Raw genomic sequence first — 61,438 nt, forward strand, 5'->3', positions numbered from 1 at the left:
ATTTTCTGGCATAAGTTTAGTTATCTAAAAATGTCACTTTTTCAGGACTTCCCTTATGGTCAGTGGTTAAGAATCACCTGCCAACGCAGGGGACATGGGTTCAATCCCTGGTCTGGGAAGATTCTATATGCCCAGGACCTGTGCTCTGCAACGAAAGAAGCCAGTGCAATGAGCAGCCCGTACACCACAACTAGAGAGAAGCCCCTGCTCTCCACACCTAGAGAAAGCCTGGGAATAGCAACAGAGACCCAAGGCAGTCAAAAAAAAATAAATATATTAAAAAATTAAAATATTATTTTTTCTACTATGATCACATTGTAGAATGTAGACATGACCAAAAAACAAAGCTTGGTGATGAAGGGAGGAGAAAGGTAGAGTATTACAGGAGTGGAATTTTAGGATAGGAGAGTTTTCACAGGCAGAGGAGGGCCCAGGAGACTGCAGAGGTTGAAGATGAGCGTGAAGAGAGCTGTAATTGAACAAGGGGGTCTGAGGAAGGCAGGTGGGACCTTAGGACGAGGTGCCTCTTTCTCCAAGACTGAAGTGAAGTGAAGTGAAAGTCACTCAGTTGTGTCCGACTCTGCGAACCCGTGGGCTATACAGTCCATGGAATTCTCCAGGCCAGAGTACTGGTACGGGTAGCCTTTCCTTTATCCAGGGGATCTTCCCAACCCAGGGATCGAACCCAGGTCTCCCGTATTGCAGGCGGATTCTTTACCAGCTGAGTCACAAGGGCAGCCCAAGAATGCTGAAGTGGGTTTCTTTGGGAGGCAGGGGCCAGCTCACCTGAGGAGGGGTGGGGAAAATGTGAAGCTTGAGGATGACAGAGAAGGTCTGGAAGCCAAAGTGCGTCATGCGACCAAGCAACCATGAGATAGCAGTATTTCCCAAGCATCCTGGGAGATAAGGGTCACTTGGAACGTGCTAGAATCCAAGTCTCTGTGCCTCCAACCCAAACCAGGAAAGAGACTTGAAAACCTTTTCGTTTAACAAGTGACCCCAGGTGGCTCTTCCCTGAAGGGAAGTTGGAGGAACATCGAAGTAAAAGATGACTAAGCTCTGGCTGCTTAAAATATGCTGTGATGACTGGCAGCATCAGCCTCAACTGGGAGCTGGTTAGTACAGCACACCTCACTCCAGACCTAAGAAATTAGCATCTGCATTTTAAATTTGATCCCCAAGTGAATCATTGGCATGTCAGAATTTGAGAAGCATTGTGTTAAGTAACCACTGTTACCATCTGTTCAGTTCAGTTCAGTGGCTCAGTCGTGCCCGACTCTGCAACCCCATGGACTACAGCACATCAGGCTTCCCTGTCCATCACCAACTCCCAGAGCTTACTCAAACTCATGTCCATTGAGTCAGTGATGCCATCCAACCATCTCATCCTCTGTCATCCCCTCCTGCCTTCAATATTTCCCAGCATCGGGGTCTTTTCCAATGAGTCAGTTCTTCACATCAACTTTGCTCAAGGTGCTTGTTCGCTCAGACACCATCCTTTGGGATCCATGTGAGTTTGATGGAACTCGTGCTTTCTGGGGGTGGGTATGTGCACAAATGTGGCCAACTGGAGTGTACCATCCTGTAGCCACAGTGACTGGTTCAGAGGTGGGAATGTTGACCAAAAAAAGCCAATTCTGGCTCCATGTTGGGACCGTTTCTTTGACTTGCTTTTCATTGCTTTTGTTATTATAATCATACAGAATGGCCGGCCTTAGAGAATCCTGCCCCTCTATCGGACTGTTAAAATGCCTTTGTTCAGAACCCTGTCCACCTGTAGATAGCAGGAAGGAAGAGATTATTAACACATCCCTTGCCTGAGGCTTGCCATTCTAGGAGATGTTTGCAAGATTAATGGCCTTTTTACTTTGCTTCAGGGCTTCCCAGGTGGTGCTAGTGGTAAAAAACCTGCTTCCCATTGCAGGGGATGTGAGAGACTCAGGTTCTATCCCTGGGCCAGGAAGATCCCTTGGAGAAGGAAATGGCAACCCGCTCCAGTAGTCTTGCTTGGGAAATCTCATGGACAGAGGAGCCTGGTGGGCTACAGTCCATGGTGTCACAAAGAGTCAGTTTACCTTGCTCTCTCACCTCCCCTCATCCATCTCTCTATAAAAAGAATCTGGCATCCAGACCCTGATAAGATGGTTATTTTGAGGTGCTAACTTGACATCTTCTTGGTCAGCCAGCTCCCTGAATAAAGATGCATTCTCTGCCTCAAACCCTCGTCTCTCAGTTTCATTGGCCTCTCATGTGGCGAGCAGAATGAGCTTGGACTTGGTAATAGGCATGTGGCCCAAGTGGGACCAGAGTCCTTTGGTGAGTTTGGCATATGTATAGCTGGGGAAGGAGGATCTCATTTTCTTTGACATGAATGAGCTGTCAAAGCAATATAGGCTTGGGGTGGTGAGGGTGAGTGTCAGAGGCCATCTTCCCACTGTGTGGAGAGAGGTGGTCTTGACAAGCAGCAAGTTGCTCAGGGAAGTGGGGATGGATGAAGTGGAGAGGGGTGGATGAAGTCCCAAGACTGTTCATGCCCAAAGCTAGATGCATCTGCACGTTTCATTTAAATGAGTCAAGATAGTCCCCCACCCTCTTCTTTGTGGAAGCCTACGTAGCTCTTTGAGCTGGGGTATCTGTCACAAGTGAGAGAGCACAGATTCAAGAAGAAAATGAGGCAGGACTTCCCTGGTGATCCTGTGGCTAAGACTCCATGCTCCCAACACAGGGGGCCCAGGTTCAATTCCTGGTCAGGGAACTAGATCCCATATGCAGCAACTAAAGATCCTGCATGTCTCAACCAAGATCCAGCGCAGCTAAATAAATACATTGAGATAAATACTTTAAAAAAAAAAAGAGGAATAAAACAGGGCATCAGGGGCTGAAGTCTCCTGGGGGATGTGAACAAGAGCTCTGGATGATGGGTGATGGTGTATATCAGGTGCAAGAGCGTCACAGGAAGAAGGCTAGAAGGAGGGTTAGGGAAGTGGCAGAGAGGGTTCAGGGAAAGGTGAGCCCACCTTGAGAAGTGCCTGCAGGCAACGCCTCCATTTAAGCCTGAGAGCAAAGTGAGGTCAGCCGGACCAGGGACCTAGTCGTGGACTGGGCCTGGCCCTCAGCTGATCTGAGCACAGATTGACTCCTGATCCCGACTGTGTGCTGGGCCCTTCTGGGGCCATAGGTTAACTCAATCCTAAGTCCTGATCTTGTTCTTTCTTCTTTTTCTTGGACTCAGTGCAAAAACTCTGGGGCAAGCTGACTCAGGGCAACCAGTCTCCCCTTAGTCTCTGAACTACACCCATCACTCAAGAGGGACTAGATTATTCCAAGATCTCAAACTCTGACCCAGAAATCCAAATCCACTTTTCCACCTGGAGAACCAGCTAGTGATCTCCCCAGTCATCCTCTTTCCTGACATCTCTGCCATGGGGAGAAAGAGTGATGAGGACACCCCCCTGGCTCTGGTTGTGCTCTGGAAGTCTGTGCATTTCCAAAAACTGTTCATCAGGGTTATGAAGGGTGGGTCCCCCAGTTTGCTTGCTCAGTCACTCAGTTATATCTGACTCTTTTCAAGCCCATGGACTGCAGCCTAATGGGCTTCTCTGTCCATGGGAATCTCCAGGCAAGAGTACTGGAGTGGGTTGCCATTTCCTTCTCCAGGCCCCTGCCCCCCGCCCCAAGACCTGCATCTAAATGGAGGTGCCCCAGTGGTCCAGTATAGTGATTTCTCAGGAGCCCAGTCTGATTTCAGAGCTTGAAAGATAATTAGCAGCTAAGTGGATGACGATAAATAGATGGATATATGAGCAGATGGATAACTGGATGAACGAATTGGTGATGGGTGGATAGGTGAGTGGCATTATTGAAGGAGGCAGAAGTTTGTTCCAAGGTTGGTGAGGACCTGGGTATGTACTGGTCATTGGAGGCTGACAGGACCATGGATAACCAACTTCATGGTCTTGCCAAAGCTCCCTTCGCTATTCTTCTCTTTCTCACGTTCTTACTTGGATCAGTGTTATGTTGCTGGGTTGAGGCATCATCCTCAGCTCGACTGAGTTCCCTCTCACATGAAGTGATAACCTGGAGGATCTATGGAGGAAGATTGTCCCATGGTGGGTTAATGGCTGCTCTCTGCTTGCTGTCTGTGCTTTCCTGAAATGATCCAATTTTCCACAGTGTATGAACCAGTGAAGTTGCTCAGTTGTGTCGGACTCTTTGAGATCCCACGGACTGTAGCCTACCAGGCTCCTCCATCCATGGAATTTTCCAGGCAAGAGTACTGGAGTGGGTTGCAATTTCCTTCTCCAGGGGATCTTCCTGATCCGGGGATCGAACCCAGGTCTCCTGCATTGCAGGCAGATGCTTTACCATCTGAGCTACCAGGGAAGCCCTCCACAGTGTATAGCAGGTTTTTATTGCTTGTGCTGAACCAGTATACACTCTTCCTTCTTGTGATAACAGCACCCTAGTGGTTCTTGAGCAACCCCACTCCTTACTCCACTCTCTTTCAATACAGTTTTTGAAGGGAGGCTGCTCCTCTAATATAGAAGTAACACAATCCGGGCCTGGACAGTCATAGTGTTTCATGTCTTTGGTTACAGCGATTGGTTTGAGAAAAGACCCAAGACTCAAGTATGTCCAATGCAAGACCATTAACTAATTTGGGTTGTTTGTTTTTTTTTTTAGAGTTGTAAGAAAGAAGCTTTCTTCCTTTTGCGGGTGTGAGAGATGGAGCATATATTTGGGGCTTCCACTCTGTAGGGGGAGTATGTCTGAGAATGAAGGAAAGGACAAAGAGGCAGGAAGTGAGGATTCTGATCTTATCACTTGAGTTTCTGGATCCACCTGTACCTGAAGCCAGAAACACATTTCCAGTTAGGTGAGCCAAAATTTTCTCAACCCAATGTGAGTTAGGTTTTTAGAACTTGCACCAAATTCCTTACACAATCTTTATTACTTTTGTACGAATACAAATCTGTATTTTTGCTAATGTTATTTTAGAGGAACAAAAGACAACTGTCAGATTCCTGAGTATGTGTAGTTGGTCAACAAGCAGAGCTGTTAAATAGAATTTGTCAAACAAACACCTACAGATCTGGCCAGAGATGTGAGTGGATTTGGCTGGGAAGATTGTTCCGGGAGTTTTCCTGGAGGAAGGGAAGGCCCAGTAACAACTGGCTTCCATTCCACCTCCTCCTCCGGCTCCTTCCAGCTCCAGCTGGGTGTGCGATGAATGAGGCTCCTTCAGCCCTCAGCCTGCAATTAGAGCACCCAGGAATCCTGCTGATAACGCCCTTTTTCCACCCTGGGTTGGTCCTGTCCCTGGAAAGAAGGAGCTGGAACAATTTCCTTGTTTCCTGGGAGGTAGGAGGTAGGCCAGAGCGTGGGCCAGAGCTGGGCCTGGCGGGGGTGCCATTTCAGCACACCCACCCTGGAGGAAGGCTTCCCAGGTGGCACTAGTGGTAAAGAACATGCCTGCCAATGCAGGAGACATAAGAAACCCTGGTTTGATCCCTGGGTATGGAAAATCCCCTGGAGAAGGGCATGGCAACCCACTCCAGTATTCTTGCCTGGAGAATCCCATAGGCAGAGAAACCCCCCGGGTGGGCTACTGTCCATACGGTCGCAAAGAGTTGTACAAGACTGAAGTCACTTAACACACACGACACGCACCTTGGGGATGCCTCGCTGGCAATCTCCCGAGCTGTCTCAGTGGAGGAGGGAGGGGACAGAGACAGATAATTGCCCTTGGGGGCATTTCGTGGAACACCACATAGCGTTGTTACTATTGTTCAATTGCTAAGTCGTGTCCGACTCTGAGTGACCCCATGGACTGCGGCGTGCCAGACAACTCTGTCCTTCACTGTGTCCCGGAGTTTGCTCAAATTCACCTTCATTGAGTTGCTGAGGATATCTAACCATCTCGTCCTCTGCCACCCTCTTCTTTTCCCTTCCATCTTTCCCAGCATTGGGGTCTTTTTTTAATGAGTCAGCTCTTCGCATCAGGTGGCCAAAACATGGGTGCTTCAGCTTCACCATCAGTCCTTCCAATGAATATTCAGAGTTGATTGAGGATGCTATTAACATCCATGTACTACCTTTGCGAGCTGCTGCTGCTGCTGCTGTTAAGTCGCTTCAGTCGTGTCCGACTCTGTGCGACCCCATAGACGGCAGCCCACCAGGCTCCCCCATCCCTGGGATTCTCCAGGCAAGAACACTGGAGTGGGTTGCCATTTCCTTCTCCAATGCATGAAAGTGAAAAGTGAAAGTGAAGTCGCTCAGTCGTGTCCGACCCTCAGCGACCCCATGGACTGCAGCCTTCCAGACTCCTCGGTCCATGGGATTTTCCAGGCAAGAGTACTGGAGTAGGGTGCCATTGTCTTCTCCGTACCCACTCACTATTTTGTTTTCTGAGATTTTAAAAAATGTGCAGAATCCTGCACTATAATATGCATAGAACACCTATGCGGTTTTTAAAAATAGGAGAGCAAACACCAATTCTGAGCACCTGCTGAAGAGGGGACCACCACCAGCCAGTTCTCCACATGCCCTTAGACCTCTGATCACCTCCACTCCTGCCACCCCCTCCCCAGAAGTTTCTGTTATCCTGATTTCTGTGGCCAGTGCCTCCTGCTTTTCTTTATAGTCTCTCTTACTATTTTCCTTTAAGTCAACTCTTTTATTTGTTTTGGCTGAGTCTTTGTGGCTGAGCTTGGGCTTTCTAGTTGCATCGAGCAGGGACTACGCTTTGTTGCAGTGCGTGGGCTTCTCATTGCAGTGACTTCTCTTGTTTCAGAAGACAGGCTCTAGGGCACACGGGCTCAGCAGTTGCAGCTCAGTATTTGTGGCACACGGGCTTAGTTGCCACGTGGCCTGTGGGATCTTCCTGAACCAGGGATTGAACCCGCCTGCATTGGCAGGTGGATTCTTTACCACTGAGCCACCAGGGAAGCCCCAACTCACTCTTTTAATTCAACTAAATTTTTTTGACTTTTTTTTTTTTTTGAGTTAAATTCACGTAACATGGCATTCAGCATTTTAAAGTGTACCGTTCCGTAGCACTCAACATATTCACTCCTGTCTATCTCCAGACATTTTCTTCACCCCCGAAAGGAGATCCTGGACCCACTGAGCAATCACCTCTCACCCCCCACCTCCCCCCAGCAACCTACTTTGTCTCCATGGATTTACTTATTCTGAGTACTTCACGTAAATGGAATTACACAATGCATGGCTGGCCTCCTTGGATTTCCGTGGTGGTCCAGTGGTTAAGAATCTGCCTTCCAATGCAAGAGACATAGGTTTGATCCCTGGTCATGGAACTAAAATCCCGCATGTCTCAGGGCAATTAAGCCCGCATGCCACAAGGAGAATCCCAAGTGCTGCAAGTAGAGAAGGCCCCATGCACTACAACTAGAAAAGAGCCCGAGCACTGTGACAAAGACCCAGCACAGCCAAAAAGAAACCAAAATCTAGATATTAACTAAATAAACTGAAAGAAAACTGTTCCATCACCTCTGGCTTTTCCCTCTGCCTGAAATGTTTTCTCAGATATGAATGACTCCCCCAAGCTGTTCAGATAATACCCTTGCCCAGAGGTCTCCCCTGAGCACATAACTCCCAGGCTGGCCCCTCTGCCTGCCCCTGGACTCCCAGACCCTCTCTACCCTGCAGTACATTTTCCTCTTTCCGTAGCACTTCTCACCCTCTGACGCACTATCCACTGTACTCACTGCTTACACAGATTGTTTCTGGGTCTGCTCTCCCTCAGGAGGGGGTGAGGTCCACATGGGCAGGGAGCTTTATCTGCTTGCCCCACACATGTGTCCCCAGTTCCTACAGTGCTGCTTGGCAGAGTAAGCAGTTGAGGGAGGCTGAGTAACAGAGCCCCAAGAGGCCCAGGTCCTACTCCTTGGATGTCACCTCTTTGGCACACAGAGCTTTTGCAGATATGATTAAGTTAGGAATCTTGAGATGGGGAGACTATCTTGGGGTCTCCAGGTGATCTGAAATGTAATCACAAGTATCCCTACTAAAAAAATACAAGGGAAGATTTGGCAGCAACAGAAGAAGATAATGTGATGGGCTTCCCTGTTGGTCCAGTGCTTAAGAATACACCTTGCGATGCAGGGGACCAGCGTTCGTTCCATTCCCGGTCCATGAAGATCCTGCCGCTGCGAGACAACTAAGCCCGTGCACCACAACTACTGAACTCTGGAGCCCTGGAGCAGCAGCTGCTGAAGCCCGCGTGCCCTAGAACCTGTGCTCTGCAAGAAGAGAAGCCACCACAATGAGAAGCCTGTGCACGGCAACTGGAGAGTAGCCCCGACTCACTGTAACTGGAGAAAGCCCTTGCTCTGCAATGAAGAGCCAGCAGAGTCAAAAGTAAATAAGTGAATATTTTAAAAATAAAAGAAAACAAAGTGATAATTAAAGCAGGACACTACTCTGCTGGCTCTGAAGATGGACGAAGGGGCCAGGCATCAAGGAATGCAGTTTCAGAAGCCAGAAAAGGCAAAAGGACAGATTCCCACCTGGAGCCCCTGTGGTGTGCATGGTCCTGCCACGCCTTGATCTTAGCCCTGTAAGACTCTTTTCATAGCCCTGGCCTCCAGAACTGTCAGGGAATACATTTCTGTGGTCGTAAGCCCCTCAGTTTGTGGCGATTTGGTATAGCAACCACAGGAAACTAACACAGCGCTCAGTAAACAGCTGTTAATGAATACACTGCCCAATCAGTAACTAAAGGAAACTCCGGTATTAAGTACAACAAGCAGAAGGTAACTGAGAAAACAAAGGCATTGTAAACAGAATGAGGCAGTTAAATTGGGCTGGACAGCCAGAAATCTGTGGGTTCTGATTTGGCTTTCTCTTTGTTAAAAGAAAGACCTGAGCACCCATCAGAAAGCGTTAGAAATCAATGAGCCCCAAACTCAGACTTGATGTCTCTGCGTGTTGAAGAATGAAATGGCCTTCCACATTCTGTCCATGGTACTTAATGCTCCAGTTTGCTGGGGTAGGGGAGGAGGTCAAGGCAGACTTCACAGAGATGGTGACCTCCGTTCCTGGTCTTGGAGGGTGAGTAGAGAGAGAGTCTCTCTCTCTCTGCACTGTAGAGAGTCTACAGTGCAGAGTTTGGCATTGTAGCTAAGTTTGGGGGCCACCACAAGTCACCACTCTAGGGTAGGTCCTCTGACTTGAGGAATGTAGCTGAGGTAAGGGGGAGTCGCCAGGGGCATGTCAGCAGGACGTCTGTGAGGGGCTTGCCCTGCGGAGACATCCCCCCGGGGCAGAGCCTGGAGACTGGATGGGAGATAGGAGAGCTGGGGGATTCATGAGGAGGGGAGCCTTGTGCCCCTTTTTGTCTGGGCTCCGTCTCAGGCTCCAGCTGCATCTTTAGTGTACAGGTCTGAGTCCATCACTGACTCTCTTCCTGTTTGATCTGCTTTTCTTCCATGGTGACCTCATCCCCTCCCCTGTTGACCCCCACAAGTCTCTGTCTGGCCCAGACCTCTTGCCTGAGTCTTCAACCCCAGGAGAGGCTGGAGTCTATCTGATACCACCCCATGGGGTGCAGGCTTAGGGGGGACATGTTGAGTCTGAGGCAGCTCTGTCATCAGGGAGACATTCTACGGGCCACGGGATGCTTGAGGCTGGGACTCAGGGGCCTGGAAGGGAGGTCAGAAGAGCAGTGAGGTCAGGAGCTCAGTTTGAGAAGAACAAGGGTGCATCAAGAACAAACATTTCCACGACCTGCTTGTAGAGCCATTGCCCCTTGGAGTTGGTAATGTTGCATCCTGCCCACAGGCCATAGGTGTGAGGCCTTGCACCGAGGCCACAGCAGCGGAGCCCAGAACCAAGGTCACCTCCGAAGCTAATTGAGCCCCTTAGTAACCATTGCCAAAAGCCCCCGATCATCACTAACAAGCTTCCTGACTCCCAATTAGGCAAAGATGCCCACTCCAATAAACACCCTATGGCACCCCAACCAATCACCTAATGCCAACCTTTCAGCAGGAATTTTGTCTTGAGACTATAAAACTTGTCTATTAACTCAGTGAAAACTGTTGACTTGCCCTGGTCTGTCAGGATTTGTCGGTCTGCTGCACTTGCAGTGCCTACTTTAGCTCTGCTCTTTGTTCTTAATAAACTCACTCCTCTCTGCAATACTCTGTGTCTGAAAATTCTGCTCCAACCTGTGCTCAACTCCTGGTACGTGGCTGCTCATCCGAGGGGTCTGGGAATGAAGCAGTCCTCCCCCATCCCCACCTCTGTCTTTGCACAGGAGGGCCCTTCAGCTGAGCAGGCTGGACCTGAAGCCAGAGGATATCGGAGGGGAAATCCTCAGGGGCAGATGGACTTGAAAGGCAGGGTGCACAGTGGTTAAACACACGAGCTCTGAGACAAGCCAGGGTCCACCCATCACTAGGGATTGGGGTCACAAGAATGGGGCCCATAGAGATGGTGTCCTGGGCCTCTGTTTCCTTATCTACACCTGTACTGTGAGAATCCCACAAACCGGTGTGTGTGGAGTGCTCAGCAGATTCCCTGGCCAACAATAAATGCTTAATGAATATTAGCCATTGTTATGGTTGTTATTGTTTTTATTAGCTCCATAAACTTTTCCTAAACACCATCACTATTCTCAGTCTTACTCCAGTTTGGGGACAAAGAGATAAGACACAATTCCTGCCCTCAAAGCATCCACTGTTTAATGAGAAAGGAAAGGAAAGTGAAGTCGTTCAGTTGTGTCTGACTCTTTGAGACCCCATGGACTGTAGCCTGCCAAGCTCCTCTGTCCATGGGATTTTCTGGACAAGAATACTGGAGTGGGATGCCATTTCCTTCTCCAGGGGATCTTCCCAACCCGGGGATTGAATCTGGGGCTCCCACATTGTGGCAGACTCTTTACCATCTGAGCCACCAGGGAATTGTTTAATGAGAGAGACAGACAAATGGATAAGAAATTGTATGAAGGAATGGAAACTAAAGGGCTTCCCAGGTGGTGCTAGTAGTGAAGAACCCGCCTGCTGTTACAGGAGACACAGGAGATGCTGGTTGGATCCCTGGGTCGGGAAGATCCCCTGGAGGAGGGCATGGCAACCCACTCCAGTATTCTTGCCTGGAGAATCCCATGGACAGAGGAGCCTGGTGGGCTACAGTCCATAGGTTTGCAAAGTCAGACATGACTGAAATGACTTAGCATGCTCACTTGGAAACTCTCTTATAGAGGAAGCTAGAAAGGGAAGGGATGGGAAGACTCTGCTGAAGTGGTGATATCTGTACCTAGGAGGATGAGTGGAGGAGGAGAGAGGGCAGCATTTGGCACCATAGGTTGGCTAAGGCTGGGAGCCGGGCAGGAAGGAGGTGACTGAGCCATGGGGTGTCACCTGTGTGCTGGGGGAGATGTGGGTGGCTATGCCTCCAGATGCTCTTGACCTCCCCTTTGACAAAGCCAGGCTTCCCTGGTGGCTCAGATGGTAAAGAATTGGCCTGCAATGCAAGAGACCAAGGTTCAATCCCTGGGTTGGGAAGATCCCTTGGAGAAGGGAATGGCGACCCACTCCAGTATTCTTGTCTGGAGAATCCATGGACGGAGGAGCCTGGTGGGCTACAGTCCATGGGGTCGCAAAGAGTCAACACGACTGAATGACTAACACTCACTTTGACAAATCCAGCAAATCCTGAGCCTTGCTGCGAACGTTCTGCTTGTGACATCATGCTGAGGCAGGTTGGTTCCACAAATCTGAGGCCGGGCCCCCACCCCTCCTACTTCAGGGGAGGAGGAGGAAGCTCCCTCTGTGCAATGCCCAGGCAGGCATCCGTGGCAAGTTCCCTGTCGGCACTGGCTGCAGCCACCCCAGCCCAGCATGGACAGGAGCCAGGCTCTCGCCTTCTGTAACCTGATGCCTGCCTGCATCAGCCCTGACTTCTGAGCCCACTCCTCAGGCAGCTCCTGCCAGAGGTCACGGTGACCTTCTCCCTGTGTGCTGCCATGCCTCCTAGCAGTGCCCCACCTGCAAGGACCAGGGGAACCACTGCACGAGGCAGAGATGGCTGTGGCTGCCACAAGTCTGAGGTGGGGTTGGACCAGGCAAGGTTCCCCGTGCCTTCCTCTTTGTTTTTTTGACTGAGCTGGGCCTTAGCTGCTTTGTGCGGGCTTTTTCTGGTTGTGGTGAGCGGGGTCTATTGCTGTGCACTGGCTTCTCATTTTGGTGGTTTGTCTTGTTGCAGAGCACAGGCTCTAGGGCACACGGGCTTCAGGGATTGTGGCACGTGGACTCTAGAGCTAGGTCTCAGTAGTTGCGGTGCTTGGGATCAGTGGCTCACAGCTTGTGGAATCTTCCCAGACCAGGGATCGAACCCATGTCCCCCACATTGGCAGGAAGTTCTTATCCTCTGCGCCACCAGGGAAGTCCCCCCTTGCTCTTTCACTGAGTCTCCTGCCTCCATCTAGCAGCCATCCTTGGGCAGAAGGCAGTCCTGAAATGCAGGCCTGTCCACATTCACAGATGAGGGACTTCCTTCTGCCCTACAGCTGGGTGTGGAGCCTTTCCCTCTTCCCACCTGGACTGACAGGAGCCTCATCCTTAAAAGGCACAGACACTGATTGGATGCAAAAATGGTACTGATAAAGTGCATGGGCTCTGGAGTCACGCTGCCTAGGTTGGAAACCCAGCTCTGCAACTTCCTAGCTGGATCACCCTGGGCTAGTCACTCAACCTTTCTTTGTCTCAGTTTCTTCATCCACACAGTGGGATAACCATACCTACTTACTGTGCTAATCCCAGGGTTGGTAGATTTCTTTTTCTGTACAAGGCCAGGGAATAAATACTGTAGTCTTCCGGGGGGCTGCAACAGCAGCTACTCACCTCTGCCTGCTGTGGTAATCCAGCCATACACAATTAGTGAACAAAGGGGCATGACCGTGTTCCAATAAAACTTTATTATGGACACTGAAATTTGAATTGCATATAGTTTTCATGTCACAAACGGTCCTTCTTTTGATATTTTTAACAGTATTAAAAAAAAAAAAAAAAACACCAAAATCACTCTTAGGTCACAGGCAAAAACAGGATTTGGCTTGTGGGTTGAAGAGTGCAGTCCCCTATGCCAATCTTTGGAAGTGCTGAGTGCAGCAGCCAGCACATGGTTCTTGAGCTGATAGTAGGCACCTACTGTGTGCTTAATACACGTCAGCTTCTATCATCATGGAAGGTGTGGATATGGCAGGAGGCAGCTGTCCACGTGGCTGACTTGCTGCTTAGGGGCAGGCCGTCAGTGGGGGAAGGTGGTCTGCCTTGGAGAAAAAGCAGCTGAGATGGGTTATCAGGAAGTCATGCCTTGGGCTACCACCGGACAGGAGTGGCCAACAGAGTCCTTTAACTGGCCCTTCTCTGCTAAGGGCCCAGAGTATTGGCTTAGCTGTCCAGAATGTGTCCCCCTCCCTGCCCCAGCTCAGAGTGAGGGCCTCCTGTCACACCCCTAGGTGCCCCCATAGAGCCCCCTTCCCCTCTAACACTCCAAGGACCCTGTGCCAGCTCCCTTCTGAGGGCTCAGAGCAGACCTTGCCCCCATGTCAGCGACTGTTGCTGCTGCTAAGTCACGTCAGTCGTGTTTGACTCTCTGCGACCCCATAGACGGCAGCCCACCAGGCTCCGCCGTCCCTGGGATTCTCCAGGCAAAAATACTGGAGTGGGTTGCCATTTCCTTCTCCAATACATGAAAGTGAAAAGTGAAAGTGAAATTGCTCAGTCCTGTCTGACTCTTCGCGACCCCATGGACTGCAACCTACCAGGCTCCTCCATCCATGGGATTTTCCAGGCAAGAGTACTGGAGTGGGTTGCCATTGCCTTCTCTGAAGTCAGTGACTAGGAATGGTTTATTCACAAACAGCTCCAGCTCCAGGCCCAGAGCTTCCTCCTATCTTTGGCACCAGGCAGTGAATGTCAGGCCTCAACACGTAAAGTCACATCCTTGGGTCCCAGCCCAGGCTGGAGGAGTGGCTGAAACCCCCAACTTGGGGCTTTGGAGGAATCTCTTGCTCTCTCTTTCTCTCAAGATCTGGCCAAGAACTCTGTCAGGCTTCACTCCTGGCCTTTGTCCAGGCCGGCCCCATCTCCTTGGCCCCATCTCTCTCTGTAGCAGGTGTGCTAAGGGGTTTGGCCTGCAGGATCTAGCTTGTCCTAGGCGGCCGTGAGTACGGCTGGGAGGGGTCCGACGGTCCCCTGCACATGCCCAGGCCCACCTTGTTCAAAGCAGACTCGTAGTCAATGTCTCTGAAAAGCCCAGCGAGGGGAGGACACCCCCTGTGTGCTGGAGACTCTAAGTTCTCAACCGTGGCTGGTGGTCTTGGCTCCATCTTTCTTCCCCGCCCTGCCTCAGGACTCAGCAGGCACCTGAGTGTCTGTGAGCTGACTGGAGAAGGCCCTCTCCAAGCGCAGGGTGTTGTATCTGGGGGGTGGTGTGCCAGGCACCTGGGACCCTGGGGCTGGAGGCAGACTCAAGGCAGAGGTGAAAGTGGGCAGGTCATCGTCTATGTCAAGGCTGGGGTTATCCCGGCCCTGCGGGGCACGGGGAGCCTCAGGGCAGGCGGGTGCTCGTCTCCGGGCCCACCACCCCTTGGCTTTGTGCCACTGGTGGCGGGCAATGATGGAGAGGGAGTCAATGAAGAAGACCTCGATGATCTCAATGACGCAGACGACGGAGCAGCTCATCCACAGGCCCAGCTGGCCACCGATGTTGGACAGAAGCTGTTCGATCTGCAAGGGAGGCCAAAGCACACGATCAAGGGGGAATCCCCACCAAGCTGGCTTCATGCAAAGACCCTGAGGCCCAAGGGAGCCACTGGTTAGCCCTGGCCCTGAACAGGTTTGGGGAAGACAAGGGCAGGCTGTCTGTCCCCTCCTACCCTGCCCATTCTGATCTGAGGCCTGGTTGGCCTTTGGTGGCCCTACTAGCTTGGGCTGGACCCCCCACAGTCTGACTCTGCTCCCTGAGGCCAGGCAGATGGGCAAAGTCGCAGACCCAGGACAGTCTCAGAAGGGAGCCACTCACGCTGTTGGCAGGGTTCTCCATGATGGATCTCTGGTTCAGGTCTTTGTAGAATATCAAGAGTTTGGCCAAGTCTGTCCTGTAAGAATTCCAATAGGCAGGGCCAAGGTGAGTTGGAGGCTTTTGTGCTCTAGCAAATAGCCAGCCCCTCAGCATGGCTGTGTATCTCCGGCCCAGCCCCCAGCAAGGCCCAGGCTCTGAGCTCCATAGGGTGTCTTAGAACCTGGTTTATGGGGTTCCTTGTGCACCACAGAGCACATCTCCAGCCGGGACCTAGTCACTCAAGCCATCCCTTCACTCAAAAACCATTTCTCCAGCTCTAGACTAAGTCAGTCCCCACAGCTGCCCTCCCACAACTAAACCCTGCAATCGTGATTGTCTGATGGCAATCTAAAACACGTCTGGGAGACAGGTAAGTGATGTAAACGAACCAGAGGGGAAAAATGATAATAACCATAATAATAGCTAGCACTTATTGACCACTTCCTGTGTTGCCAAGCATTCTTCCAAGAACCTTGTGTGAATTAACTCATTTAATTCGCACAACAGTCCTATAAGGCAGGTATCTCCATTTTACAGACATGGAAACTGAGACACAGATTGGTTGAGTAACTTGCCCAAGACTACACAGCTCATGACTGGTAGAGTTGATATTCAAACCTAGCTACATCTGACTTTAAAGTTCGTGCTCTTAACCACTCACTGGACTAAATTCCCTCCTGTTAGGACTGTGGCAAGCTAGAAAATTCATGCTTATCCCAGAAAGGTAGCCAGTACTCAGTACTCTTCAGTGCTTTGCAAAAATGGAAGTTGAATGTTGCCAGAATTTTTGATCTCTCAGGAAAAGTTGGAAATAACAGGTTATATTGGTGGAATCATATTTGGCTCAGGGGTCATCACTTTGCAATACTTGGTTTAACAGTTTTCAATGATTTCATCAAAGTCTATCTTTATTATTAGACTCTAAGGAGAGATAAGAAAGCCTTCCTCAGAGATCAATGCAAAGAAATAGAGGAAAACAACAGAACGGGAAAGACTAGAGATCTCTTTAAGAAAATCAGAGATACCAAGGAAACATTTCAGGCAAAGATGGGCTCGATAAAGGACAGAAATGGTATGGACCTAACAGAAGCAGAAGATATTAAGACAAGGTGGCAAGAATACACAGAAGAACTGTACAAAAAAGATCTTCATGACCAAGATAATCACGATGGTGTGATCACTCACCTAGAGCCAGACATCCTGGAATGTGAAGTCAAGTGGGCCTTAGAAAGCATCACTACGAACAAAGCTAGTGGAGGTGATGGAATTCCAGTGGAGCTATTTCAAATCCTGAAAGATGATACTGTGAAAGTGCTGCACTCAATATGCCAGCAAATTTGGAAAACTCAGCAGTGGCCACAGGACTGGAAAAGGTCAGTTTTCATTCCACTTTCAAAGAAAGGCAATGCCAAAGAATGCTCAAACTACCACACAATTGCACTCATCTCACATGCTAGTGAAGTAACACTAAAAATTCTCCAGTCCAGGCTTCAGCAATATGTGAACTGTGAACTTCCAGATGTTCAAGCTGGTTTTAGAAAAGGCAGAGGAACCAGAGATCAAATGGCCAACATCCGCTGGATCATGGAAAAAGCAAGAGAGTTCCAGAAAAACATCTATTTCTGCTTTATTGACTATGCCAAAGCCTTTGACTGTGTGGATCACAATAAACTGTGGAAAATTCTGAAAGAGATGAGAATACCAGACCACCTGACCTGTCTCTTGAGAAATCTGAGGTCAGGAAGTAACAGTTAGAACTGGACATGAAACAACAGACTGGTTCCAAATAGGAAAAGGAGTACGTCAAGGGTATATATTTAACTTGGCTTATTTAAACAAGGCTGCTTATTTAACTGAGTACAGATGCAGAAACGCTGGGCTGGAAGAAGCACAGGCTGGAATCAAGATTGCCGGGAGAAATATCAATAACCTCATATATGCAGATGACACCACCCTTATGGCAGAAAGTGACGAAGAACTAAAAAGCCTCTTGATGACAGTGAAAGTGGAGAGTGAAAAAGTTGGCTTAAAGCTCAACATTCAGAAAACTAAGATTGTGGCATCTGGTCCCATCGCTTCATGGCAAATATATGGGGAAACAGTGGAAACAGTGTCAGACTTTATTTTTCTGGGCTCCAAAATCACTGCACATGGTGATTGCAGCCATGAAATTAAAAGACGCTTGCTCCTTGGAAGGAAAGTTATGACCAACCTAGATGGCATTTTTCAAAAGCAGGGACATTACTTTACCAACAAAGGTCCGTCTAGTCAAGGCTATGGTTTTTCCTGTGGTCATGTATGGATGTGAGAGTTGGACTATGAAGAAAGCTGAGCGCCGAAGAATTGATGCTTTTGAACTGTGGTGTTGGAGAAGACTCTTGAGAGTCCCTTGGACTGCAAGGAGATCCAACCAGTCCATGCTAAAGGAGATCAGTCCTGGGTGTTCTTTGGAAGGACTGATGCTGAAGCTGAAACCTCCAATACTTTGGCCACCTCACTCGAAGAGTTGACTCATTGGAAAAGACTCTGATGCTGGGAGGGACTGGGGGCAGGAGGAGAAGGGGACGACAGAGGATGAGATGGCTGGATGGCATCACCGACTCGATGGACGTGAGTCTGAGTGAACTCTGGGAGTTGGTGATGGACAGGGAGGCCTGGCGTGCTGCGATTCATGGGGTCGCAAAGAGTTGGACACGACTGAGCGATTGAACTGAACTGAACTGAAGTACCTTGGAGGCAAGGATCATGTCTGCTTGGTCATCATGGCACCCCCCAGCACCTCACACCTTGCCTAGTGGACATTAAATAAGATGCTGGAGACCAAACTGGGGTAGGGAACCGTGTAAACAGTAATGACCCAGAGAAATGTGAGTTTACATGGCAATCCCCCACCCACCCTCTCCACCTTTGTCTCCATCTGTTGAGATCCTTGAACTCTGGCCTGGCTGATTTTTGCTAAAAGTCTCTTGGAAGTGAATTTTGATAAGGAAAATCAAGTGCGATTAGAAGCTGCAAGGTTTAAAAGAGTATTTTTCCAAGTGGGTCAAGATACATTAGGAAATCATGAAATAAATGTACTGAGCTTACTAGTACCTTTTACAAAGTGAAATATAAAAGATCAGGTTGCATGCACAGAGAGATTCGAAATCTTTATCAACTGATATAGGCACTAAGCATTTGGAACTATGCTGTGACCCGTCAGACGGTTGTAAACAATTGGTACACAAGTCGGATGGTTTGGTACACAAGTGTGCAACATCTGACAAGCAGCCTGAATGCCCTGTACATCATAAAAGAGTACTGTTTCATGATAGTTTTATTCTGGCGGTGTATTCAATGCACCACAATAGGATAAGTATCAATATTTTCATGCTGTGCGTTGTGGTCAACAGTTGAGAGCCCTTAGCCTAGAGCAGGGCCTACCTCATGATAAGACTCAAGAAATAACTGTTGAATAAAGGAATGAGTGAAGGGATGAACAAATGAAAAGGAGAGGGTTTAGCACAGAGGAATCAAGTAAGGAGGCTGGAACCAGGGTGGGCAGGAGCAGAGGGAGCAGGGCGGAGATCAGCTTACTTGTTGAGTTTCTTCTTTATTTGCTGGCTTTGGTCCCAGGTGAGAATAGACAGCAACCATTTCTGTGGTGGAGAAAGAAGTGGCCTGGGGATGCCTGGAGAGGCCAGAGCCAGCCTGTCTGCTCTCTCCTCTCAGCCCCAGCTCCTGACATGGACCTCCCATGTGGATCACCTCTGAGGCCAGAGGACTCAGCCAGGACCTCAGGCTACAGGCTGAAGGTTCCAGGGGGGAAGAGTGGGCAGAGTACTTACCTCGGAGACCTCCGATGGCCACTGTGCCAGGCTGGTGGTCAGTGTCCACTCCTTAAAGCTAAGCAGAGAAGGGCATGGAGTGAGTGTGGGTGGCCTGGCCCAGCCCAGCCGTGTTCGTCCCACCCCTTTGGGTCCACTCACCTGCAGGCTTCCTTGCACACCGACTGGCAGCCCAGCTCTTCCCGGACGAAAGCCTGGTGCAGCTGGTAGTAGCAGTACACTGAGGAACGGGGTGCAGGGAGATATGAACTTTGGGGCCACAGGGCCCTTTCTAGGGTTTCCCAGTGATGCCCCCATGCATGCATGCTTAGTTGCTTCAGTCGTGTCTGCCTCTTTGCGACCCCATGGCCCATAGCCCGCCAGGCTCCTCTGTCCGTGGGATTCTCCAGGCAAGAAGACTGGAGTGGGTTTCCACGCCTTCCTCTAGGGGATCTTCCTGACCCAGGGATCGAACCTGCATCTGCCTGCATCTCTTGCATTGCAGGCGTATTCTTTACCCAGGCTACTTGGGAAGCCTGATAACCCCACAGTCTCCTTTTAGTGATTTCACCTTCCACTTTCTACAAATACTAGTTCTCTGGAAACAATTGCTACCTTGTGATTTTGAGAGACAGAAAATTGCCACAGTTAAGAACATTAGCTGGAGGTGGGATGGGTTGGCAGTCCTTGCCTTGGGTCTAGCTTTGTTAGACCCTGGCTGTGTGACCTTGGGCAAGTTGCTTAACCTTTCTGAGCCTCAGTTACCTGTTCTGTGAAAGGACACTATCAATAGTCCCTACCTCCTCAAGCTGACAGAGGGGGTTAGGGACTTCGCAGAAGCTGGGTTGTAGCATTTGGTCATTAATCAGAAAGTGGAATTCAACCCAGGCTTCACAACAAGAGTGAAACTGGTTAATATCTCTCTGTCTCCCTCAGGTCAAAAGCCATCAGGGCAGGGTCCTGGGAGGGCCTTAGCTATTGCCAGGATGGGGCTGATGCTGCTCCTGGGGTGTGCAAGGTGGGGGTGTGCAAGGTGGGGAGTGTGCAAGGTGGGGGTGTGCAAGGTGGGGTGTGCAAGGTGGGGAGTGTGCAAGGTCGGGGTGTGCAACGTGGGGGTGTGCAAGGTGGGGGTGTGCAAGGTGGGGGAGTGTGCAAGGTGGGGTGTGCAAGGTGGGGGTGTGCAAGGTGGGGGTGTGCAAGGTGGGGGGTGTTGGTGTCTCACTCACTCCAGTTGGGGTGCTGCTGGTAGTTGCAGTAGTCAGCTCCCCGAGGTAGAGGCTGACTGTACTGGGCACACCCGCAGTTCTCTACCATCTTTGCCTGGAAGCACGAGTGAAGGCAGATCTGAAAGACAAGACCCAGGAGTTCCCTTAACCTCCTTGCTTGCGGCTGCCAGAGATCTCCCCTCCCTACATCCCCCAGTCAGAGAGGGTCAGCCTCCCACAGCCTCGGCAGACAGCATAAATGTACCCCTCATGTCCTGGCTGATAGGGTCAAAGGGACAAAGCTAGAAAACGTATTGGGAATTTGAGCTGTGGAGGCCAGGATGAGCTAGAGAGGGGCTGGGGTGGTCATTTGCCACCATGTGAGTGCTGACCCAGAGGTTAGTGGGGAACTTGGAGCAGGTGCCAAGAAACAGAGAAACAAACACAGTCTCCAACTTTCCAGTTTTCAGCTGCACGCACTCCACGCAGGATCCCTGGGGATCTTAAGGTACCATGATATCCACAAAGCTTAGAGCCATAAAAGCTAACAATGGGGGCTTGGAACTCAGGCTACTTGAGTTCATATACCAGCTTTGCCACCTCCCAGTTGTGTGACCTCAGGTGAGTTACTTAAACTCTCTGATGCTTTGTTGTCTTCATTTGTGAAATCAGTATAACAGCACCTACTTCATGAGGTTGTTGTGATATGAATAGAAAGATGTAAAGTGTTTGTAAATGCTAGCTTCTCACTAAATATTGTCCCGAGTGTCTTTCCACTGAGCTGACTTTTCTTCTGTCTTAATGTCAGTGTGATTGCATCTCTATTTCTTACAAGCAGACCTTGTCTGACCACTAGTCTCTTTTCATTCAGTGTCTCCACCACCTCTCAGCTCAGCTCTAATAGAAGCTAGAGGATTCAGGGCAGAGGGCGCCTGGTTCTTTTGCTCTGCTGGGTGATTCTCATTTGACTCTCTAGGTGTCCTGGTGGGAGGCAAAGGGCAGACTCGCAAAACAGAAGACAAGGTGTAACAGGTGATCGCACCCAAGGGTCAATGTAGGTAGTAACTAATGGGTGGTGGAGAATGCAGGGAACCAAAGAACGTGTCTCATTTGATAAGGCCACTCTACCCACTGTTTATCCTGTAGGAATACGGGCCCATTGTTACCAGATCTTGTTTTTCAAGAGAAGCTAGAAATCTGGGTTTTCTTATGAAATTCCCCGACTTTTAAACCGGGTGAAAAACCAGGTGGGCAGGTTGGTAGAGGCCTTGGAAACCACCGATTAGCAGTTCCTGATCCAATGCAAACTCCCCTGGTGGCTACTGAGGAGCACACAACTTGTCTAAGGCTGTCAGTGGATAAAAGGCACCCCTTAGCCAGCCCCTCCCAGACTGCCTCCTCCTCCTGTCTCTCATTCCCCAAGGCTGATTTGGAAGCAGGTTTGCCGAGCTGTACGTTCTGTTCCACGCAAACCTCGACTAAGCTCTGGTTACAGGTGGGTTGAAGAGGACTGGAACCAGCCGGCATCATTTGTTCTTGAGATCTTTGGATGAACCCCAGGATTCTCACCACAGTTCCTGGTCCCAGACACACCCCAACCTATGTATAATTCTGTCTCCTGGGTCCAGACCACAGCCTGGGGCTGGGTGCTGTCTCCAGCCTGTACCTGGAGGGAATACGTGGCATTGTAGATGTTCGTGATCTGCACGTCACTCCAGTCCTCCGTGCACTGGCTGTAGGGATCACTCAGCTTGAAGGACTCCGTCTGTAATCACAGCAGCACATATTCAGCCCTGCACCTCTCCAGGACCCAGACAAGGGGCATTGCTAGCAGCTTCTAGGAGCTGAGCAACCACCTACTCATTCATTTAACCAATTTATTTATTGAGCACCTACTAGGAGCTTGATGCTATTCTAGGCACTATGTCACTCAGTTGCTTAGTCATGTCCAACTCTTTGCATCCCCATGGACTAGCCTGCCAGGCTCCTCTGTCCATGGGATTTCCCAGGCAAGAATACTGGGGTGGATTGCCAGGCCCTTCTCCAGGGGATCTTCCCGACCCAGGGATTGAACCTGAGTCTCCCACATATCCTACATTGGCAGTTGGATTCTTTACCACTGAGCCACCAGGGAAGCCCTCTTGTGAGCACTATGGAATCCACAATGATCGAAATAAGTTCCCTGCTTTCCTGGAGCTCACATTCTAATGCAGTAGACAGATGACCAAAAAGCAAATAAATCATTTTGAATAATTTTTTATAGTGATTAATGGAACTAGGTAGAAACTGGAAGGGTTGGGAGGAGGGGACAACCTTTCCAAAGTGATTAGTAAAGACATCTTTGAGAAAAGAACATGTTGGTTGGACATGGAATGGCAGGAAAGAGCTGGACTTGTCAAGAAACATAGGAAGAGGAGTAGGCAGAAGGAGCAGCCAGAGTGGAGGCGGGAGAGGGCCAGGGTGGCTGGACCATGGTAAAAGGGAGAGCTGTTGCTGGAGATGACGTCTGAGAGGGATTTAAGGACAAATTGTGGCAGTCTCCTACACTGCTGAGAAACATGGGTTTGGATTTGATTTTCTGAAGAGTAGTGAGCCACTGAAGAATCCACGGGGATGGGGCAGGAGGGATTAGATGAGCAGTGACTGTGCTGCATGGTATTCTTGTCTCAGCGAAGGACTCATTTCCTACCTTCTTGCCTTTTGGTCCCAGAAGGTGATTTGGAAAAATGGACTTTCTTATAGAGGACCAAAGAATGCCCAGCAGTATAGAATGATACCCTGATCAGAGGAGGTAAGAACATTGCAACTCACTATTTGAAAGCCTTATTAAATTATGTTTTTTATTATGGCTTACACATTTGATTCTAGCTTAATATTTGTCACTATAAAGGAACAATCCAGACAAGACAATTAGGGGAAAAGAAGGATAATGTCTCCCAAGGGGGAGCAAATATAGAATATAAATTGTGACCAACTCACAGCTAGGATTTGGTGTGTGTGTGTATGTGTGTGTACAAAGTTTTTTTTTTTTTTTTGAGATGGGGAGGGTAAAGGGCAAATGGATGTCAGATTTATGGGAGGGAAGAAAACTCCTGAAAAGTGGCTGAATAGAGAGAAAGATAGTTGGGGGTGGGTGGGGTGAGGGGGAAAGAAATCAAGAAGTTTGGTGCAGATAGAAACTGTAGCCATCTCAAAGGGCTACGATCTCTTTCTGTTTGTATTGTAATTCATCTGTTGATCCATTAGTCTTCCTCAATTAACTGCAAGAACCTCCAGGGCAAAAGACAGGGCTCATTTTAAAACATTTAAACAGAAGAAGCAAAGAGGAAAGTAATCATCTGATTTCCTCCCTTCCCCTGGGCACCTACTTCAACAGGTCAGATTTCCATCCTGAGACCCAGACAAAAAGATTCACATGTTCCCTTGCCCTACGATATCCTTTTCTCATTCATAATAAAGAGTGTGTCTTTCCGTGTCAGTATAGAATAAACAGACTTACTTCATTCCTCTAAGAGCTGGGGAACAAAGAGATTCGGAGCTTCTAGTACATGCCAGGGCTAGGCTGGGAAATGGGCACAAGATGCCAAGCAGTGGCTTCCCTCAGGGCACTTTCACCCAATGCTACCCTCTAAGCTTCTCCAAGCTGCACACTCCCAATCAGGTGTCCCTTGGAGCCCCCAGGTCCTGCTAAACTGGCCACAGAGCCTCGAGTGTCAGCCCTGGGCTCTATTTGCCTGCAGGGAGCGTTCAGTACCCTGAAATCTAGAGGAGAGGGTCTGTCCACACAGGTAAGCCCTATGCAGTTGGCAAAGGCAGCTGTGGCTCCTTCTACTTTGAGAACCAGCCTGAAGACCACTTCCAGGAAACTGATTGTGAGAAAATCATTAACATCGTGATTTTTATGCTTTTTGAGTATTCAATGGCCCTTTACTCTGAATGATGCTTATCAAACTCAGAGCTCCTGGATTATTCAGGCTGTTTCCTAAAACACCTGGGCTGGGGCAGGTAGGGCAAGCAGCCTTTTTAGAGTGGAATAGATGTCTTCAGCTTCTCGGAGCCTCAGTCAGAGGAACCTGGACAGAGCCCTGGCTTTCTCTCACTCTCTCTCCCCCTTACTCCCTCATGTTTCATTTCCGCTTTTCCCTGTCAGCTTTCCAGAACTGCTGACATGGGCAGGGTGGGGAAACATTTTGGCTTCTGTCCTGATCCCTAGGGACCCCAAAATGAAAATGAATATATGTGTGTGTGTGAGAGAGCGAGAGTGTGTGAAGTTTAAACAGATGGATAGATAGGTGTGTGGTATGCATGCACACACAGGTGTGTGTGGGTGTGATTAGGCGTATGTGTGCACATGTGTTGTATGTGGGTGTATGGGGAAACAGACTCATTTTTCTCAAACCAGGTCCTATCTGCTTCCTTCTGAGAATTCTGGGGGAGGAGGGAAGTCAGACAGGAATCCTTAGCTCACCCCTGTAAAGTCTGAACTGTGTCAGAGAAACACCCAAGGGCAACAGGAAACCCTAGATGGAGTTATGGGTGCTTTGACTCTCTTTTCTTTTGTTTTGTTTTTATATTGTAATAAGTTATGAAATAATTCCTAGATGCTAATAAATTATAAGAATTTGTGTTCCTAATCAGTGGAGGAAAAAGAACTATTCAACATATGAAGTTAGGACTACTTGTTAAGAATTTGGAGGAAGTAATAAATCCTATCTCAATTTCAAATCCTTCAGAGATAGAAATTCTAGTGGGTTAAACTTTTAAATGAAATAATGAAATATTAGCTGAATAAATATGCACCAGGGAAAAATAAATGTATCAAAAACAATAAAATTCAAGGTAAAAAGAAAAAATAAAGAAAAGAAATAATGAAATAACTGGAAGGAAATTCAGCTCAGTATCTGATCTCAAGGAGGAAAAATACTCAGTAAACATAATGACTTAAGAAGAAACCGAAGACTTTGACTATGTAAACATCTGATGTTTTGCATGTGAAAAAGGTAGCATAATGAAAACTAAAATGAAAGCACAAACTGGGAAAGATATTTGTAACACATACGGCAAATCATTAGTACTCCTTCTAAATACTATATGGAAGAGAACAATATCTCACTCATAAAGAATGGGGGTGTCAGGAAGGACAAGAAAAATCTCCCCTAATGCTTATTTTTCCATCCTTTCATATCTCTTTTCTTTAAAAAAAAAAAAAAGGTGTATAGTAACAGCCAATATTTTTGGAGCACTCAACACACACCAAGCAGCATGAATCAGCTCAGTGAATTCTCACCAGCCTGTACAGTAATTTACTATCAGCCCTATTTCACAGTGAGGTAACTGAGACACAGAGATCACACGACCAAAGTGCAAAGTTGGGGTTTGGATCCTAGTTGTCTGGCTCCAGAGTCTGAGCCCTTAATTCCTGTTACCAACATGCCTGTGAAAAGAAGAGGGTGCTTTAAGATAGGAATGCACAGTAGGGTTTGCAGTGGCAGTGAAGTCTCGCCCCTCTTCAGGGCCTGGTCCGCAGCCCCCTAGGTGAACTTGTCTTTGCCCACTTCCTCATCTCCCATTCATGATCCAACCTATTGTGCTTTGGTTTCTGTTCCACTCCTTCCACTGAAAACTGTTCTGGCAAAGAACCAGTGACCTCTTGGTTGCAAAACCCAGAAAACAGCTTTTACCCTTAATCTTGCCAGACTGCTCAACTGTGTTTGGCACTCTAGCTAACACCTTCCTTGAAACGATCTTCATTTCTTTGACACCAAGCCTTTCCAGCTTCTGCTGCTACTTTGGTGCCTCTATTTCTCCATTTCCTCTCTGCTCAGCCCTTAAACATCTGTGTTCTGTCTCAGGTCTTGAGTGATGGCATTTATTTCTAAGTCTAGAACTATGTTAGATGCAGCCCACACCCCGCCATTGCCTCTGGATTTTTCTCCTGAGCTCCAGGCTTAGAGCATCTAATCACTGGACGTTTTCAGCCTGATTTCCCAAAGCTACACCTTGGGTATGTGCCAAACTGAAGTGGTCATTTTCTCCCTGAACCCTACTCTTCTTGTATTCCCTAATTCAGAACCTGTACTCCCATTCAACACAATACCCAAGTCAGAACCTAAATATGGATCTAACTTCCCCTGGCCTTTACCCGATGACCTTGGTTGTCAAGCAGTGTTGCTTCCACACTGTAAGATCTCTCAAATCCAGTCACTTCTGCTCATCCCCACAGCCATTGCCTCAGGGAGGGAGTCATAATTTCTTTCTAGTATTACTGTAAATACTTGGCTGCTACTGTAAATACTTGAGCCCCAACTTGCTCAAACTGTGATTTGAATACTCTAGTATTTTGAGTGCGCTTCAAAGTGGTTTTTCGAAATGATTCACTACATTATGAATCATTTTGAAATGAGACTTCAAATCCTTTCTGCAACCCCCTTTGTAATTGCTCTGCCCTTTGTCTGGAGTGGCCCTTCCTGATTCTATTTGCCTGACATTTGTCCTTAAGAAATCATCATCTAGAAAGCCTAGACCAACAGCTTTTGTCCTGGCTCCGGTTCATCCAGCCATCCAAAAATATTTACGGAGGATCTACTATGCTCTAAGAACTGAGCCTGGGAACAGACAGAAATGGTCCCTCTTCCCACAGAGCTTGGACCTGTATTGCAAAGCTGTGTTATCTTCTCTTAAAGGTGAATTTTGAAGGTAGGTACTCTGTTATACCCATCTCTGAATAGCCAGTGCTTTGGACACACAGTCCCTCAATGAATGAAAGAAGATTTGTTAACCAGCTGCCTAACCAACTGATTCCACCAGTTTAACATGCTTCTCAAAAGTAAATAAATAACTACCTAAAAAATAAAGAAGGAAGGACGTCTAGTGTGTTTGGATTTATTCTTAATGACCCTCTGGTGACCTCTCAGTAATCTTTGTTTTTTTCTGTTGTTGTCTTAAATGCTCATAAATCAGAACCAGAGCTGCCTGCCCCTGCTCTGTGGCTTTGATTTTGTACACCTCAAGTTAGGTGTAGCAGAAAACCCACCCATGTCTTTGTTTACCCATCACTGCTAAAGGGAGCATTTGCTTAACAATGTGATGGGCATTCTTAAGCTCAGAGAAGAAAACCAGAGGGCAATTCCCTTGGTTCTCAAACTTTCCCAAGCTCTAAGTTTGCAGACACTGTAACAGGCAGGAGGGAAGAAGAGCACGTGCTGTAAGAATGTGCTGTAAATTCCAGGTGCTTCTTCAAGTACAAAATTGCCAGGGGAACATTGGATCAAAATGCTCACTGTTCTGATCAGGGAGTTTTGTAATCTGCTGGTAAAGAGAGGAATCAGAGACCTAGTTCCTTAAGTAGGAACCTAAAGTCTTTCAAATCACAGTTTGAGCAAGTTGGGGCTCAAGATTTTTTTCCTGGGCCATCAGCATCCACACAGGCCAAGTTGGTACACAACACTTCTCATGTGGAACAAACTGCCCACATTGAACAAAGCCCCTAAGTGACATGGCTCCTTTGAGCGCCGGGGCTCCCAGATGACCATCCCCATGGTTTCTCTTGTCCAAGGTTGCTCTTGAATGGGACATGGCCAGGCATCGAAGCCACAGATCCCAGTTCAGCAACTCTGCTTTCCCAACTTAAATACTACTTCCTCAGGAAAGCGCCCCTTGAACTCTCCACTACCCCCCCCCCCCATAAAAGCCCTATTTCAGGCATCTCTGTGGTATGCTCTCATGCATCCTGTATTTATCCTTCTTAGCACCTATGATGATTACAGTTAATCACCTATGTGATTTTTGGTTTGTTATTATAAATTCTCTCTGCTAGACCCAAAGTCTAAAAGGACAGGGACAGTTCTGGGGACACTGATGTAGTTCCAGGATCTAGCACACATGAAGTGCTCAGAAAATGCTTGTTGGATGAATAGATAATGGATAGATATATGCACTCCAGTGCCCGTGATGTGACTTTGTAACACTTCGGAGACAGCATTTACGGCTGTGCTAAAGCTCTGGTGTCATCCTAGCTCTACTTTCTCTGAGGAAGACACACTTTTCTTCTTCTTTCATTCTAAACTACTCAGGTTTCTAAAGCTGAGGTTCCTGAGTTTGCTCTCTCTTGGAATGACCGCTGGGGTCCAGTAAAAATACAGATCCTTGGGCTCATCTCTCAGAGAGATTGATTCAGTAGACCTGATTCTAATGACCAATCTAGTTTGGAGACCACTTCTCTGGAGGAAAAAATTGTGAGGGATGAAGGGTAAGAGGTTTAATTTGGGGCGTTAGTGAAGTGAAAGTTGCTCAGTCGTGTCCAGCTCTTTGTGACCCCATGGACTATACAGTCCATGGAATTCTCCAGGCCAGAATACTAGAGAGGGTAATGTTTCCCTTCTCCAGGGGATCTTTCCAACCCAGGGATCAAACCCAGGTCTCCCACATTTCACGCAGATTCCTTACGAGCTGAGTCACAAGGGAAGCCCTTGGAATGTTAAGGTTCGCTATAAACAAAGGCATGAACAAAGGGTCCATAAGGAGAGATTTTTTCCCCTCCATAAATAGGTGAAAAAAATACCACTAAGAATGACTGTCAATTAAACTTATAATAGATGCCATTTTTTCTTAAATTAGCAAAGATTAAACATTGCAAGGAGATCCAACCAGTCCATTTTAAAAGAGATCAGTCCTGGATGTTCTTTGGAAGGACTGATGCTAAAGCTGAAACTCCAGTACTTTGGCCACCTCATGCGAAGAGTTGACTCACTGGAAAAGACTCTGATGCTGGGAGGGATTGGGGGCAGGAGGAGAAGGGGACGACAGAGGATGAGATGGCTGGATGGCATCACTGACTCGATGGACGTGAGTTTGAGTGAACTCCAGGAGTTGGTGATGGACAGGGAGGCCTGGCGTGCTGCAATTCATGGGGTCGCAAAGAGTCAGACGTGACTGAGTGACTGAACTGAACTGAAACGTTGCTTGATATCTGTTTTGGTACAACATCATTGGAGGGCAATTTGGCTAATCTACGTCTTGAATGATATACTTCTAGGAGGTAATTGGATGACTACACATCCCACTGCACTGTTGTTTTTAGTCATACCTGGAAACAAGCTCAAGTGTATCAACAGAGAATTGCTTCAATAACTTACCCACACAATGGGATATTATGTCTTTAAGAAGAATGAGGCAGAATCTATGTGTATTGCTATGGAACTATTTCCAAGCTATACTATCAAGTGAAAAGTGGGGCAGAACAGTATTTTGCATTTGCATAAAAGAAGAAATGATTATAGGACTTCCCTGGTGGATCAGATGGTAAAGCGTCTGCCTACAATGCAGGAGACCCGGGTTCCATCCCTGGGTCAGGAAGCTCCCCTGGAGAAGGAAACGGCAACCCACTCCAGTATTCTTGCCTGGAGAATCCCATGGATGGAGGAGCCTGGTGGGCTACAGCCCATGGGGTTGCAAAGAGTCGGACACGACTGAGCGACTTCACTTTCACTTTCACTTTCATACACAGGCTTGAAGAAGACTGTAACACCCTTCTGAGTCATGGAAGCAACAGCCATAGCTGCATGTGAAGGAAGGAGGAGACCAGCAGTTAGGGATAGAGGAGGTGTGTCTGCACAGTAGGATCCTTGTACTGACTTTGTACATATACTCCTTTGAAATAAGTACTTAATAGTTATTGTGGTAGGTAGAATGAGAGACAGAGTCACAGAGTGAGAGAGAGACTGGCATAAAAAAACCCAGGCCTAGAAACAGGAGACTATACAAGCAGTGACGTGACCAGGGGTGTCCTTGGACACCCCTCACCTTGCCCTTCTACTTCCACTGGGCATGGCCAACCCAAGGATTGGAGTCTGCAGCCCAGATGTGCTCCTGGTGACAGGTATGAGTGTTCTCAGCACCCAGTGAGCTCAGAGAAGGTCAAAGACTTGAGAGAAGAGGGGTTCTTGGTACATGAGCTGAAACTGACGGAAGCAGGAGGGACTAAATAGACCTGTGAAGGCCCAGTGACTTTCCAATAGTGGTTTACATGCTCCATTGGCCTGTAGGTGGCCCAGGAAGGTGTAAATCCGCTCCATTTATATCACTGACAAATACATCATTAGTATCTGATGCCTTGCTTCCAGCACAGGTTTCATAAATGTGGATGTCTGTCTCTTGAACAAGGAAGGTTCCTTCAATTCTTATCCTAAATGGTGTCCTGTCATTGTTCATCCATACAGAAGACATAAAGACAGCCCTTAGTGTAACTTAGAGAGTGACCATTTGAGTAATCATTGAAAAACATGAGACTATGCTTCCTCTTAAAACCAATACCCTTTTCTGTAAGTCCCACCTCACTGATTGTCCTTCAATGAAAGCTGTCCTCCTTGCCAAGCAGATGGAAGTCAGAGCGTGCTCTTACCAGGTGCATTCCTATGGAGGTGGCCATGGCCGTCTCAATCTCCGTTCCCACGTCCTCAACGAAGGGGTATTCGTCCTGCCGATGGATAATCACCTTAGCCCCAGTGGAGGACACCAGGAAGGGGTTGTACTCTTCTTCATTTATGTACAGGATGACCTGCAGCCCTGGAAGGACAAGGCAGCCCATTGTGGTCAAAACCCAGGAGAAGATTCCCTGCTCATAGCTTACCTCTCCCACCACTCTGGGAGCCTCAAAACCAAGACCCAGGCATTTCCTACAAGTGAAAAGTGGACAGGAGCAAAATGGGAAGCTCTGTGAGGGGAGCCTGACTTTTCACTGCTCTGTTTCCAGAGCTTAGCTCAAATAGGGTTCAGGAATAGTATCGTTACTGCAGTGTTGCCAAGCACAAGTTTTGCTACCTGGCCTAAGACGTGAACCTCCTTGGGGCTCTTTGAGATGGGAAGTTCTGCTGGGCACCCAAAGGGATGTGCAGGACTGCGGTTGAGATTCCAGTAGTGCATCTGACCACTGCCCTAAATCCTCTCCCTGATCCTACTGTTACACCTGTGTCTAATCTGAGCCGAGCAGCCAGAGGGACCTTTTAAAATCAGGTCACTCCCTTGTCTGAAACTCTTCAGAGGCATCTCATTGCATACACGGGGACACCATAAAATACTGTCCAGAAACCTGCTGCTGCTGCTAAGTCACTTCAGTCATGTCCGAGTCTGTGCGACCCCATAAGACAGCAGCCCATCAGGCTCCCCAGTCCCTGGGATTCTCCAGGCAAGAACACTGGAGTGGGCTGCCATTTCCTTCTCCAATGCATGAAAGTGAAAAGTGAAAGTGACGTCGCTCAGTCGTGTCCGACTCTTAGCGACCCCATGGACTACAGCCCATGAGGCTCCTCCATCCATGGGATTTTCTAGGCAAGAGTACTGGAGTGGGGTGCCATTGCCTTCTCCATCCAGAAACCTGACTAGCTCTCATATGGTGATGCCTTCCTCTTCATCCCACTCTCCCCCTCCATCAGGAAGCTCCAAGCACACTGGTCATCTTTCTGTTTCCAGAGCACACCAAATCCATTTCCTCATTGAGGTCCTCGGACCTGCTAGTGCTCAAATGCTCCTCAATGGACCGTATCATACATCTTCTCCTCTTCAAATAACCCTCATCCCAGAGGCCTTTCTGGACCTCCTTATCTGAAATAAAATTCCCATCTCAACTCAGCCCTTGTGCGGGGTAATTCTTGAGGTATAAACCTAGGATTGATAACCAGATAATGTCTATGTGCTTGTTCATCCATTTATCTGTTTCTCTCCAACAAAATACGAGCTCCTTGAAAGCAGGGATGATATCTGTGTTATTCACCACTGGGTCCCTAAGACTTGGAAGAGAGCCTGAAGTATAGAAGATACTCAAAAATATTTGGTAAACAAATGAGCAAATGAACAGGGCCTATGTGAGTTGAAAGAAGAGAATTTTTAAAATTATTCTGACTTCTTTTTGTTGTTGTTTAGTTGTGTTTGTGGAGAAGGCAATGGCACCCCACTCCAGTACTCTTACCTGGAAAATCCCATGGACTGAGGAGCCTGGTAGGCTGCAGTCCATGAGGTCGCTAAGAGTCGGGCATGACTGAGCGACTTCACTCTCACTTTTCACTTTCATGCACTGGAGAAGGAAATGGCAACCCACTCCATGTTCTTGCCTGGAGAATCCCAGGGATGGGGGAGCCTGGTGGGCTGCCGTCTATGGGGTCACACAGAGTCGGACACGACTGAAGTGACTTAGCAGCAGCAGCAGTTGTGTTTGACTCTTTTCAATCCCATGAACTGTATGTAGCTCACCAGTTTCCTCTGTACTTTACTATCTCCTGGAGTATGCTCAGATTCCTGTCCACTGAGTCAGTGATGCTATCTAACCATCTCATCCTCTGCCGTCCCCTTCTGCCTTTGCCTTTACTCTATCTGTAAGTGAAGGAATCAAAGCCCAGAGTGGGGAAGTGATTTGCTCAAGGTCACACAGCTCAAATGCAGCAGAGACAGGATTGTGCAACAGTTCCCAGACAACTTCTTCCCACTGACGTATGTGCTCTGAGTTATGGTTTCTTGCAGGTGTGGTAAGAACACAGACTGTGCAGTAACAAAGAGGAGGAGTCCAACTGGGTTTTCCTCCATAAGACCTTACCTATCCTTATAGGAGCATATCTATGTATAAAATCGTGTTCAGTTTGCTTAGAATCTTTCAAGATAGACCAATCGGTTGAGTTCCTGTCTTCTCTACAAAAGTCACGATAGTAGAGTAGCAATAATAATAATATTAGAGGTAGTAATTTTTGGTGGTAATAGTAGCAGCAGCAGCAATGGTAGTAACGGCAGTAACAGTAGTAATGACAACCACAACTAGCATTTATTGGGTGCTTAGTATGTGTTATGGACTGAATTGCGTGTCTTTCTGCAGACCACCCTCCACCCTATTTATATGTTGAAGTCTTAATCCCCACTGTGATTGAATTTGGAGAATCAGCCTTAGGCAGGTGATTAAGGTTAAATGAGGTCAGAAGGGTGGACCCTAATCCCATAGGATTGGTGTTCTCATAAGAAGAGGAAGAGACAACACAGCTTTCTCTCTGCATGCCACCAAAGAGAGGCCATGTGAGGACAGAGACAGGTGGCCAACTGCAAGCCAGCAAGAGAGTCCTCACCAGGACCAAATTTGCCAGCAGCTTGACCATGAGTTTCTAAATGTCCATTGTTTAAGCCACCCATCTATAATATTTTGCTAAGGCAGCCCAACCAAATGAATACAGCGTGTGTCAGGTCTTATTAACTGCTTTTCATGTTTTGACTTCTCAATTACCTTGTATTATCAGTACCATTGTTATTCCCACTTTATAAATGAAGGGGAGTAAACTTTCACTGGGCTTCACAGTGAGTGACAGAGTGGGTTTTGGCTCCAAAATCTGTCATCTTAATCAGGATAAAGGTGTGTTGGCCTCTCTAATCTCCTGCTCAGCACGTCTGGATTTAAGTCCATTCTGAAGCTGCCTGCTCGGCATTATTCACTCCAGCTACAATTTTAAACCTGAGTGGTTTCCCCAGGTGAAGAAACACCAGGGTTGTCCCTGCTGCTCTCTCAAAAGCAAAGAGGAGATGTCAAAAAAGAAAACAGATTCTGATAGAGAAGGAAAGAACTGACATGGATGAGAAAAAGTTGTATCCCCAGTTTCTGGCCAGGTTAGGGAGAGCCTGTATCTCTGGAAGGCTTCAAGCACCCCAACTGCCTGCTGTCAGCAAGCTTGTCATTAGAGCACCCCAGGATCCCCTTGATGCAGGTTTTCTTACCAAATTCACTGCCTCCCATGGAGGTGCTGAGGATAGTCTCATTTTGTCTATTGTTGAATGTGTAGCAATTCCCATACATTGGATGGTGGAAAAGCGTGAAGTTCCTACGGTGAAAGAATACAGGTCAGAAAGGGCTGTGCTGGGAACTCCCGTCACGCACCTGAGCTGACATCTCAGTGGGCAGTGCTAACGGGCCAGCTCTCTTCTGTGGACAATGGATGATAGACACAACTTATGTTCCCCATCTTTCCTCCGACAGATGACAAACAAGGCCCCTCGTCCAGTTGACACATGTCGATGTAGAACCACCCTCTGCTTTCCCTTCATCCTCTTAATCCACTCACCTCCTTCTCCATCCTGACTTGGCAGGCTTTGTGCCAATAAATCTGTCCTCACTTCCTCTTCGCTTGAATATCTCAGCCAACACTTGACTTTTTTTTTCCCATTCCGATTCCTAGCAAATGATTCCCAGAAAAGGAATCACATCATGCATATCCTTATACTGACTTTAGAATCCAACCTTCAGGAGACATGATTCTAATCACTCAGTTTTCACAAGGATCAATATACCAACTAACATATAGAAACATTTAGTATTTTAAAAGAATGAAGAAAGCCTTTACAATAAACAGGAACACTTTAGAATGCCCCATGACTTCCTAGTGTCCACCAGGAATCTGGGTGTTATCTTAATGGTAGAAAGGTATGAAAGCTCACGTCTGTCCACAGACCTTCCTGCCCTCCCTTCTTCTCTTCCTGCCTCCTTCCATCTCTCCTTCCTTACTTCCTCTTGACTAGATTGATGGTTCTCACTGGTATGCATGATGGTAATATACAAAGTTATATGTCCACCATCAACTACTCTGTTTTAATAATTTAATGAGTTTAAGGATGTTTTGACGCTAAGTCATCTTCATCTTCCTCACAGACTCTAGAGCTGAGCTCCTGTATAAGTCATTTTCCAAAAGGCAGGGTCAGTGAGAAGAGCACCTGTCACTCCCAAGACTCTAGCTGAGCTGCAGGTGCGTGCAAGGAGCCCAGCACTTAGAGCCCCTGGTCCCTGGAGCTGAGAGAGCAGCCTTCCACTACTGACCTGGCATCGCAGGACACCCCGTCAAAGAAGCAAGTGACCAGCAGCTCGTCAGCAGAGTAGCTCATGTTGATTTTCTTCTCCTGAGACACCTGGGCCATGATGTTCATGTAGTGCAGCTTGTACCACTCCTGGATAGCATTGACCCCTGAGCTGAAGGTGTAGACCGCACAGTCCGATGTGTCATTAGAACACTGTGGAGAGGAGGAGACACCAAGATAAAGCTATGGGCCCTGCCAGGGGCCCTTAGAAGGACTGTGAGCCTAAGGAACTGGACTCTAGATACTCAGGGGAACAGGAGAGATACCTGGGCAAGGATGGGCTTCTTCTCACTTCTGAGACCAGGGACTCAACATCCTCAAGCCTCAAGGACCAAGAAGGGGCTAAGTGAGGAAGGACACAGAGCCTCACTCTCATGAGTCTCTCAGTGAGAACCAAGACCAGCTTCCTCAGAGTCCCCAGATAGCCAGGCTTTTACCAATCATGGCTACTGAGTTCCACCCAACCCTCACCATTTCTTATCAGATCAACAGTCTAAAAATTGAGATTCTAGCCCAGACACTGCCATGACCTCTCTGCAAGACCCTGGGCAAGGCACCCAGTTGAGTCGCTCAGTCGTGTATGACTCTTTGCGACCCCATGGACAGCAGCACACCAGGTTTCCCTGTCCATCACCAGCTCCTGGAGCTTACTCAAACTCATGTCCGTCCAGTTGGTGATGCCATTCAACCATCTCATCCTCTGTCGTCCCCTTCTCCTCCCCACCTCAATCTTTCCCAGCATCAGGGTCTTTTCAAACGAGTCAGTTCTTTGCATTAGGTGGCCAAAGTATTGGGAGTTTCAACTTCAATATCAGTTCTTCCAATGAATATTCAGGACTGATTTCCTTTAGGATTGGCTGGTTTGATTGTTTTGCAGTCCAAGGGACTCTCAAGAGTCTTCTCCAACACCACAGTTTAAAAGCATCAATTTTTCAGTGCTCAGCTTTCTTTATAGTCCAACTCTTATATACATACATGACTACTGGAAAAACCATAGCTTTGACTAGATGGACCTTTTTTGACAAAGTAATGTCTCTGCTTTTTAATATGCCATCTAGTTTGGTCATAACTTTTCCTCCAAGGAGCAAGCATCATTTAATTTCATGGCTGCAGTCACCACCTGCAGTGATTTTGGAGCCCACCAAAATAAAGTCTGTCACTGTTTCCATTGTTTCCCTATCTATTTGCCATAAAGTGATGGGACTGGATGCCATGATCTTAGCTTTCTGAATGTTGAGCTTTAAGCCAACTTTTTCACTCTCCTCTTTCACTTTCATCAAGAGGCTCTTTAGTTTTTCTCCACTTTCTGCCATATAAGGGTAGCGTCATCTGCATACCTATCCTTATTTCACCTGCAAAATGTGATCAAAATACCATACTTCCCCACCTCATATGCTGGTTAGGAAGACCAGCATTCAAAATATATAATAATGGGAGTTCTATAGGTAAACTGTGATATGGCCCAGATGTTCTCATCATACTTATGTGTGTGTGTGCTCAGTCACTCAGTCATGTTCAACTCTGTGACCCCATGGACTGTGGCCTGCCAGGCTCCTCTGTCCATGGAATTCTCCAGGCAAGAACACTGGAGTGGGTTGCCATTCCATTCTCAGGGGATCTTCCCAACCCAGGGATCGAACCCATTTCTCCTGAATTGCAGGCAGATTCTTTACCACTGCATGACCTGAGAAGCCCCTCTCATTTCATCAACAGGGCTTGAAAACTCTCCTAAAAGACAGACACCAAAAGATGAATTTGAGTATCAAGGAGAACTTTATCTTGTGTAAGGACCCAGGAAAACTTCACAAAGGTTCAGTGATTTAGAAAAAGTGCCACTTTCCCCTCAGGATTGGCAAATGGAGCCATCAGGTCTCACAATCAGCAACCAAGACTATGAAGACTGAGTAGCTCTCATCCTGCAGAAACAGCTGGGGCACAGAGAGGAGGGTGATGGTTGAGTGTGGCCAGGAAGGCAATGGAATTCATTTTTGGTAAATGGCTGCTTCTTCAGAGCCCCTTAAATGGGACCAAGAAGGAGAGATGAGAAGTCAGGCTATAGCACCTCATGAAGGCAAGTATTGCTGGGAACACTGTGTGTTTCTGCTGCTCATTTTCTATTTTCTTCCTTCTGGTATCTGCACTCCAATTTTATTTGGTAGAATTTCCTTTCCCTCTTTGGATATAGTCAGCCAAGACTGTCCATCAAGATGCCCTACCCTACATGAGCCATCAGGTGACCCAAACTTGGTCAATCAGATAGTCCCCAGTGGAATTTGAATCAACAATTGAAGCTTATTTAATCCAGCAGCAATATCTGAAATGACTCTTCATCATTTCTTGCCACCAGGATCCCTGAATCTTCCCTAATTTCTGTCCTTTGAGAGGACTCCATGAGCTACTGGTCACCTTCTAAGACAGAGGTCCTCAACCTTTTTGGCACAGGGACTGGTTTCGTGGAAGACAGTTTTTCCACAGATGTTGCCAGTGGGAGTGATGATTCAAGTGATGGGGAGCAGCAGGGAAGCTTTGCTGGCTCACCCACCACTCACCTCCTACTCTGTGGCCGGTTCCTAACAGGCCACCCACCTGATACCAGTTCTAATGGCATTTTTATCTGTTTAAGATCGCCTGGGGGCTTCCCAGGTGGCTCAGTGGTAAAGAATCTGCCTGCCAATGCAGGAGACACAGGGGACGCAGGTTCGATCCCTGGATCAGGAATATCCCTTGAAGGAGGAAATGGCAACCCACTCCAGTATTCTTGCCTGGTAAATCCCATGGAAAGGAGCCTGGCGGGCTATAGTCCACAGGGTTGCAAAGAGTTGAACATGACTGGGCACAGCACACATAATAACGATTGCCTGGATCAGTTTCAGTTGCTTGCAGCTGATTCACCCTGAATGTGTTTCTTTCTGAGGGACTATAGGACTAACAGCAAAGAAGAAACCTCCCTGGACAGGACCCCGCCTCCCCAGACTCATGACCCCGCCTCCCCGGACCCATGACCCCGCCTCCCCATCCCATGACCCCACCTCCCCAGACCCATGATCCCACCTCCCTGGACTCAAGACCCTGCCTCCCCAACCCGTGACCCCGCCTCCCCAGACCCATGACCCCACCTCCCCGGACCCATGATCCCACCTCCCTGGACCTATGACCCCACCCCCCTGGACCCATGACCCCACCTCCCTGGACCCATGACATGCCTCCCCGACCCATGACCTCACCTCCCCGGACCCATAATCCCACCCCAGGCCCGGAAACCGAGAGGATGTGCATCTTACCAGCTGGAATCCCACCACCTCCTTGGAATTGTGGATATGCATGACATCTGATGCCTTGTGAATGATTCTTGCGTTGACTTTCCGCTTCCGTCCCGTGAAGAAGTCCCTGGCCTTGCCTGTATCACCCTTCTCAAAGGCCATCAGTGGGGCTAGGTTGAGGAATTTGGGATCAGTGCCCTTCCTGACTGAACTCCAGGACTGTGCCTCTCGGCGTTTCCGAGACGTAATCTCTGAAAAGCCATACAGGGTCTTCAAGGCTGCTCTGGTCTCCTGTTCCAAGTCAGCTAGGAGGTGGCGCACAGCACTGTACCTGCCAAGGTGGGAAGGAGGAATTGGGATGGGGAAACCCCTCTGGCCCTTTACCATGCTGCTTCCCATTGATGTGCCCATCGCCCCAGCGCCCTTGGCCAAGAAGACCAGGCCATTTAAAAATTTTCTCCTCCAACGTGACCACTGGCTCAAATAAATGGAGACAGGCTCCTGTATGACCCTTGTGTAACTGCCTGTGGCTTCACCTTTGCCATCACTGTCTGCTTGCTCTCGGGGTGTGTTGATGAGTTTGCCCCAACCAGCATTTCTGGAGTGGTGACTGTCAGCTGCCTCCCATAAACCAGCCACAGTGAAGACAAGTAAATAACTGCTAACCAGGAGTCTCCCCAGCAGCAGGCTCTGTTTCCACCTGGCATACTTGCCCCTGCCCACAGGTTCTCCTCAAATCAGTGCTGGGAGGGAGAGGTATTACTGTTACCTTGAAAACCCCCAAGAACACAGAATGATTCAGGAGTTGACTACATGAAGCATAACAACACCATCTTTTCATTTTCACAATACTGAATGGTCCTGACCTCCCTCTTAACTCTCCTTACTCTCTCGCCCCCTTGCTTTACACACAGACCACACAGCATAGTGACTGAACATAGAAACTTCAGAGCCAAACTGCCTGGGTTCCAGTTCCCCATCCTGGTTCTGGATGTGGGACTCTGGACAAGCCATTTAGCCTTTTCATGTCTCAGTTTTCCCATCTGTAAAATGTGATTATTGGCAAGAGTTAACCAGTTTATTCTATCTATCCATCCATTCACATATCTCTATGTGTATGTATGTAAATAATAAATATTATTAATTTTATTAGTGTAATTTTATTTGTTAATATTTCAATCCTCTACCAACATCAGCTGCACGAGGACAAAGACTGTGTCTGAGTTATTCACTTCCAAGCCCCAGAAGGAGGCATAGTGAATGACAACTTGTAGAGGCTGAGTAAGAGATTACGGAACAATTGATGGAGGGAAGAAAGGGTGTGGGGAGGAAGGAAGAAAGGAAGGAAGGAAAGAAAGACTTTGAGGGGGAGGATAAGTTTAGACCTGATTTTGATTTTGAGCTTTGCCATCAACTCATCGAGGACTCTACAAGTTAGTTCCCTTTGAAGGTCTTCTTCCCTTGCTCTTCCCTTCTCCCAGCCCCCACCCCTGCTCTGCCAAATTCTGATCTGCCTCACAGATCAGTTTTCAATAATCCTGAGAAGGATTCCGATGACCCATTTAGAACAGGTCAGGCAACAGACAATTAGGCAGGACGAAGGGATGGTCCTGCCCAGAGCCCAGTGATCTCAATTAGTGGGGCTGGGTTGACTCAGGTGAGGGTTTTGGGCAGCGGAGGTGCTTCTGGAAGTCATCTAGGTGTCACGTCTGAGTCAGCCTCCAGCTCACGCTCAGGGGAGAGTGAGGGTGTGAGCTTGGCGAGCTCAGGGCAAATGGCTAAGCTGGACTCTGTGTGTGTGTGTGTGTGTGTGTGTGTGTGTGTGTCTAAGACAGGAGGGATGCTTGTCTATTCCAGACCCAGCTGCCAAGCAGAAGAGTTCCTTGCAGCCTCTCTCACCCTCCTCCCTTCCTTGAGCCAGTCCATCCTCAGAAGTTGCTGATGGATTGAAAATTTGGTACAGATTTTAAACCAGGGAGAGGGCAGTTTACCAACACTGGCAAGAAATTCAAGTTTCTAAACAGTGTGTCTGCAGGCTGGAGTGCGTCACCTTTGGGAGGGGCACTGGCATCTGGAGGGGGCATGACCCCTCCTCCACGTGCCTGCTCTTGCCTCTTACTTGTAAGGGTTGATGTTGCAGATGGTGACCGCAGGAAAATCCAGCTTTTGGAAGTGGACTTTGATGGAGACAGAGACGGTGTAGAAGGATGAGATGAGGAGGGCACACTGCCAGAAAATGAGGGCCACGGCCGTCAGCGTGAAGAGAATCCAGAGCAGGCGCCGGAGGCGGCCACGCGACACCACGATGCGGCGGCAGCCGTGGGTGTTGGTGTTCAGACAGTACCACTGCATCAGCTCTTTGATGTTAGGTGCCTGAGGTCCCGTCACGGGCAGATTCTTCTTGATTTTGGCTTTGATCTTCTCTCCAGGAGCCATGGTGAGGATGGGACAGACAAGCTGGAGGGGCAGAGAAAAAAGGCAAGTAAGTGGGTACAGCCCAGAGGCTGGGCGCTGGGAAACACCAGCTCATGTGTCCCCAAAGGCTGTCTTCCTCTTTCCCTTTGGGCTAGACAGTCTGCTTTCTGAGGCCTTGGCCCTTGCTCCAGGATATTTGCTTTGGGGCCACCACAGCTGCCTCCCTCTCTGCCTGCTTCCCAGGGCAGCCCCCAGGCCAAGCCGTGTGGATGCCGGGGCTGGGTAAGGCTTAACATGAAAATGACTCCATGAGTTTGAAAGACCTTTCTCCTGGGTGCTTGGAACAACCCCATCCCATCAGACTCCACTTCCCTCTTATCAAGCTCCATCGTGAGCTTAGCAGCCGAGGCCTGATTTTATCACCTCCATTAGCCTGCCTTCCTTGAGGGCATCATTCCTACCTCCTCCTGCCCCCCTGGTGCTGACCTCAGCGTCTGGCACAGAGCAAGTGCCTTATGAATCGATTCTAACAGATAAAATCTGCCAAGAGAATTTCCAGGCAGCCACACTAGATCATGTTCAGTCCCTTGCCAGACCAGCCGTAGCTTCCTGAGCTTTTCTCAGCTGATTTACTGCAAGTGGAGTGTTTCTGTTTCACTTCTGTTTCACTTTTTCTCTTTATACTCAATCTCTTAGTGTTTCTAGAGCACCTGATACAATAATACAACAATAGCCTATAAATATTGGCCACTTAATATTTGCCAGGCATTGTGCCAGATTTCCTTTATTCTAACATACCACTGATTTGGAGAATACATTTTGATTTTATAATAGCTTTGTCTGGGGAAGAATGTTGAAAAGCAAATTACCACATTCATCAATATGCACGATGTATATGAATTACAGAAGCTTTACAATGTACAATAACAATCTTTTAAGATATGAACTAAAATAATATATAGTCTCACTCATCTCATAAATGCGTACAGTCTCATTCTTCATATAGAACATACATAATAAATCTCGATCCAAATCTATCTATCTATGTATACTTCAGTTCATGTTTCAACAATGCCATAAGGTAGGCATACTATTATTATCTCCAGGTTACTGAGGAGGAAAATGAGCTCAGAGAGATTGGAGTAACTTGTGCAAAATCACATAGTGGAGGCACTTGGTTGGAATCTTGCAACCTTTATCATCATGGTATATGCCTTGAGGGGACTGGTATTGTGCTGGGTGCTGCCCACTCCTCATGAGTTAATTAGCAGTTCCTGGAACTAAGGATGGGATCCTGAGCTATCTACTTTTCAAATTCTGGGTAGTTAGTACAATCGCTTCCTAACATTGGTATTAGTAAACATGGGCATTGAGGAGGGGTATATGGAAACTCTGTCTCCTGTGCCTACCATAGGTGACAGAGACAAATTAGGATATACTATAATTTGGAGTAGGATATACGGTGTAATCCCCATGCTCCCCCGCACCCCCACCCCACCCCACCCCACCAGAAGGCTTGGGCCTGGGACAAAGACTATAGTTTACCCCATCTTGTTCTTCAGGATTCTGGACTTGAGCACTCACTTTTTCTCTACCCTAAACCCATGGGATATTGTCCAAAATTGGGAGCTTGGGCCAAGCTGGTAAGCCTTCAAGTTTATGGTGTCAGTGAGTTTCAGGTTTATGACAGCAAGGATACAGAGTGTTGCAAGGGAGATAAGACGTCCAGAGGCAGCCAGCCACTCTAAGCCTTCACAGATGTATATAATCTTGCTGTGGTCTCTGACCTTCAAAATTATGCTATAAACCTCTTGGCAAGAGGAAAGTGATTTATTGTGTTTTATCATTTTAAATGCTGTCCATCCCGACCTCCTCTCTCCCTACAATTCAAAAACAAAAATTTGCAAGAGTTTGTTTTAGAAACCTAGGTCCAGGTACAATTTTGTATCAAATAAAACTGCAATCCAGGGAAGATTTTCTCCTCTGTGAATGTTCCACAGAAACTGTGATTCTGGAAGTTTCTGTCATCAAACCTTCTTGTCCTCTCACTAAATACAACTCCTAGGGTCCCTCTAGCCCATCAGCCCCTTCCCCAGGACTGCTTTGACCCCAGTGGGTCAGCCACCAATGTCAGTGAAACCGCAGGTGAAAGAAGGGAACCCACCTTGCTCATCATAAAACATATACATCTTCACACAAATAATATAATATTTCAACTTCTGAGCAAAGTAAGGTTTGCTACAGAGCAAGGATGTAGCTACATTTAGGTTATATTGCTTGATTAAACATGATGCCCTTGTGGTAGAGTTAGTAACTGACACCCAGCACTCATTCTTCTAAGCACTTTACAAGTATTAGCTGATTTAATTTCTACAACTATTTTCGGCAATAGGCAGCACAATTTTCTCCATGATACAAATGAAACAGAGATGCTGAGCAGTTAAGCAACTTGCCCAAGGTCACACTAGAAAATGGTGGAGTTGCAACTGAAACCAGGAGCCTTGAACTACAAACTACTCCCCAAATAATAATAACAACAGCAACAGCAGCAAGAACAACAAAAATAATACCAGCTTTCATTTATTGATCCTTTACTCTCAAGCTTTCTCCTCAGAGTCCTTTCACCCATTACCTTATTTAATCCTCACTGAGGAGGAAATGGCAACCCACTCCAGTATTCTTGCCTTGGGAAATCCCATGGACAGAGGAGCCTGGCGGGCTACAGTTCATGGGGTCACAAAGAGTCAGACACAACTGAGCTCGAGCAGGCACAGAGAAGAAAACTGAGGTGCAGAGTTTAGGCAACTTGTCCAGTGCCACACAGGTAGAAGGATTAAAATAATTCTCTGGAATTCCGGGGTCCCTCGTGATTCTCTTCTGCACCCCTCTCGCCCATTCCCGACCTCGACTGTCCTCAAAATCTCAGTGATGGAAGCCGAACCTCAGGCTCTGGGCGCCAGATCCGCGCTTCTCACCAGCAACTCTGCAGCCCCTGCCCTCCCCGCGCAGAGAGACCCGGTGCTGTGCCCGAAGCCACGTCTGCTTGAGGGCAGCCAGGGCTGAAGCTGCAGCAGAGAACCCAATCAACTCGCTTCAAGTGTTTGCTGTTTTCTGCAACCACAGTCACCCTAAAGAAAACATTCCAGGGGGTGGAAGGAAAGACCGCGGTCAGGTCCACGCGTCTCACTGAGGCCAGGAAAGGAATGAGCAAGTGCTGGGTGGAGAGACTGGGCGGGGCGCAGCCCCGAACCCCTGGACCCAGTTTCTGAATAAATCAGAAACGCCTCCGGCTCTAGCTCTGCCTCCCCGGCCACCGTGTGGGCAGACAGCAGAGCGCTAGACCGAATGGATGTATTTGGGAAAGAGTCCGAGCATCCCCGGTACCCGAAGGCAGCCCCGGGCTGATGATGCACACTCCGCGTCTACCGCCCGACCAAAGTCCGGAAGCTCACCGCGGCCGCTCCGAGGCCTGAAACTCCCGACCCAACTCGGCTGGGCTCACCTCACTCGGGTCGGAAGTGTCTGCGGTTAGCGTGTGCGCGATCCGAGTACGCTCCGTTCCGCTCCTCTTACAGCGAGAGCATCCCGCAGCCGCAGCAGCCAAGGCTCTTGTGGGCTGGGCCCCGCCCCCATAGGGCCCCGCCCCCATAGGGCCCCGCCCCCCACCTGCCCAGGTGTATTTCCCCAGCGGCCGGGGGGACTTGCGGCATCCCAGAGTCGGCAACGATTCTGCAGCGCCCCCTGCCATCCCGAGGGCGCTCTGCGTCCCAGCCCGTCCCGCTCCGTGCTTCCAGGCGGTACGGCGCTGTGCCTGCTGCCGCCCTGAGGCCACACTGGATCCTGTTCCTCACGTTCTCGCAGCGCCTCCTGCCGCCCTGTTACTGCCCAGCGCCTTCCATCCTGGTTCAGCTGGGCACCCTCCCGGCCCCAGCATCAAGAGAAATCCCAAGTAGCCTCCTGTCCCCGACTTCCTCCTGACCTGGATGGAGTCCGAGGGCACTTCAGTGCCCACCTGGGCAGCAGGGATGTTAGGGCAGGTCGCTCATCTTTCAGTCTCTTCAGCTGTCATTTTCTTTTTATTTTAGGAACTCACGCTGAAAACTACAATAAATGAGCTTGGAAAATTACAACTGGGAGGGACCGTGGGACACCTCTGTCACAGCCCCATTGACTAGAGAAGGAACAGGTGCAGAGAGGAGAAGGGGTCTGCACTTTTTTCACTTCCTGATATAGTATATGTAACTCGCCTTGCCAATAACTACATTTACCTAAGTATTCCACTCACACATCATTTAATTGATCTTTTGATTTATTTCAAGATCATGTCCAATTTTTTACTAATATAAATTATTCTGTAAAATATCATGTTCATTTCTAATTATTTTGGGGAGATCAAATCCTATTAGTGTATTTTTTTCTGACAATGTATTTACCCAGTTTAATTGGCACAATAAAAAGGACAGTTAAGAGAAAAAAGCAGGCTACAAAACAATACAGAGAATATATATCAAAATATTTAAAAAGAAGTTATCTCTTGGGGTAGGCTTACAAGTGAATTTCATTTGTTTTTTCTTGTTTATATATATATATATATATATTCTGTTGTTCAGTCACCAATTTGTTTCCAACTCTTTGTGATCCCATGAACTGCAGGACATAAGGCTTCCCTGTTCTCCATTACCTTCTGAAGTTTGCTCAGGCTCATGTCCATTGACTTGGTGATATTATCCAACAATCTCATCCTCTGCTGCCCTCTTCTTTTGCCTTCAGTTTTTCCCAGCACCAGGGTCTTTTCCAATCAGTCTGCTCTTCACATCAGGTAGCCAAAGTACTGAAACTTCAGCTTTAGCATCACTCCTTCCAATGAATATTCGGGTTTGATTTCCTTTAGGACTGACTGGTTTGATCTCCTTGCAGTCCACAGGACTCTCAAAAGTCTTCTCCACAGTTTGAAAGCATCGATTATTCAATGCTTAGCCATATAAATATAGGTATATATACATAAATATATAAACCTGTGTCATAAAAATAAAAAATGTTTTTACAAGATTTGGAGCTAGTTGAAATCAGGAATACCACTTAACATCAGATCTATGTCACTATCAGTTCAGTTCAGTTCAGTCGCTCAGTCATGTCCGACTCTTTGCGACCCCATGAATTGCAGCACACCAGGCCTCCCTGTCCATCATTCCCGGAGTTCACTCAAACTCACGTCCATCGAGTCGGTGATGCCATCCAGCCGTCTCATCCTCTGTCGTCCCCTTCTCCTCCTGCCTCCAATCCCTCCCCACATCAGAGTCTTTTCCAATGAGTCAACTCTTCACATGAGGTGGCCAAAGTATTGGAGTTTCAGCTTTAGCATCAGTCCTTCCAAAGAACACCCAGGACTGATCTCCTTTAGCATGGACTGGTTAGATCTCCTTGCAGTCCAAGGAACTCTCAAGAGTCTTCTCCAACACCACAGTTCAAAAGCATCAATTCTTCAACGCTCAACTTTCTTCACAGTGCAACTCTCACATCCATACATGACCACTGGAAAAACCATAGCCTTGACTAGACGAACCTTTGTTGGCAAAGTAATGTCTCTGCTTTTCAATATGCTATCTAGGTTGCTCATAACTTTCCTTCCAAGGCGTAAGTGTCTTTTACTTACTGCAATCATGGCTGCAATCACCATCTGCAGTGATTTTGGAGCCCAGAAAAATAAAGTCTGACACTGTTTCCATTGTTTCCCCATCTATTTCCCATGAAGTGATGGAACCAGATGCCATAATCTTCGTTTTCTGAATGTTGAGCTTTAAGCCAACTTTTTCACTCTCCACTTTCACTTTCATCAAGAGGTTTTTGAGTTCCTCTTCACTTTCTGCCATAAGGGTGGTGTCATCTGCATATCTGAGGTTATTGATATTTCTCCTGGCAATCTTGATTCCAGCTTGTGCTTCTTCCAGTCCAGCGTTCCTCATGATGTACTCTGCATATAAGTTAAATAAGCAGGGTGACAATATACAGCCTTAACGTACTCCTTTTCCTATTTGGAACCAGTCTGCTCTTCCATGTCCAGTTCTAACTGTTGCTTCCTGACCTGCATATAGGTTTCTCAAGAGGCAGGTCAGGTGGTCTGGTATGCCCATTTCTTTCAGAATTTTCCACAGTTTATTGTGATCCACACAGTCAAAGGCTTTGGCATAGTCAATAATGCAGAAGTAGATGTTTTTCTGGAACTCTCTTGCTTTTTCCATGATCCAGCGGATGTTGGCAATTTGATCTCTGGTTCCTCTGCCTTTTCTAAAACCAGCTTGAACATCTGGAAGTTCACGGTTCACGTATTGCTTAAGCCTGGCTTGGAGAATTTTGAGCATTACGTTACTAGCGTGTGAGATAAGTGCAATTGTGGCTATAGTTAATTTAGGCTTGATTGCCTTCTTTTTAAAAATCCAGTTGAATGTATATACAATGAAATGCACAGATTTTATGGTTGCCATGAATCTTGGTAAGTTATATGCACTATGTAAGCTTCACTCAAATCAACATATAGTGCATTGCCCCAGAGAGTTCCCTCAGCCCATTTTTACTCGCTTACCACAGACAGCCAGCATTTCTTAGGGCAAATAATAGATTCACTTTTTTGGTTCTTAAACTTCATGTAAATAGAGTCACACAGTACGTGTGTCTTTTTGTGTCTGCTTTTCCCCTGAATTCAGTTGTGACTTTTGTTTTTCTACTATGCTATCGCTGCCTCTGCTTATGGAATTATTATTACCCCAGTTTTACAGATGAAGGAACTGAGACTTGGAAAGCTGAAGTTTACCATTTGTAAGTGGCGGAGCCAATATCTGCATACAAGTCTGCTTTATAGAATACAAAACCTACACACTTACCCCCAAGTCTGCATAAGAATCTTGCTGTGAGTAGGACCAAGCTTCATCCTTCCAGGTTCCACGTGAAGGATGATAAAACATCCTTGGAACGGCTGAGATGGAGAGAAGCCCCTCACTTCCTAGGCCATGGGACTGCAAGCCTTCTGTCAAGGTGCTTGCATAAGGTGGCATGGTTAATCAAAGTTATAAAAACTGAAACAACTCTATCATCATTAGACCATGCATGCATGTGTGCTAAGTCATTTCAGTCATGTCTGACTCTTCACAACCCCGTGGACTGTAGCCTATCAGGCTCCTCTGTCCATGGGATTCTCCAGGTAAGAATACTTGAGCGGGTTGCCATGTCATCCTCCAGGGGGTCTTCCCAACCCAGGGATGGAGCCGTGTCTCTTTGTCCCCTGCCTTGGCAAGTGAATTCTTTACCATTAGTGCCACCTGGGAAGCCCTTATTAGACCATAATCCACTTCTTTTCCCCCTGAAAGCATATTCATGAATAGTATCTACAGTCTACTTCTCACTACCTCTGGGGCCACCACTGTGCTCCAATCCATCATCTTTCTCCTGTGGATCGTTACCATAGCCTCCCAACTAGTCTGGATGAGTCCATCCTCTACAGCCTGATGTCAGTACACTGCCCACTGGGATGCTGTTATATTAGCTGTATCATATCACCTTCTGTTTAAATCCATTCGGTGGCTTTTTACTTCATTCAGGGTAAAAGCCAGTCTTCACGACACCTACAAGGTCCTCCATGACCTGACTCCTGTTATCAAGCATCCTTTAACTCCTAAGGCTTATACTCTGGTTTATTCTGCTTCTTTCTCATTGACCTCCAATTGTTTCTTGTATATGATGGACACACTGCTGTTTCAGGCCTTGTGACAGGTGTCCACTCTATCTGAACTCCTCTCTCTCTCTCTACATATCTCTATACACACACACACACACACACACACACACACACACACACACAGAGTCATTCAGATAATTCCATGGATTATCCCCTTGCCTCCTTCAAGTTTTTGAATTGTTATTATTCTATCGGCTACAACTTCCCTGGTTGCCCTATTTTAAATCACAGTGTTTCCTATCATCCCAAATGCCTCATACCCCCTTCCTTTGTTATTTTTCGATATGACAGGCCCAATCAAGATCAGGAGGACTGTCACACTTCCTCCCCTCCCCAGCTGATTCCAGCTGCACCAGTCATTCAACATTGATGTGGCAATTGATAACTGGTATAACTTCACTCATACAGAAGCTTTGAATGACCCAAGCATCTCAGGACTATTGGGACTAGTGTCAGGCTCAGTAGCCAGAGCTTGGAGCCTGGAAAATGCGACCATAGGGGCCAAGTTCAGAGAAGAGTGAAATTGCTTACGCTCAAAACCAGCTACTCCTTTCTCAATGGTACTGGAAAACTTGTGAGTGGAATTAGTCTCAGTAAAGTCACTGTTTCAGTGAACAGAAATAGATTTAAATTAGTATCAGCAAAACCAAGAAATTATTAAATGATGCAGGCAGAAGTCTTTTAAATAGGATCCAAAGAAACATAAATAAGGCTTCAGGAGAATGGGAACCAGGAACTTTCTGGATCTCTCAGCAGGAGGATTTTGTGGGCTTTTTTTGGAGTTTCCCAACCCCTCTCAGTCTCAGGGGAGCCCATGAAGAATTTGATTGTCCACTATTATGTCAATGACCTAGATTTTGGGGGTCAGGTGTCTTCATGTCCAATAAGCCAGCAGCATGAGAGTAAGATTAAACATGACAGCGGATGTCCACCACTGTGGGAGAATGGGCAATTTTCAGAGCGTGTGGTTACGAGTAAAGAAGAAATCCTAAAATGAAGTGAACCAACACTTCCTTTTGAGTTAGTAGTACTACTTCCAGGCCACTTAGGAAAAGATACATTTAGATAAGACTCCCCTGCTTCCTTGATGCCTGCTTCCCTCGTGGCTCAGATGGCAAAGAATCTGCCTACAATGCAGGTAGACCTAGGTTCAGTCCCTGGGTTTGGAAGATCTCTTGGAGAAGGGAATGGCAATCCACTCCCGTATTTTTGCCTGGAGAATTCCATGGACAAATGATCCTGGTTGGACTATAGTTCATGGGGTCTCGAAGAGTCAAACATGACTGAGTGACTAATGGTACTACTACACTGTCCCCTGGGCTTCCCCAGTGGCTCAGTGGTTAAAAGAATCTGCCTGCAATGCAGGAGATGCAGGAGACACTGCTTCAACCCCTGGGTTGGGAAGATCACCTGGAGGAGGGCATGGAAACCCACCCCAGTATTCTTGCCTTGGAGAATCCAATGGAAAGAGGAGCCTGGTGTGTTACAGTCTATAGAGTCACACAGAATTGGACATGACTGAGCCAACTGAGCATGCATGCACACACATTGTCCCTTAAATGCACAGATTTTATAAATTTGCTTGCCCAAAGCACAGGTGTAGTGGTCATCTGTTTCTTCTATTTTTTAATCAACATTTATTTCCTCTTGTTCTGGGGACATCCTGAATTTCCTTTGGAGAACAACTCAGCTGCCTTTCCTAATACTTGAACTGTGGTTCAAGCTGGGTTGATCCCACCTCTGGCTCTGGGCCTGGCCAATCAGCTTATCTTACCATACAGGTCACAGTGTTTTGTTCAGGAGTGGGTATGGGCCCCAATTCAATCCAGTGAGGGTCAGGCCTACCCAGGATGTTTTCTGAAAGACGGAAATGGAGAACTTTCTTTACTGTTGGAGCTAGTAGCAGAAAGGACTGTGTAGTCTAAGAAGTGCTGGGAAAATCACATGAGACCTGGAAGCAATGCCAGAATAAAGAAAAGGAGAGCTAAGAGATGGAAGGTGTTCCAGCCCTGATGATAACATGTGAGTCTCAGGACCTAGCACAACCCAAAGCTGGGTTTACCTCCTAAATTTTTCAGTCGTGTTAGTTAATACATTGGCTATTGTGCTTAAGATATTTTGAGTTCAGTTTCTCTCACTAGAAATCAAAGGAGTTTCAACCAACAATCTACTTGGTTAGGGTAATGCCATCTTCTGCTCCTTAAAGTAAGTGTATTCCATATCCAGTAGCAGATGCAGGATCTACAAACTTTCTGGGGAACATTATTTTTATGTCAAATCACTCCAGTGAGGGCCATCTTCCACAACTTGAGCTCATGAAAAGTGGTGACATAATAGACAATCAGGGCTTCCCTAGTGGCTCAGACAATAAAGAATCCACCTGCAATGTGGAAGACCTGGGTTCAATCCTTGGGTTGTGAAGATCCCCTGGAGGAGGGCATGGCAACCCACTCCAGTATTCTTGCCTGGAGAATCGCCATGGACAGAGGATCCTGGTGGGTTACTGTCCATGAGGTTGCAAAGAATTGGGACATGACTGAGTGACTAAGCACACATGCACACGTGTGTGCGTGCACACACACGCACACACACAACAATCATTCTTATTTCTTAATCCAACCCTAGCTTCCTGTGACCTGAATACTGTTTCTGCACATTGACTTACCTTGGGCCAATGGCATTACTTTTCATAATAATAAAGAAATGCAAATCTGGTTACATTAATTTTCTATGACATTTTTTTCTCCAAGGGACATAAATGCTTTTAACAAAAGTTAGCATCATTTTCTAGTATAAGAAACATTATTTTGTTAATCAGATTCTTTAAGGCTCAAGAGACATGCTTATGAGGGGACTTATTGAAAGCATTTACAAGACAACTATTTCAGGAGAGTTCTTGATGGAATCTATTTCTCCTGCCCGCATGGAATCCATTCCACTTTCTACTGGCAACAGAGCCTGTATTTTCCTTTGGGAAATCATCTTCCCCTAGCTTATAGCCATATGATTCTGGTAGGGCCCCCCCCACTTCAACACCAACCACAGCATTTTTCTCTCTGGCCATCATTTGTTCAGGAAATGTGTGCTTCCTGAGCCAGGTGATAAAAACCTTCCCCTTAAGAGAATTTAATAAGCATTTTGCTAACAGGAGAAAAGGCTTACCAACTTACTAGCTATGTCAAAAGGGTTTTCACTGCCCTGTATCTTGGCCTTCGTGAATTTCACATTTTATCATACATCACCTAAAATATTTTAGTCCACTTCTAGTACTTATTTGTAATCTAAGTAGAACTCTGTATTTTGAAAGTATCTGAAACAAACAACTCTCAACTAGTGTAGTTTTAAGATGGAACAAATCATCTCATATACTGAGGAATTTGGTTTCAGCTTAGCATAAGCCTGGATTCGAAAGATGTCACACACACAAAAAGATGTCACCAGGACCTGTTTTTTCTATGATTAAGTCTTGGCTCTACTTTCTCAGTGTTCATGCCATTTTCTGTCCAGTTTGATCATAAGAGGATTGCATTAGCTCCAGTCTCTAATGTACATAACTGAGTCCAGGAAGACTTGTGGCTCCAGAATAGATTGTAGAATTTGTTTTGAATTGTCCTTGTTGTTCAGTCACTCAGTCATGCCTGACTCTTTGTGACCCCACGGACTTCATCATGCCAGACTTCCCTGTCCATCACCATCTCCCAGAGTTTGCTCAAACTTATGTCCATTGAGTCAGTGATGCCACCCAACCATCTCATCCTCTGTCATCCCCTTCTCCTCCTGCCTTCAATCTTTCCCAGCATCAGTGTCTTTTCCAATCAGTTGGCTCTTCTCATCAGGTGGCCAAAGTATTGGAGTTTCAGCTTCAGCATCAGTGCTTCCAATGAACATTCAGGGTTGATTTCCTTTAGGATTGACTAAGGAACTCCTTGCAGCCCAAAGGACTCTCAAGAGTCTTCTCCAACACCACAATTCAAAAGCATCAATTATTTGGTGCTCAGCCATTTTATGGTCCAACTCTCACATCCATACATGACTACTGAATTGTCCTAATTAGGCTTTATTACCTTGTTTGAAGCATATCCCAACCTCTACCTGAAAGCTGTGATTAGAATAGAGAATGCATTGACAGGCTTAGGCTTGGATCACATGCTTAGGTTTGGAATCATCTTTACCCAAAACACATGGTTTGAGAGTGAGACAGTGGTTGTTTTCCCAAAAGCAAAATTCAGGTAAATTCTGGGTTTCAAAACAGTGAATCTTCCATAATTTCCCCCATTTCCCCTTCTTTGGCACTTGCTCTTGATTACTGTCTCAGTGAAACACTGTCTTCTCTGTTGTATCAATTTATCTAAAATTTGCTTCTGCTTTTTGAAAGTTTTTGTAATGCAGAGTCTGCAAAGATTCTGAGTTTTAGAGGTTCAAGGTTTGGGGACTCAAGAAGCCAGTCATGAGAAATACCAGGAGATCTTAAATCTTCTGGAGAGTTAGAGGAGAATCTGAAGTGATTTAGAAGGCTTGGTTAAACTGATACTAGGGCTTAGTCCTCAGTAGCACAGGATTGGCTAAGTGTGGGAACTCCATGGTAATCATTAAGTCTGCTCCCAACTTTGGCTCTTTCCAGGTTTCCTGTGGCTCTAGTACTGTGTTCCTCAGTACTTGTGGATGTTACGTTGATGTTACAAGGATGGGATCAGGAGTCTCTAATCATGCATGCTCACTTACCCAGTTTTGGAAACCTATTCTGTTTGATCGTGGAGGAGTAGAAGACAGGATCCTTAGGTTTACTCATGCAAATTTCATAATGATTTTTCTGATGCTTCTTCTCTTGCAGCACGCTTTCTTTAGATGATCAGCACCATGGACAGCAGCTATGGGTGCAGTTGTGGGTTCTCCCTGTATGCAGGAGGTCTCTTATGATATGTTCCTCTCCCCCAAAATGCCACTTGCAGCTTTGAGATGGAAACTGCAAGAAGAATGAAATAGTGAGTGACCTCCTCTAGCCAGCACATGACTGATAAGAGATGTCACAGTCAGATTACCTTTAGAACTAAAAATGTAGAGTTTTTCTTGATATTTGCACTTGAAATTACGAAGCCATCACAAACACTGAATTAGCAAATACTGAACCATTACTCTTAGGAGAAACTGAGAGCTAAGTTCCTGTGAGCCTCTGGTCACAGTGTATTCATCAACTGATCAATAAATACATTTTAAAAATGTGTGTTTTTGTTTTAAAATATCTTATTTAATATATATTGTTGGGGCTTCCCTGGTGGTCCAGTGGTTGAGAATCTGCTTTCCAAGACAATGTACATGGATTCTATCCCTGGTTGGGGAACTAAGATCCAACATTCAGTGGGGCAAGTAAGCCCACACACCACAGCTAGAGAGTCTGCATGCCAAAACTACTGAGCCTGTGCACTCTGGAGCCCACGCATTGCAATGAAGAGCCTATGTGCAGCAACTAAGATCTGACACAGCCCAAATAAATAAATAAATATATAAAATATTATATATATATATAGTTAGTTCATCAGCATTGATGGACATTGTTCACCTATGGCATATGCCTCATGCATGAACAAAGCTTATCTAACGCACATATTTTCTTTGAAAGGCACATCACAGCCTTCTCGTGGGTAGGAACAGTGGACAGCACATCAGCACTACACTTGGAGGCCATCTTAAACAGCAAGATCACCAACAAAAGGCACAAAAGTGTGAAAAACTGGCACTAAATAGGCTCCAAAAACAGTAGTTGTTTACAGCATGGGTGCTCAAAGGCAGAGAAGATGGACATCCCAGCTCAAGAAGAGAGAAAACCCCCCCTCCTCTTTCTTGTCCTTCTGTTTGGGTCCTCAGCAGATTAAATGATGCCTGCCTACCCTGGTGAGGATGGTCTTTACTTGGGCTACTGCTTCAAATGCTAATGTCTCAGAAAGCTTACTCAGAAATCATGTTTTATCAGGTGTGTGGGCATCCCTTAGCCCAGTCAAGTTGATACATAAAATTAACCATCTCAGGATACAAAAGGTACTCAAAAGTTATAGACACCAAATCCCGTATGGCTCTCCGTGATTTAGTTTGCTCTCCATTTTCTGTGTCTTAGGGTGGAAAGTTAGATTACTGATTTGATGTGTGTGTGTGTGTGTGTGTGCGTGCTCAATCATGTCTGACTCTATGGACCCCATGGGCTGTTAACCACTAGGCTCCTCTGTCCATGGAATTTTCCAGGCAAGAATACTGGAGCGGGTTGACATTTCCTCCTCCAGGGGATTTTCCTGACCCAGGGATTGAGCCCACCTCTCTTGTGTCTCCTGCATTGGCAGGCAGATTCTTCACCACTGAACCATCTGGGAAGCCCTTGAATTGATATCTTTCTTTTTTTTTTTAATATGGGTGTTTAAGGCTATACATTTTCCTCTAAGAACTACTTGAGCTACGTCCCATAATTTTTGATATGTTGTGTCTTCATTTTCACTCATCTCAGAGTACTTTCTAATTTTCCTTGTGGTTTCTTCTTGATCATTAGTTATTTAGAAGTGTCTTGTTGGGACTTTCCTAATGGTACAGCGGCTAGACTCTGTGCTTCCAATGCAGGGGGCCTGGTTTCAATTTCTAGTCAGGGAACTAGATACCACAGGCTTCAACTAAGAGTTCACGTGCCACAACTAGAGATCCCATCCATTGCAACTAAGACCCAGCACAGCCAAATAAAAGAAAAAAATTTTAAGTGTCTTGTTTAATTTCCACACTTCATTTTCCACAATTCATGTGTGAATTTCCCACATTTATTTCTGTTACTGATCTCTAATTTCACTCAACTGTGGTCGGAGAACATATGACATATGATTTCAATCCTTTTAAACATATTGAGGTCAGCTTTATAGCCTCCCATATGGTCTTTCCTGGATCCCTGCATGCTTTAGTGTCACTAAAACCATTACCATACTGACCTCATATCCCACTACTTTCTGCTCATTCACTCGCTTCCAAACTGCCCTCAGCATCACTGTTTCTCAAAGAACCCAGACACATATGTATCTCAAAGCCTTTGCATTTGTGCTCCCCTCTGCCTGAAATGCCCGTCTTCCTAATCTTTCCTAGCTCATTGCTTCACTGCTTTGAGCTTTGCTCAAAATTCACCTTTCCAGCAAGTCTTTCATGGCCACTCCATTTAAATCAGGTTTGTTCCTCCTAACTGAATTCTAGATGTATACTAGAAGCTTTCATTTTTTTTTTCTAATTGTATATTTTATTGGTTTTTGAAGACAAATCGTCAACCTGTATTGTAATCAGTTAACCTATTTTACACTCATTTCAGAATTGCTAGTGCTTATTACAAAACTCTAGACCATGAGGTTAATAACGGCCCCCTGGAGTTGCACAGGGCAGAACTGATTAAGATTTCATTCAGCTTTGAGTATTAGAAGAACTGATTAACAGTGGCTTAAACAACTGAGTCTCGAAAATCCAACCAAAGCAGTGCTCAGATGGAAATGTGTAACTCTAATGCGTGTATTTTAAAAGAATACTTCTTGGCGAAGATGCAGAGAAACTGGATCTCTCATACATTGCTGGTGGCAATGTAAACTGGTACTCTGGAAAACAGTTTGGCAGTTCCTTATAAAACCAAATGTGCACTTACCATAAAGCTTAGCAATCACATCCTTGGGCATTTTCCCCAGAGAAACGAAAGCTTATGTCCAGACAAATATCTTAATGGAAACATTCATTACAGCTCTATTTGTAAGAGTCAAAAACTGGGACTAACTCAAAAGTTCTTCAGAAAGTGAATGGTTAAACAAAGTGATACATCCATACAGTGGACTCGCCCTCAGTAATAAAAGAATGAATGTTGACAAATGTAACAACGTGGGTGGATCTCAAGGGCATTACGTTTAATGCACAAATCTAATTTCAAAAGATCATACATTAGAGGATCCCATTTATATAGCATTCTCAATTGACAAAACTATGGAAAAGGAGGACAGACTGATGGTTGCTAAGAAGCAGGGATGGGGGTAAGAGAGGGTGAGTGGGAATATAGCTGGGCAGTGGGAACGAGTTGTTCTGTGGTGGTAGACCAGTTCTGTGTCTTTATCGTAGCATGGTCACTTAAGTCTACCATGGGACTGAACTGCACAGAATTCCCTCCTCTCACATATACAAATGAGCACATTTGAAGCTCATTGAAAACCAAATGAGGTTTGTGGTCATTCAACGATGTACCAATATCAGTTTCCCGGTTTTGATATTGCACTTTAGTTCTATAAGACGTAATCATAGGTCGAAGCTGACCAAAGGGATCAAGGAACTCTATGTACTAGTTTTACAACTCCTTGTAAGTCTTGTACTTTCAGGCATTATTTCTTTTGGAAAATATAAATATATTTACTTATTTGGCTGTGTCGGGTCTTAGTTGTGGTGCGTGGAATTATCAATCTTCGTGTCAGCACGTGAGATCTTTAGTTGCAACATGAGGATCTAGTTCCTTGACCAGGGATCAAACCCCGCTGTCTTCACTGGGGGCACAGAGTCGTAGCCACCGGATCACCAGAGAAGTCCCTTGTATTATTATTTCAAAGTAAAAAGTTAAAAAAATTTTTAAAGACTATCTGAAAATCAACACTCTATGCTACCATCTCAAGAAGCTAGAAGAAGAACAGCAAAGTAAAACCCAAAGAAAGTAGAAGGAAGGAATGATAAAGAGCAGATAACAATGAAGTAATGCAAACAAGCTAATTATAGAAAGTTCATAATTACTCTGGTGGTGTAAAGCCTCATTCTTCAAGGTGTTTTTGGTAATTCTAGGTCTTTTGCATGTTCTTATAAAATTCAGAGTTAGCTTGTCAAATTCTGTGAAGAAATCTTGCTGTGATTTTGATAGGGAATGTGTTGAATCTATAGACCAATTTTAAGAGAATTATAATATTGAGAAATTGACATTACAATTGACATTGTAATGATAATGTAATTACAATTTTGTCATTACAATTGACAAAATTGACATTACAATATTGAGTCTAACTGTGAATTTGGTATATCCTTTCCTTTATTTGGATTTTCTTAATTTCTTTCAACTGTATTTTGTAGTTTTTAGTGTAGAGGTCTTATGTTTCTTGTCTGATTTATTCCCAGGTATTTGATGGGTTTTGTCATAAGTGATTTTATTTTAAATTTCATTTTCTGCTTGTGTTACCAGTACCTAGGAGTTAATACAACTTCTCAAGGGTGTCAAGATCCAGCCTTCTGTTTTCTTTGACTCCATCATCTTTAGGATCTCAGGGTTGAAAGATGACCTCTTCATCTCTTGGTCTGGAATATACTTTCCTGGGTGGAAGAAGGAAGTGACAATGTGGAAGGGTGAGCACCTAGATTGGTAGAGAAAACTCTTCCAAGAAATCTCTACCGAGACATTAGGCATGAGAATGCTATCTGGCTACTTTCTGGAGGTGAAAATGGTATTTTTAAACCAGGTTCATTGCTAATCCCCCCAAAATCAGAATTTTATTGTTATATCATGAAGGGAGGGCTTCCTTGGTTACTCAGTGGTTAAAAAACAACAGCAAAAAATCTGCCTGCTGGTGTGGTAGACATGGATTTAATCCCTGATCCAGGAAGATCCCACTTGCCGTGGAGCAACTAAGCCCTTGCACCAAAACTACTGAGCCTGTGCTCTCAAGCCCATGAGCTGCAACTACCAAAGGCCCACACCCTAGAGCCTGTGCTCTGCAACAAGAGAAGCCACCACCATGAGAAGCCTGTGCACCACAGCTAGAGAGTAGCCGCTGCTCAAGGCAACTAGAGAAAGCCCACACGCAGCAATGAAGATGCAGTATAGCCAAAAAATAAATAAATAAAACATTTAAAGGAGAAAAAATCATAAGGGGAGAATAGATATTAGGTAGTCAACTGGCACTGACAACCATATATTTAGCATCTTCATGCTAAATCACTGGGTATTCTTACCAGCCTCTCAATATGGCTAATGGACAGTCTTTTTTTTTTTTATTGTTGTTTTTTAAATTTTTATTGGCTTATAGTTGCTTTACAGTGTGTGTGAGTTTCTGCCGAACAGCAAAGGGTGTCAGTTATCTGTATACATATATTCACACTTTTTTAGATTTCCTTCTAAGGGACAATTAGGGACACTTTAACTCAGTGTTTTGTGTTATTTGGCGTATGTAAATATTACTCCATGCTGGCCTGTAATTTTAATCCTTCTGAACTAGCCCCCTAAACCCCAAACTCCTTAAAGGATATCAGCAAAGCATTTTTAAAGAACAGGTGAGGGAGGGATGTCCCAGAGTCTGTGATCAGCTCATACACAATTCTCTGATTGGGTGATGGTGGGATGATGTTACTGGGTGAGGTCACAGGGGTGAACATTATCAGCCCTTAGGCTTCAGGAGGCTATGTGTTCATGGTCATCAAGAAGTTAATATCTTCCATTTGGTGGGAGTTTCCACCTCTGTAAAACAATTCAGGAAATTGGCATCCGATATTAATACTATTATCTAGCTACTTCAGAAAGGAGCTAAAGCAGAGAATATGGGGGAAGGGTTTGTCTCAAGAAGGCCCCACAGAGTCTTGTTTGGTAACAATTCAACTTCCTAGGAAATTTCTGCAACTTTATCTTCCAACACTTATGTTAAGTTTTAAAATTACCAAAACTTTAATTCCCCAAAGTAATTTATATTCTAATTAAAAAAAATCATGTTATTGTTTCATAGATGCAATATCTTTTCTTATCTCTTTGAGTATGTTAAGTGCAATTTAAACATTTTTTTCTTTAGCTCTCCGCTTTGTCTCAATTCCCTCCAAAGGAAGGAAAATATCCTACTTACATGTCTGATGATCCTGAATTATTTATCTATTTAAAAAATGTTTTTACCTATGGTCACCTTATCTTTGACAAAGGAGGCAAGAATATACAATGGATTAAAGACAATCTCTTTAACAAGTGGTGCTGGGAAAACTGGTCAACCACTTGTAAAACAATGAAACTAGAACATTTTCTAACACCATACACAAAAATAAACTCAAAATGGATTAAAGATCTAAATGTAAGACCAGAAACTATAAAACTCCTAGAGGAGAACATAGGCAAAACACTCTCCGACATACATCACAGCAGGATCCTCTATGACCCACCTCCCAGAATATTGGAAATAAAAGCAAAAATAAACAAATGGGACCTAATTAAACTTAAAAGCTTCTGCACAACAAAGGAAACTATAAGCAAGGTGAAAAGACAGCCTTCAGAATGGGAGAAAATAATAGCAAATGAAGCAACTGACAAACAACTAATCTCAAAAATATACAAGCAACTCCTACAGCTCAATTCCAGAAAAATAAATGACCCAATCAAAAAATGGGCCAAAGAACTAAATAGACATTTCTCCAAAGAAGACATACAGATGGCTAACAAACACATGAAAAGATGCTCAACATCACTCATTATCAGAGAAATGCAAATCAAAACCACTATGAGGTACCATTTCACACCAGTCAGAATGGCTGCGATCCAAAAGTCTACAAGCAATAAATGCTGGAGAGGATGAGGAGAAAAGGGAACCCTCTTACACTATTGGTGGGAATGCAAACTAGTACAGCCACTATGGAGAACAGTGTGGAGATTCCTTAAAAAACTGGAAATAGAACTGCCTTATGACCCAGGAATCCCACTTCTGGGCATACACACTGAGGAAACCAGAATTGAAAGAGACACGTGTACCCCAATGTTCATTGCAGCACTGTTTATAATAGCCAGGACATGGAAGCAACCTAGATGTCCATCAGCAGATGAATGGGTAAGAAAGCTGTGGTACATATACACAATGGAGTATTACTCAGCCATTAAAAAGAATACATTTGAATCAGTTCTAATGAGGTGGATGAAACTGGAGCCTATTATACAGAGTGAAGTAAGCCAGAAAGAAAAACACCAATACAGTATACTAACGCATATATATGGAATTTAGAAAGATGGTAACGATAACCCTGTATGCGAGACAGCAAAAGAGACACAGATGTATAGAACAGTCTTATGGACTCTGTGGGAGAGGGAGAGGGTGGGATGATTTGGGAGAATGGCATTGAAACATGTATAATATCATATATGAAACGAGTCGCCAGCCCAGGTTCGATGCACGATACTGGATGCTTGGAGCTGGTGCACTGGGATGACCCAGAGGGATGGTATGGGGAGGGAGGAGGGAGGACGGTTCAGGATGGGGAACACAGGTATACCTGTGGCAGATTCATGTTGATATATGGCAAAACCAATACAATATTGTAAAGTTAAATAATAAAATAAAATTTATAAAAATAAATAAAATAAAAAATGTTTTTAAAATGAATTTTTAAATTTTTGGCTGCGCTGGATCTTCATTGATGTGCACAGGCTTTCTCTAATTTTGGCGAGTGGGGGCTACTGTTGGTTGACCTGCCCAGGCTTCTTCATTGTGGTAGCTTCTCTTATTGCAGAGCGCTAGGAACACAGGCTTTAGTTGTGACTCAGGCTCAGCAGTTGTGGTGCATGGACTCAGCTGCTCTGTGGCATGTGGAATCCTCCTGGACCAGGGATAACCTGGATCCCTTGCATTGGCAGACAAATTCTTATTCACTGTACCACCAGGGAGATCCCTGAGCTATTTACCTTTAACAGTAAGGTATTAAAGAGTTGTGAATGTGAGGTGTGACTTGTCAACTCAGAGGGCTTCCATGTTGGGTAGGAATCTACCAGCCCTTTGTGTCAGACTCCCCAAGGTCACTGCATGCAGAGCTTTTTCAGAGCCCTTCTTCTCTAAAAAAGCATGCTAATTTCCTGCTGATGGTCCCCTGTACCAGTCTGGGACCAAAAGTGGGTTAGGTTAGGGATGGTTTCACAGTTTTTAGGTGGCTGTCTCTTATGTGGTTCCCTACTTCTCAGAAGAGTTCCTCTTGCCTGCCCTGTACTGGGCCTTGTTTCTCTGAATTTGGAATCTCTCTTGTTTAATGTCTTTGTCAAATATACTTCATGCTGAAAGTTGGAGCTAGAAGCATCTTTGCTTT

At 46.3% G+C, this 61,438-nt stretch overlaps 1 protein-coding gene across 2 annotated transcripts; it reads right to left on the bottom strand.

Annotated features, from left to right (window-relative positions):
- Nucleotides 1-12,920: 12,920 nt before the first annotated feature.
- On the bottom strand, nt 12,921-44,249 carry SCNN1G (sodium channel epithelial 1 gamma subunit). 2 transcript variants are annotated; one of them, XM_027527635.1, is made up of 13 exons: nt 44,153-44,249; nt 40,355-40,692; nt 38,257-38,566; nt 34,938-35,128; nt 33,845-33,948; nt 30,504-30,667; nt 21,771-21,869; nt 20,126-20,243; nt 19,062-19,140; nt 18,921-18,978; nt 18,670-18,731; nt 15,055-15,130; nt 12,921-14,759 (listed from the first exon to the last, which is right to left on the bottom strand). In XM_027527635.1, exons 2-13 carry the CDS (start codon nt 40,669-40,671, stop codon nt 14,379-14,381), a joined length of 1,959 nt encoding a protein of 652 aa, XP_027383436.1. In that variant the 5' UTR covers nt 40,672-40,692; nt 44,153-44,249; the 3' UTR covers nt 12,921-14,378. The 2 variants fall into 2 exon arrangements, with proteins under 2 accessions (XP_027383436.1, XP_027383439.1); XM_027527638.1 differs by having other exon boundaries at nt 44,103-44,206.
- Between the last annotated feature and the right edge of the window lie 17,189 nt (nt 44,250-61,438).

The sequence above is a fragment of the Bos indicus x Bos taurus genome, chromosome 25 (genome assembly GCF_003369695.1).
Source record: "Bos indicus x Bos taurus breed Angus x Brahman F1 hybrid chromosome 25, Bos_hybrid_MaternalHap_v2.0, whole genome shotgun sequence".
Taxonomy (NCBI): domain Eukaryota; kingdom Metazoa; phylum Chordata; class Mammalia; order Artiodactyla; family Bovidae; genus Bos; species Bos indicus x Bos taurus.

Excerpts from the sequence above, each read along its gene's own strand:
- SCNN1G (XM_027527635.1), bottom strand. The coding sequence starts at position 40,671 with ATGGCTCCTGGAGAGAAGATCAAAGCCAAAATCAAGAAGAATCTGCCC. Across the intron at positions 30,668-33,844 it reads CATGGGAGGCAGTGAATTTG|GGCTGCAGGTCATCCTGTAC; the intron begins GTAAGAAAACCT and ends TTGTCCTTCCAG. Across the intron at positions 20,244-21,770 it reads ATGCCACGTATTCCCTCCAG|ATCTGCCTTCACTCGTGCTT; the intron begins GTACAGGCTGGA and ends CTTGTCTTTCAG.